The following is a 72,089-nucleotide window of genomic DNA, read 5'->3' on the forward strand; positions in this document are numbered from 1 at the left end:
TCATATCAAAACAGATAGAGATGAATGCTTTGAGTTGCTGTTTATCGTCATTGGTGCTGCGGTTAGTAAATAATTATAATATTGTTGACTCATTTTTGTTAGTTGCATACATTTCACATTTAAATAATTATATTTCTTGTGTATATGATTTTGTAGATTCGTTCGTTTATTACTTGCATGCGCCCAGTTATTATAGTTGATGGAGCACATTTGAAAGGTCGATACCTTGGAGTAAACTTATTAGCAGTAGCCATGGATGCTAACAATGAGATACTTCCAATAGCTTACGGGGTTGGTAAATATGAAACTTCTTATTCATGGACATGGTTTATGGGGCATCTTAGGGATTGCATAGGTCCTATTAGCAATCTGAAAATCATATCCGATAGGGCAAACTCAATTGAAAACGCTGTTAGAAGGTGTTTTCCAGATGCTTTTCATGGACTTTGTGGTGTTCATTTGTACAAAAATCTAAAATCAAGGTCTGCAGGTATAAAAAAATCATAAATGGACATACTGGAAGGCTGTAAAAGCTTATCGGGAAGTGGATTTTAATAAGCATATAAATTGTTTAAGATGTGTTTTGCCTCAATGTGCTCAAACACTAGAAGATGTCGGGTTTGAAAGATGGTCAAGAGTACATCAACTTGGAGCAAGATATGGTTTCATGACGTCTAATAGTGCAGAATCAATCAACTCTCTAAGTCGTCATTCCCGGAAATTACCCATTACTATGTTAATGGAGTTTTTTCGAGCCTCTATTCAACAGTGGTACTACAAGAAAAGAAACCATGCATGTATTATTTCTTTAAATTCGTAACTTATCATATATTTTACTAAGTATTATTTATTTAAATTTACAGGAACATTGGAACGTCGGGTTACACCATGGACTGAAAAAAGATAACGAAATGTGTTGTGAAGTTGACGTCCTGGAGAGTTGAACCATGTTCAAACACTTTGTTTGAAGTATTGGATAATAAATTAAATGGGCTTGTCGATCTAAATGCAAAGACGTGTAGTTGTAAGAAATAGCAAACATCTAGTTATCCACGTGGCCATGTTATAAAAGTTGCTCTTCATCTAAAACAAGATGATTCAAGCGCAGACGCTATGGATTGCTACACTACAGAAGTATATCGATAGACTTATGCCGAGATTGTCTACCCATGTCCACATCCTTCTGAGTGGGACATCCCAGATAACTTACAAACAGTTTTGCCACCAGTCATGGACAGCAGGCTACCTGGCCGACCAAAAAATCATGATCGTATACCGTCTAAGGGTGAAGAGAAGAGGATATCGACATGTAGTCGGTGCAAGGAGAGTGGTCATACAAGGTTGACCTGTGGATCACCAGTGCCATCACAATCATCTTTTCCTCTACCAAAAAATGGTTCCTCATCAAAATCCAAAGCTCATATGGTGTCAAGCAAAAGGAAATCAAAATCGCAATCAAAATCAAAATCCCAATCACAACCGGCTTCACCTTTTGGGACTTATTAACTTAGGTGATTTTTAAATGCAAACGTTGTATTATGTGTATTTTATGTGTGAAAGCATTCATTTTCAGTTAGACATTAATTAGTAACTTGAGTTTGAACATTGATATGATATGTTCAGTTGTTATCATGTTGGGATTTTCTCGTGTTTGATTGCTTGGATAGTTGTTCTCTTGCTTCTTCAAGTGTCCTTAGCTTGTATTTATAGCTTGGAATGTGTTTGTTGTTGTATATACCTTGATGTTGTATGTTGCGATCAACGCGAAAGTCAAATTCGCAAACCGAAAATCGCGTTGCAAATTTGACTTTCGTTTTGCGAATTTGTACCTTCAACAGGTCTTTTTTGCCTTCAAACATAATGCATATTGAATTTTTTAGAAACAATAAATCAACTTTTACAAATCAATTAAACAAGCAAAAAAATAATTCTTATTTACAAATCAAATTAAGCAAATCAACTTTTACAAATCAATTAATCAAAAAATAAATCTTTTTTCCTCATCAATTGTAACAAATCAACTTTCAATATAAAATTCAATTAAACAAAGAAAAAAAGTGTACCCCAAACTGTTGTTTATACACAAATACATTTCACGCAGCTCACTTCAGGATTAACCTGCAGAAACCAAACATTTGCTCAAACAACACTTTCTACACATCTAAAACTGACAAACAGTAAATTACTAAATTCTAGGTACTTAACCAAATATTTTCAAGCCAATTAAAGAGTATATATGTTAACAACACTTTCTCAAACTTACCAATTGTTTATGTACAACTTTCAGCACGCTGATGCAGGTAGGCAGCGTCTCAAATATATCGATCTGGCCATATAATGCCGAAACCACAAGCCTACTGCAGCTCTATCTCTATCTGTGGGAGGTAGATATTGTATACTTCCTGTCGTCAAACGTTCCAAGCACAAGCATACGAGAGGACCACAATCCCCTCTGGCTCCCTACGTTTGTTGTGGCGCAGTCTCGTCTCTGATCATTGTAATTTTGAACTTCTTTGGCTTCTTGTTTCCAGATTTTGTCCAATAATCAATCGCATTCAAGAATTTAGCCAAATGATCGCTCCATCTCTTTGTAATAATATCTCTCAAATCAGACAATAGTATGTAATTCAACATGATGTCATATACCACTGTCTTCAGGGATGGGAGCTGAAACTCGACGAGAAGCCAATGACGTTTTTCCAAAATAGGGATAAACATCTGCAATCATAAATAATTGCACACATCAAATAAAATTTATGTAAACCTTTAAAATATTCAAAAAAATAAATACTAACCTTATCGACCTCCCACCACAGAGGATAAAGTTTAGCTTTTCCATTAGCAAACTTATATGAAACATCTCTCTGATCCTTCAAGTGAGCTACGTGAAAAGACGTCGGCATAATAGTACATCGAATACCTCTTTTCTTCAATTTTCTTATTATTAGAAGATGTGACACCCATGCATCAATATGTTATTTTATAAAAAAAATAAATATATTAGTGAATTTATTAATAATTTAAAAAAATTAATCAAAATGCAATATAAGAAGAATATAATACTTACCCCCCCTTCGAGGTAGCCATTATCTTCAACCCCTAATAAAATATCCCACCAAGACCGATCAAGAAACAAATGAATAACATCGTCGATTTAGCATAGGTCAGAATAACACCCCTTGCTCCGCTCATGTAGATAAAAATCAACAGCGGTCTTAGCCCAAAAGGTATTATCCGTAATTATGTCCGGTAGTGTTTCCATCTCCTACTGAGGAATGGTACTAGCCGGTAACTCATACGAAAGCCAACACGCATCCATCATATCGGGCACGGGATGTGGTTTATCAATATGTCGACATATGACGCCAAATGAATCGGTCTCTAGAACGGTGGGCGGGACCACTTGAACGATGACAGTGGCCTCTTGAATGGTGGGAGGGGCTTCTTCGATGATGATAGGGGCCTCTTGAACGATAGGAGGCGCCTCTTGAATGATGATAGGTGCATCGGGCTTATTCTTACGGAGTCTTGGCACTAGTGGGGTGAACGGAGATGTAATGGTACGTGTACGACGTCTGATGTGTGAACCCCGTCGTGCAAGAAAAACCCGACGTAAAGCATCTACCTTAACGGGCCGCTGAAAATAAATTAATATATAAATCAGTTAATAAATAAATAAATAATGTCGAAAAAAGTTATTTGCATTTTTAGTATAGTATTAAACAAATTTACCTTATTGCGTAGAGTATTAACCTCATTCTGCAACAATGAAACAATCTCGCGTAGAGCGGCAACCTCATCACGTAAGGTAGATACCTCACCGCGTAGCGCACCATTGTCATCGCGTAAAAAATCCACCTCACCACGTAAAGATCAAACCTCATCACGCCATGCACCATTATCTTCACATAAAGTACCGACCTCATGACGCAAAACATCGACCTCATCACGTAATTTCCCTAACTCATCCCGTGGAGGTGGAGAACAGGGAGATGGAGATAGACGGAGCCTCTTTTCCTGTCGCCTATCATGAGGTGATGGTGGAGAAGAGGCTCGATGATGTGATAGAATAGGTGATGGTGGAGGTGGAGAAGAGGCTCGACCAGGTGATGGCTCCGGGTGTCGAGCTATAGAATCGGCCCGATGGGGTGATGGCTCTCGAAGTGGGGGGTGCTCATCATTTGTCCCATCAAAAAACCGCTTTCTAGCTTGCCACCAATCAGTGGCAAGCTCAACATATGAGGGTGTCAACCTCCTAACAATATAAAAGCTCAAACAAAGTTAAACGTGTACTAGTAATAACTTGTTTATATATGGTAGTATTTGTGTGTTAACTTACATCATTAATCGTCGTATATGGGAGTAAGTATTCCCAATCCAACATGCGCTTCCTCTTCCATGTAATAGCCCTAGGAATATCATTTGATCTTTTTATCGCATATGTCCGCATGCTGGGGAAAGCCTCAAATATCTAAATCTACAAACAATATAATACACAAACATTAGTAATTGTTAAATAATTAATTATAATTTTGGAAACATTATATAGAAATTCTTACCTTAAAAGCCCAAGTAAAGCCTGTCAAAGTATATTTAGAACCATCGCCCCGCAAACTTTTTCGGTCCTCGAAGGCAGACAACAACTTCTTCCAGGTAGCTTTCCATATATATGCACCCCACGGAAACAGTCCATGCATTTAGGTCATATACCAATAATATTAGGTCCTCGGAGTTTGGTTGTCTGCCCTCTTTGCCTAAAAATCCGGCATGAAAAGTAGTAAATGGCATACTCAGACAACATCAAGGTCATCCATCCGAGTAAAACCATCTTTATCAAATAATCTCTTCAAGTCGTCAACATGTATACTCAGCTTCGACTTTTCCAGCTCAGGAAAAACCTTATATAACCATGATGGACGGGCGATATGACTAGTGTACCGACCTACATCATCGTGTTTGAAGCGTAGACCGGTGATTAAGCAAAACTCCTCCCGCACAAAACAAGTATACGTCGATGCCTGAGGAAAATGAAACCATATCTCTTTATCACCACGTTGTACCCCCTCGGGTAGATCGTTAGTCATGGTATGATGAAACAAATGTGTCAACATAGTATCTCCACCCGGATGTTGTACTCTCAGCCATCGCCCGAAGCAAGTATCCTCAAACAATTTTCCTTGTAAAGGTGTAAGCGTCGACGCAATTTTAGTGGCTATGCTTAATTTATTCCTTAAGGTCAATTGAGCCGAAAAAAATTTCTACAAAAACAATAAACATACCAAGTTAGATATACAAAAAACTACAAATTATACACTACAAACAGACATGATATTAAACAGTGAAAACAAAGCCAAATATGTTTCAAACTAGCACGGTATTCACCCAAGTCATTATTCCATCATAGTTCACAAAATGCATCAGATAACATTCCAGAAGTAAGCACTTATATAAACATTTAAAAGGACAACATATAGGTTTAGTGCAGGTTCAAGGACAACATAAAGAGTAGTAGTTTATTATTGAAACTTAAATTAGCAACACTGTGAAGTAAGTATTTGTCTTTGTTTTTTGGTTGAAGTAATACAATTCATTCAAGTTTCAATTTGACGAATAAAAGAAGTTTCTGAAACTTAAATTCGCAACGCGATTTTAGTTTCGCGTTGTGAATTTGGTGTTGTGATTTAAGGTTTCTTCAACAAAAATACAAAACAAAAAGACAAAACAAAGATAAATTCTAACTTCACAGGGTTAAAGACTAAACAGTTTAGCAGTATTGGCAGTAACTGAATGAATTTAGCAATCTCAGTGAAATGGTTAATCTAATAATAATACAAAAATTTCAAAATAAAAATAAGAGATTAAAAAAACTAACATTCAGTGGTTGATTTTCCATTTCTGACCGTGAATGGTTATGAGGGTTGATATGAGAGATGGAGATAGACGGATTTCGTCGGAAATGAGGATGGATTTCGTCTGAGATGGGGACGGATGTCGTCGTAGAGAGTGAGAGATGGAGATGAGATTGAGTTGTGCTTTAGGGTTTTAGGTTAGAGATGATTTGCGATAATACTGTTTACATTTGTGTTGCGAAATTAATATTGTGTTTCGCGTAAAAACATTTGACTTTCGCGTTGCGAATTTGACTTTTGCGTTGAGAATTTGACTATCGCGTTGCGAATTTGGAAACTGAGTTGCGAATTTGGGATCGCGTTGCGAATTTATTGGTCATTTTGGCAAATCCAAAAAAAGTTGGTTAAATTCGTATATTATAAGGCATTTTTTGTCACTGAGGTTATTTTCTCAAAATCTATGTTAATTTTTAACTCAGATAGTCCTTGGTATATTTTATTATACTTTTTAATAGACGTGATTGTTTTATGTTTTGTTGCTTATGTAATTTGTAACGTTGCTGTCAGGTGAGTATAGGCGGGTATTGATGGGTACGAGATGGGTAGTGGGTATGCAGTTGGGTAATAAGTGTGGGAATGGATTTGATAATATACCCGCGTAGGCCGGTATGGATTTAAAATATTTACCCGTCTTAAGTGATAGGTAATTGGTGAGTACGAAATAAGTATGTATGAGAATAGAGAAGGGATATTCACACATGCCACACCTGATTGCGATCCCTACTTGATGATGATGGATAAGAGGAAGGAACAAATTACTTCGAACATCTCAATTCTATTTATATCAATTATCATATATCATTTATATCTATAAAATGAATTTTAAATTAATTATTCAAATTGCTATAAAATTGCATTTAAATCTTTAAAATTGACAAAGTCCTTTTTTATTAATAGAGTTCATGCGATATTATGTTATTTATAAACCCAACCTAATTAAACTTAAAATATAAACTCAATCTAGAATTAAAAATAACCGAATGAATTATCTGAATAATTAATTTAATCTAAATATAAAACAAAATCACTATAAGTATATTTTTTTTGAATGACACTATAAGTATATTAGGTGTAGGTGTGTGTGCCCCTCGTTATTAAATACACAATTGATAAGATTTGTCATTGTAGTAATAAATGTGAAACCTAATTCGATTTTATAAATAGATGAATATTTTTTAATATTTTGAGATAATTATAAGGTAATATTTGTTTATATTTTTTTAATTATTGACATTGTATAAATTTTATCAACGCATCTATTTAAACTCGAGACCTCTAGAGATAATAGCCTTCCTTTTAACCACTAAGATCGTTATTAAACGTTTGAAAGAGTTTTTTTTATATATAAAAATATAAATTATAAAATTTATAAATATCAATATAAAATTTATAAAATTAACCACTAAGACCTCTCTCATACGCCGGCCACCGATCAACGGTGGCCACACCACCTGTAACCTATGAACCCCCGAAACTCACAGAAGAACCAAGTGAGAAAGCAAAAAAGAAAGGAAAAGGAAAGCAAAAAATGGAGAGGAAAAAAATGTCAAAAAACTGTGTTTCATTACTGATTTTATAAGGGTGGTTGGGGTATTAATAACCCCAACTGCTACATAATTTAAATTTTTTAATAAAATAATGAGTCAATTCTTTTCCACCGCGTTATCTAATCAAATTTACCTATAATGAGAATATGTTAAAATAAAAACCAATTTTACAATTTTATTGTGTACCATCACCTAAAAAGTACTTTTCACATTAGTTGTGTTCTGTTTTCTTAGCTTAAAATTAGTCCAATCTTGACATCAGAGTTATGTTTTCCTGCTTCTGTCATTCTTACAGTGCTAGAGAAATATTGGTAAATTATCTCTCAAAATGCAATAATGTTATGAGTAAATCAGTAACACGATTGTAGTGTTCAACTAACTATAAAATTGTCTAATTCTACAATCCAAAACATTTGAAACTAAAAAAAATATTATTTTGGAGTGTTTGTCTAATCTTGTAGGTTTAAATATGAGATTTACATTAAAGAATCATCGGAAAGTTTTGAATAATGAAACCGTAAATGTCCTGCAACATGATATTCTCTTCCGTTAATACATAATATTCTTTTTTCTTGTAAATTAAGGTAATACTTACCTAAAATAATGTTTAAATTAAAGAGCAATTAAAATCAAAACGCAAAAAGGCCTAACTAACCTAAACATTACATGTCGCGCATATTGTGAGGGTGCACATTAACTATCTAAGGTTTGGGATTCACAGCACAATTTGCACCTCCCTACACCTATGTGCGAGGTAAAGTCTTGTCTTGCATAATCTATAATGTCTAAGTTGGTTCATGTATATAAACACCTCTCACCCTTGATATTCATCAATTTTTCGTTTTTCTAACCTAATTCACAAGTAATTTACGTTAATCGTCAATTTTTCATTTTTCTAACTATTATGATATGATCAAAAAATTGTAATAGTAACTCACGAATCATAAGAAATATTAAGGGTAAATTTATTTATGGTACTTTTAATCACTTACGTTTTCGGATTATGACATTTTGGTCACTCGAATGTTAACCTCCATTAAATTATTGACATGACACATAAAAAATTGCTAAATTCTATTTTTGATCCCTAAACTTTTAAAAGTTTATTTTTCACCATTCTATTTTAGCTTACAAGAAAGCAAATTTTGTATGGGGTCAAAATCAGAATTTGTAATTTTTTAACGTGCCACGTCAATAATCTAAGGGAGGTTAACATCTTAGCGATCAAAATGTTATAACCCAAAAACATAATTGACCAAAACCAAACTTTTTCAAAATTGGTGAATAAAATTGAATAGATAAAAAATTAGAGGGACCATCTATATAGTTTACCCTATATACTAATACCATTTTTTGGTAAACTACTTCGAATACCACTTACCTTTAAACTCGTGTTCATAAATTTAACTGACGTTTAAATTTTATCTATTTTATCACTGTCGTTTATTTACTTTATTCCGCGGTTAATTTATTAACGGAACACTGACTTGAAATCTCCTTAATGCGATAGTGATGACATATACGGATTTCATTAAAACTATGTAATTTTTTAATTGATTACTTTTATTTCTAATCAACTTAGTTTTACGAATGACTTTCAGGAAGAAGATGAAAAACCCCAGAAACATTGAAGAATCATCATTATATTATCACTAACTACAAGGATTAACCGTAAAAATGGAAGAAAATGACGTTCATAAATCATAGAGTCAAAGACCCATTTTCTTTATGGATTGAATTAGACAAATTATTTATACAGAAAGAAAGATCTGCAAACCAAAAAGAGTTTCAGATCGAAGGCATAAAGTGAGATCGTCGACTTCAACCAACGGCAGTTTTGGTCGTGGTTGTGCTGGTCTCGGCCCGCTAAACGATTCCACCGTGCTATTCCTCGCCAGTCTTTACGGGTTTTCTTTCGGAAAAAATCGGTGGTAGTCGATGAAGCCTTCGTCATTCTGGAGATAGGAGGGATTCAAAGGGAAAATTATCTTCGCTTTGTTTCCACGGAGGGAAATCGCTGCCACATCGTAGGCTCGAGCGGCTTCTTGGCTGAATTGCAGATCCCCAGCCAAATCCTGGGATGGGCAGGTCAGTCGGATTTCTAATCCACGTGACTCGAAAATTATAAATTTTTTACCCGACTCGAACTTGATCTGAAAAACATACATCTTCCACCTAACATAAATCTGACTTAGTTTTTTTTAGATAAAATCTGAATCTAACTCAAAATAATATATTTTTTAAAAATATTATTTTTATTTAATAAAAATTAGGATTTAATTGAAAGAAAATAATACATAGAGGGGTTTATTGTAATTATCCCTAAATATATAAGATAAAATTATAATTTTTTCAGGTTAGATCGGATATTTTTTACCATAAACTCAAAGCCGACTCGACTCGAACCTAATTTTTTTTTTTAAAATTTGACCCATCGAGTCAAGTTTGGAACCAGTGAGATTCAGATTTAATGTCCATCTCTAGGAAAAAAATAGGTTAGATTAGATGACACAATCTTTTCTTCTGCAAGGAGAGTCATTCATAAAACTATGTCATTTAGGAATAAAAATAATCATTTAAAAAACTAACTCATTTTAATAGAACTATCTATATCATCACCATTACGATAAAAAGATGTCATATCATCATTTTGTTAACATATTAAAGGTAGGGTAATATAATAACAGTGAAATATAAACGTCAATAATAAAATTGATAAAATTAAAAAATCAATGATATTTTTGAATTCGAGTATAAAGGTGTGTGATATTTGAAAGTAATTTATTTTTATATATCTCTTTTAACTTAAATGTGTACACACATCATGAATTATGAATACCTACCTCCTCCGGTATCAATATTCAGTACTCTTTATGTAAGTGGGTTCAAACCCTAACTACTCCAAGTCCATAAATGTTTTTTTCTTTTGAATTTTTTAATGCATTTTCTTTATTCTAAAAAATTCTTAAATTATACTCCTTTCTTAGTCAGGTGTTTTAATTTTTTGGGTCAGCTATAAATGTTACTATTTTAAGTGTCTCGATCGTAGCAAACGTTAAAAAAATCTGTTAAGTAATATGTGTTGCAATTATTATTTTTTTGAAAATTTTATGTTTTATATAAAACTTAAAATTATTATTACATTTTAAAAAATCACGATTTCTCTAAAATTACAAAAAAAATCCATAAAATCTTTCTTAAAATTCTTAATCCAAACCTTACCATCTCCCTTGCTGGTCAATACCGTTGTTGTTGCCCTTGCCATCTCCCTTATTAGTCATCGTCTCCCTTGTCGTTTTACTTATCATTACTCATTAGGGTCATCGGGTCGTGTGGGTGTTGCGATTTTTCCCTTTGTTGTTTGTCGGGTTTAGAATTTTCGAGTATAGTTCGTTCATGATCGTTCGTCTGGGTAAGATTTAATTAAGTGGAGGTTCTATCGACGACAACTGAAACAAAGGGAGACAATCGATGTGAGTATAGAGATTGAAATTAGGCTTTTCAAAGTTTTAGGTTTTTTTAGATTTGAGATTTTTTTTGAATTATAGTTTTAAATTTTTTATTTTAGATAAAATTTTCTAAACACGATAACCGTCACTTAACAAACTTTTTTTAACAAATGCTATGGTCGAAACACTTAAAATGATAACATTCATAATGTTAAGTGTTTATATTGATCGAATAAAATTAGGAACCGAAGTGAAAAACGATATATAATTTAGGTTTTTCTTGCATTAAACCCTTTTTATTTCATAAACAAATTAATATTTTTTTTATAAATTTGAAGTTACAAGGTAGTATATGTTCAAAGACTCTCAATCATTTGATATTGAATACTCATATCTCTAACATACGCGGTTCTCGTACCCAAGATCTCAAAATATAACAATAAGTCTTTTAACCACTTTGATTGCTTGATTCGTGCGAAAATTAATGATTTTTTAAAAGAGAATTACATATGTTCATTTTACGAAGATTTTTAAGTGATTGGTATTAGTTTATTGAGAGTATTGTTGTTATGTATTATTTTTATGACTTCTTAAATTGATTAATTTTTTAAAATTTGGTTTAATAATCAAACTTTTATGAGTACGCCTCTCATCAAATGGGTTAAATAAATATATATAAAAAAGGTTTGGATAATGATTCAAAACCTTATTCTCGAATTAAAGGTGACAAATAGGAGGGTCCGAGACCGAGTAGACTTGGATTGAATAATATTTATATTCAGATTATTTTAGCTTAAGATTATCAAGGGTATGGATTTTTTTCATGCTCAGACTTTTTCTAGCTTAAAATTTTATCAGGATTGAACTTTTCAGACTCTTTTGATTCAATTCTTTAGTTCCAATTTTATTAGATTTAGATCGATTCAAGCAAATAAACTTTGATAAATTCAAATATATTTTTATACTTTTTATATTTAATAAATAATATAAATAACTGATTTTATTTTTACATAATGATAATACAATCCAAACTGACCTCTTAAGAAACAAAAATTTATAAACCACACCATAAAATATAATATAAAATAAATAACAATAACTTAAAGCAGGAAGCCAAGTACCGAAGTTCTATTATGGCGTAATTCTTCAAACATAATTTCCTTATTCAATAAGACAAGATTCAAATCTCTAATCTTATTTAAGGGATCTAATATCATTTTTTAATAGTCTAGGACAGTTACAATGTATTATTCGTTTCGGATTTTTCTTAGCCGTTGACAACATATACATACCTTGCAAACATAGTTGTTCGAAATCATAACTTTAAAGAAGACCAACACTCCCTTTAACCATTGAGATCACACAATAAGTTCAAAGATCTAATATCTTGTTATCTCCTTCCATAGCATTTGCTTGATGAAATATCGGCGGTCATGCAACGATATTGGTGGACAGGGAAGATCACTGAGCGGGGTTGGTCGATGGTGGCTTGGTCTACAATCTGTAAATTGAAATGCCAAGGTGGTCTAGGTTTATGGGACTTACACTCGTTCAACATTGCTATGCTTGGCAAACAAGTATGACAACTGATTAAGCATCCTAATTGTTTACTTTCCAGAGTGCTTAAGACAAAATACTTTCCTAATGGTGATCTGCCACATGTGTCTATTTGCGACAGAAGCTCATAAGCGTGGAAAGGTATACAGAAGGCAATGACCACTTTTTATGGGGCGCTATATTGGAGGATAGGTCGGGGTAGCAAGCTTAACATGGTGTGTGATAAATGGGGAGGGACTCAGTTAGTCACGCTTACAAGAGATTATTCTAATTCACCCATACACCGCTTCAGTGCGGCAAATTTCATGCAACGGCGCAATACTAGTTGAGAGGAGGCTAGAATTCAAGATGTGTTCACCTTGGAAGACTCAGATCGCATTCTTTATACTTCCATTGCTCCAATTGAGTAGGATACTGATATGGGGCTATCAAGATTCGAGTATTTATTCAGTTTGATCCGGATATTGGTGGCTACAAAAGCCCTCTCATTCATCTAAAAGTGCATCTAATATGTGCAAATTATCGCGAAACTCTAGGTTCTCCCTAGGGTCAGGATCTTAACTTGGAGAATGGCACATGGAGGGTTGCCTGTTGGTCATCATCTTCGCGCGGCTGGTATAGGGGATGATCTATTCCTTATGTGTTCCACTGATGGGGAGACAGTTGTGCGTGCTTTACGGGACTACGACTATGCACAGGTAACGTTTGGCTATGCTAGCCTGACCGGCGCATTTCTTTCTAGTCAATTAGCTTCTCCTTTGAACTGGCTAGAATCTGTGATTTCAACACTTGGTCTGGATGGTCTTGGAGGCTTTCTTGTACTTTTATGGAATATCTGGAATGGACGTAATGCTAAGGTTCATAATATTAGTTATCAGCTGCCTTGATTTTTAGTTGCTAATGCCAAGATGATACATCAAGAGTACCTTATGGACAGGAACCATTCAGTCAACAGACGACATCGTTTTCGGAGCTCAGGTCCGTAGCTTCCTAGCAATGCTTCGGATCGTTGGTCGTTGCCCAGCCCTGAAGAAGTCAAAATCAATGTCGATGGTGCTTTTGACCCTCATCGACGTTTGGATGCTATAAGCGTAATTGCTCGTGATGTGTTTGGAGCTGTTTTAGGGCTTCATCCTAGCCTGGTTGTGGAAGCGGGCCTGGCTGAGATGCATGCACTGACAACAGAGTTGTGATTAGCTAGGGATAATCTTTGACATAAAGTGACATTTAAGTCAGATTCTATGATGCTTGTCAACAAACTCCAGCGATCAGAGGTGGATATTTCCACTTTTGGGTTTCATTTACAGGAAGCTCATGAGATTTTATAGAGTAATAGGAACTTCGATGTTAAGTTTGTTTCCTGAACTTATAATACAGTTGCTTATAATTTAGCAGCTTGGGCGCTCCACTATAGGCATTCTATGTTTTTTTACTCGGTTTGTCCCAGCATATTATTGATGATGTATCAAACGATCTCGCTCTTGATTAATGAATTCTCGTTCTCTCTTTTCCCCTTACAGAATTTAGAAGGGGTTTTTAATGAGGCTCAATTTAAAAAAAAATGCTTACATAATAATTTTTTTTAATTTTTTCCATGATAACATGTATCTTATGATGATACATCTGTATCACCGTTATTTTTTTAACTACGGATGACTAAAATGAAACCAAAACTAAATATTAAATATGATTTTGAGAAAAAAATAGCTAAATGACCTAAACGAAACAAAAAGTAATAGTTGAATACTAAACATGTAGTTTACCCTAATTTGAATATCAAAATTAATAAACTACATGAATAAAAAAACAAATTGAATATAAGTTAATATGTTCACAATCTAAATTAGCAACCCTATATGAGTTGACATGAAATCAAAAGACAATGGAATTGCATTGAGTTGTTTATAGAAACTTTGACTATGTCACCTACTTTTCTATTTTAATGATGTTAGTAAATATAAGGACAACCATGAGTTGTGATGTAAATAAGACGAGATAGATCGTGAGTTACTCGAGATCGACTCGGTCAAGGTTCGATAAATACTAGGATCGAATGGACTCGACTCGAGTTCTTAACGAGCCGAAACGAACTACTTGATACTCAACTCGAAAAACTCGTGAGCAGCTCGAAAATATAATATATTAAGATTTTATTTTATTTTTAAAAATTATTAATAATATTAACATTTATATGTTGATTTATTTATAAAAAATACAGCAAGATTTTCATGTATTTAAGGTTCAAGTTTGAATTTGAAACTTCAATTGAGTTAAGTTGAAGATTTTTTTTATTTCGAGCTGCTCACGAGCTTCAATTCAAGATTTCGAATTCGAGTCAAACTTAAAATTTTAAGCTCATGAGTTTTCAAATCAAACTTTATTTCAGAGTTTTTGAGCCGAATCGAACTCAGTAATACTCGAACTCGACTCGACTCGTTTAAAACCCTAACCATGAGATTGTTTTTAGAAGTCCTAAACGGTTAAAAAAGTCCGCCGCTCCATTTTATATCATAGGAGAATAAAAAAGAACTTAAATTTATATTGATTTATTTTTTGTAGTAATTGTATTTGAAACGATGTAAACCTGAATTTAAACGATTTTTTGTCAGTACAAAATTGGTTTTTTAATAGTTTAGGATAATTACAAGATAATATATGTTTATAATCGTAATTATTGACAATGCACACATTATGCAGACGTAGTTGTTCGATCCTAAAAAGAGAACGACACTCCCTTTAACCAGCAAAACCTACGATTTCTTGTCAATACAAGACTGATTACTAAATGTGATATATTAAACATAAATAATATAAAAGAAAATTTGATTGGTCTGGTTTGTTCACTCTTACCGATACTCAAAGATAGCAGCCTAGAAAATAACCAAGATTCCATTCAAGGCCAAAATCTAAAACTATTTCTATACCAGACTCGAAAAAAGTTCAAACATTACATTCCATGAACCAAACCAGCATAAATTTTTAGGCTAAATATCAGACCCCAGCCCAACCCGGAACATAAAACACAGGCCTACACCAACCTTGACCTGAACCTGAACTCAGGCCCGAACCCTTTTCTCGTAATCCTTGCAGAGAATAGAATTCGAGTGACAACATTTCAGAGTTATGTTATAGTGAACTTACTCTGCTTCAAGGGCAGCAATTTCATATCTCACTTCTTCTAAATGTTCATTAATGGTGGTCACAGCATCTTGCACTCCTCTGATGGCTTCCTTGAGAGCATTATCATACTCGGCATTTGCTTCAGCATCTTCGGTTCCTGCTGCTTCTGTTATCTCGTGGACGTGCACACATTCATGCTCCATTGGCTTCTTAAATATGCAATTCTCGTGGTTCACTATACGCTCCGATGGATGACCTGCCTTCTTCAGGACCTGAATCGTAGCAGTCTTCGGATAGAATAAAATAGTCAGTGGAAACGGCAGGATTTTACAGTAAGGCAAGAATTAGATATAGGTACGAAAGTCGATAATATCATGTTTATTTAATATAATACAAAAACTAACTTTTACACACTGATAACTGACACTCGTCTCCGAATCCGAGTAACATAAAATGGCAACATAAAATTCTAATTCCGATGTTCAATATAATCATCTCAGGAGCAATGGTACAATAACGACTAGAGACATACCAGATGCAGTTTCTGCTTTTCCTGTGTTTGAACGGCTCTTAGCAGCTCAGCTAGATCAGCTCGGCAGTAATTGGGATTTAGAAAAAGAGATTCCATCTCGAGGACCTGCAAAAAAGAAAATGTTATAGCAAGAACATACAATCTTGAAAAAGGAATTCAAAGTTTATGACATGATCAAGTGTCGAACTAAGAACTTGTTTTGAGCAATCATTGAACTCGACTGTGATCTCACTGCAAAGCTGCTGGTAGGCCAATTCCCCTCCCGATTTCATGTACTCCGAGAACCCCCTGATCAGTTTAATGCCAAAAATAACAATCAAAACTCTCTCTGAAAAAGAAAACAGTACATATAACAAAAAGGCAAAACTTATAATACATTCAGTCAAACTGCTTTGAAGCATTATATTTAGTTATTTACACATGCAAAGAACACAAGAAAAATAACTGAAACACAATACAGCGTAAACACAACAAAACTACGTGGAAGTATCAAAAGCAACATAACACGAACTATTGACATGTAGAAAGTTTTGCAAGTAATTAATACCTTAAACATGGTTACGACACAAGAAAAAAAGTGAATTTGAAATAGAACAAACAAATTATCAGGTCTAAGGAATACAAAGCACATTCTTATCACCCAAGGACACAATTTCCTCTATAAAAGTGACTTCTTTAAGCATCAAAGAGACCTTTTACAAACAATTTCTTATTATTACTTCTTCTACATAAAAAAAAGATACTTATAATAATAGTTTAAACATGAAAAAGACAAATGCATGAATTGCCAAATGTAAAGAATTCGATATCGAACTTATTCAAAGTACATTCTTATAACCTGAATAAGCAATCTGTATACCACAAAATTCTCCTTTAAGCAACAAAGAAACCTTTTACAAACAATTTCACATGCTTACTCCTTTTCCATAGAAAAATATAGAAGTATATGAGACATTAAACACAAGAACGACACAAATGTATCAAATTGCCGAATGTAAGGAGTTAGATATCATACTTATTCAAAGCATATTCTTATCGCCCAAAGAAGAAATCTTTATACCACAAAATGCTCCTTTAACCAACAAAGAAACCTTTTACAAACAATTTCACATTCTTACTCCTTTTCCCTAGAAATATACAGAAGTACATTATATACTTATTCAAAGCACATTCTTATCACCCAAAGACACAATTCTTATTACACAAACGTAAAAACAACACGATTATTTGAATTGTCAGCTGCAAGAAACATTTTAAAAACAAATTCCAATTCTCACTCTTTTCATGCCATGTTAAAGCCTGGGTAAACACACGAGCATTTGTATAACCACATATATCTCATACTGAAAAAAACTGGGTTTTAAGTAGCGCATCGATCAACTTGTTCATTGGTATTTTTCTCCTGATTTTGAACAATTTTAGACTTGTATTGATTGGCTAAACCAAGAAAGAGTAATAAATACGATAAAAATTTAACCCCCAGGGAACGGATTACAAGAACTAATCCAAACAAACCATCCAGCCTAAATCAAATTTAGGGTTTTCTATTTGGGAATAAGAGGAAAAAAGAAGGCTTACGTTTTGAGCTTAGCGTAAGCTTGAGCCCTACGCTGTTGAACCTCTAGGAATTTGCGAAGTAATTGGAGAATTTCATTGCTTTTAGTACTGCCATTGCTGTTTGCTTCTTCAATGTCTATTGTGTCTTTTAGTGAAACCTTCTTCTCAAAATCTTCCATTTTCTTTACCCTTTTCGATTTTCTTCTCAAAGATATCTGCAAATTTTTTACGTCTGATCTTTTGCAGTCACGTCTTCCTCTGGAAACTGAAAAATAAAATGGAGAGTAGACCAATAAAAAAGATCAAACTGCTTTTTCGGTCCTTATACTATACTCGAATTATAAATTTAGGTCATATACTTTAATTTAACCTAATTTTATCTAATTAAAAATTTGGCCTTACCGAGCTTCGAAAGTTTTTTTTAATAGTTTAGGTAATTATAAAGTTACATATATTCAAAATTTTCTTAATCAATTGACAATACACACATCATGTATACACAATTTCTTGAACTTATATTTCTAGAGATAACAATATTCTCTTTCACCACTTAAATCAATTGATGGATTCAACTCTAAAAATACTTTTAATTCCCTAACCAATGGAATAAAATATTGATTATTTTAGAAAAAAAAATGCACGAACCTTAAAATATTTATAAAAAAATCATTTATTTCTCTCTTAAATTTTATATTGAATTAAACTTGTCAATTAATAAAAAATTCCAAATAAAGTCTTATTCATTAGAGCTAACTTTTAATTCAATCGTTATGGGGTTTTTTTTTTTTTGAAATATTCAATCGTTATGTTATATATTGTTTAAAGCGGATAATTCTTTATTTAAAATTATTGGAATGATATTCATGATTTTTATTTTAAATTATTAATACAAATTCAATTTTATTATTTTAAAATTTATTATCGTTCCGATACAATTTTTGAGTATTCTAATTCAATTATATATGATATTTATATTTGATTTTAAATTTAAATATTGTTTTATTAATATCTATCTATTATTTTTTATAATAAGATATATTTTAAATTTATATAATTTTATAATAAATCAAACACATTTTACCGATAGATCAAACTGTTCGACTTTGTTATCTCACATTTTCTTATGTCATTTATTCTAAACTTATTATGAACACTTCTCTTTCTTCTTTTTAAAGTCCCCTATTTCCCTTCCTCACATTCATGATATTTAAATTCAAAACATCAAAGAATAACAATAATATTTTAATATCAATTCCTATTGATTTAATATAGATTTGTACATATTATATTCAGACAAACTTTATTTTTTTTAATAAAGAAAAAAGAAATGAAGGAGGTTAGTTGACTTTGCCTTTGTCACTTCTTCCTCGGCCATTTTCTCATATAATATATTCCTTTGTTTGCATTTGAATTTTGTTAATAATTTATACCATAAACAAATGAAGAAACTGTTACCTGTTGCTGAATGATGATGTCAATCCGCGTTCCCCCTTATCATTTCTTAATGATTTTGACTATTTTAACACCCAGTTTCTCTACTTTCATCTTCAATCCGCCATTGTTGCAGCTTGCCCTCCGAAGCTCAGAAAACTCTTCACAAAATCATTCCATTTTCATTGAATTCCCATAGGACAAGAGAAAGGGAGATTGGTTGAAGAATATGAAATTTTAGATATTTTAGGACGAGGTGGATTCTCGGTTGTGAGAAAAGGTATAAAAAAAAGTAACGAAAATCGTCAAGAATTTGCTATTAAGACATTAAAAAGATTCACTACACCGCAGCTGCCGCCACCTCGAGCCGAGAAAATCGGAGCTTCTTCAGTGGCGGCGATATTATAGGCACAAAATCAGGTTTCCATCTCCGACACGTTGTTGACGAATGAGATTCTCGTGATGTGAAAGCTTGTCGAGAACGTTTCGCCTCATCCGAACGTGGTCGACCTCCATGACGTTTTCGAAGATCAATCTGGCGTCCACTTGGTGCTGGAGCTTTGCTCCGGCGATGAGTTATTCAATCGGATCGTCGCATAAACAAGGCACTCTGAAGCCGGTGCGGCGGTGGTAGTACAACAGATCGCGCAAGGGCTGGCAGCTATTCATAAGGCAAACATTGTCCATAGGGATCTAAAACCCGAGAATTGCTTGTTCTTGAACAAAAATAAAGATTCAACGTTGAAGATCGTGGATTTTGGATTGAGTTCAGTGGATGAGTTTACCGACCCAATAATCTGTTGCGGAAGACGGCTATCGGATAGAGCAAAAACACAACTGATAATTTGAGAAAATAAAAATGAAGATAAAAGAGAAAAAATTTACGTGGAAAACCCCTAAATAATATAGGATAAAAACTACGAGCAACGGTAGAAGAATTTCACTATGAGAAAATAAGAATTACAACATCTCTCAATATACCAAGGAGAAAACAATGATAATTCTCTCTTGATAAAAATGGGAAAATAACTCTCAAGAAACTCTCTAAATTCTCTAATATTGGGAGAAAGCTAGAATGATTTGGGATGGTTTTGAAGCTAAATGAGCTAGGGTATTTATAGTTGAAGCTTAAGGGCTAATCTTATAAATACCCTAAATTACAATGACTAAATTTTTCATTTACCCATTACATAAATTCAACAATTTTGTGGCCAAATTTGACAAAATTTGTCGTCCAATAATGCTTCCAAATTGCTGCCCTATTATTTCAGTCGCCCCATGCTTTATTTTTCAACAATCTCCCACTTGAAGATGTGATTGGAACAATCATATCTTCATCATTCTTTCTACCTCATACCATCATGTTGCTGACATCTCTGACAGGCCACAAGAGGATCGACACCAAGTAAATTTATCAACATTGATCGCATTCGTCATGAAATCTACTATGTTGTCTTTGGTATGGATCTTCTGCATATCTATCGTCCATTCTTCCACCTTTTCACGAATGAAATGATATTGAACTCGTATGTGCTTTGTCCTTGTATGAAATGTGATTCATTGCTAAATGCAAGGCGCTTTGACTGTCACAAAATAGAGAGACATACTCTTGATTGTGCCCAAGCTCCTCCAATAGCATCTTCAACCAAATTTCTTCTTTACTGGCTTGTGTAGCTGCTATATATTCTGCCTTTGTTGTGGATGTAGCCACAACTGACTGCAATTTTGAAACCCAACTTACAGCTCCACCAACAATTTTGAACACATATCCTGTAGTAGATTTGCTTTTATCCAAATCCCCTGCATAGTCAGAATCTACATACCCATTGATTAATAAGTTTGATCCTCCGTAACATAATGCAACATTTGAGGTCCCTTTGATGTATCTCAGGATCCTCTTTACTGTATTCCAATGCTCTTTGCATGGATTCACCATGTACCGACTAATCACTCCCACTACTTGTGCAATGTCTGGTCTTGTGCATATCATAGCGAACATTAAACTTCCCACTGCATGCATTCGGTACTCGAGACATCTTCATCCTCTCTTCTTTACTGCTAGGACTCATACTGGAGGATAATTTGAAGTTAATAAGAAGATGGGTAGAAATTGGCTTACAATCTTGCATGTTGAATCGTGACAAGATCTTCTTCAAGTAATTCTTTTGTGAAAGCCAATTCTTCCTATTACTTCTGTCTCGGTGAATTTGCATCCCCAAAATCTTGTTTACTGACCCCAAGTCCTTCATTTCAAATTCCCTAGCCAGTTGTGCCTTCAATTCTTCAATATGATCTTTGTTGGGTCCTGCAACCAACATGTCATCCACATACAACAACAATATAACACAATCGTTATCACCAGACCTCTTGAAATAAGCACAAGGGTCTGCATTAAGTCTGTTGTATCCAAGACACATAATGAAGGAATCAAATCTCTTATACCAACACCTCGGCGCCTGCTTTAGACCGTACAGAGATTTGTTCAACCTGCAAACCAAGTTCTTCGTTTCTTTTTCTTCAAAACCTTCAGGCTGGAGCATATAAATTTATTCTTCAAGATTTCCATGACGAAAAGCTGTTTTAACATCTAGCTGCTCTAGATGTAAGTCCAATGTAGCACACATTGATTAATAAGTTTGATCATCCGTAACATAATGCAATATTTGAGGTCCCTTTGATGTATCTCAGAATCCTCTTTACTGTATTCCAATGCTCTTTGCCTGGATTCACCATGTACCGACTAACCACTCCCACTGCTTGTGCAATGTATGGTCTTGTGCATATCATAGCGAACATTAAACTTCCCACTGCTGATGCATTCGATACTCGAGACATCTCCATCCTCTCTTCTTTACTGCTAGGACTCATACTGGAGGATAATTTGAAATTAATAAGAAGAGGGGTATAAATTGGCTTACAATCTTGCATGTTGAATCGTGACAAGATCTTCTTCAAGTAATTCTTTTGTGAAAGCCAAATCTTCCTATTACTTCTGTCTCGGTGAATTTGCATCCCCAAAATATTGTTTGTTGATCCCAAGTCCTTCATTTCAAATTCCCTAGCCAGTTGTGCCTTCAATTCTTCAATATGATCTTTGTTGGGTCATGCAACCAACATGTCATCCACATACAACAACAATATAACAAAATCGTTATCACCAGACCTCTTGAAATAAGCACAAGGGTCTGCATTAAGTCTATTGTATCCAAGACACATAATGAAGGAATCAAATCTCTTATACCAACACCTCGGCGCCTGCTTTAGATCGTACAGAGATTTGTTCAACCTGCAAACCAAGTTCTTCTTTTCTTTTTCTTCAAAACCTTCAGGCTGGAGCATATAAATTTATTCTTCAAGATTTCCATGAAGAAAAGCTGTTTTAACATCTAGTTGCTCTAGATGTAAGTCCAATGTAGCACACATTGCCAAAACTACTCGAACTGTTGTTAGTCGAACCACAGGAGAAAATATTTCATTGAAATCAATACCTTCTTTTTGACCATATCCTTTGACCACCAGTCTTGCACGATACCTCTCAACTTGATCGTCAACATTTTCGCTTGATTTTGAAGACCTATTTGTTATCAATTGGCTTCCTTCCTTGTGGTAGTGGCACAAGGTCCCATGTATTATTTTTATGAAGGGCTTCGATTTCTTCTTGCATCGCCATCATCCACAGTGAAGCATCTGAGCTGTTTATTACCTCCTGGTATGTTGATGGTTCACCGTCCTCTGTTAAAAGGCAGTATGCAATATTTTCTTCTATAACATAATCTGAGTGCCAATTGGGACGTCTTCTCACACGATCTGATTGATAAGTTGTTGGAGCTTCAGAACTCTCTGGTTCTTGTTCATTATGTGCTGATTATACTTTAGAAGAATCTCTTTGTTCAAGCTCATTTTCCACATGTATCTATGTAGTCTCTGACTTTTCAGCGCTATCATCGTCTTCTTTTCTTTGTAGTTTATCTTTTACAAAGATAACATCCCTACTAATGATCACTTTGTGGGGAGTGGGATTCCACAAGCGATACCCCTTTACACCATCAGCATACCCCAAGAATTTACATTTCCTGGATTTTGGATTTAGCTTTGAAATTTCTTGGGAGTTGTACATCACATACACAATACTTCCAAATACATGGAGGTTTGAATAATTAGCTGGTTTTCCAGTCCACATCTCTATTGGTGTCTTCAGCTCTATTGCAGTTGATGGAGCTCGATTCACCAAATAACATGCGGTATTGACTGCTTCTGCTCAGAATGATTTTTCTAGGCCTACATCCCTCAACGTTGCTCTTGTTCTTTCTAACAAGGTTCTGTTCATCCGCTCTGCCACTCCATTTTGTTGAGGAGTGTTCGCCACTGTGAACTGTCTTTTGATGTCTTCTTTCCTGCAAAAGTCATCAAATTCTTCGCTTGTGTATTCTCCTCCATTATCTGTTCTGAAACACTTGATCTTATTTTCAGAATTAAGTTCTACCCGCGCTTTGAAGTTTTTAAAGTTGAAAACACATCTGACTTCTTCTTAATAGGGTACACCCAACATCTCCTGGAGTTGTCATCAATAAATGAGACAAAGTATTTTGCTTCGCCTAGGGATGTAACTGGTGCTTGCCATACGTAAGAAAGAACCAATTCTAGAATACTTTTGCCTCTAAAATTTGATGTGTTAAATTTCAACCGGTGTTGCTTACTTGTTATGCAATGCTCACACAAAGTAAGTGATACCTTTGTTAAGCCTGGAAGTAGCTTTTGCTCCACAAGGACTTTCATTCCTTGTTCTGACATGTGTCAAAGTTTCTGATGTCATAGCATTGCAGAATCTGAACTACATGAGGCAACAGATGCTTCTGCTTCTAATAAAGTCTCTCCCTTCAGCACGTACAAGTTTACTGCTATCTTTTCCCCTTTCAGCACCACAAGCGCTCCACGGAACACCTTAATGATTCCTTTCCGTATTTCAATCATGCTTGCATTATTATCCAATAATCCGAAGGATAATAAATTTTTCTTCAAGCCTTTCACGTGCCGCACATCTCGAACAACTTTAATTGTTCCATCATACATCTTCAATTTGATGGTTCCCACGCCAACGATCTCTAAGGCATGATCATTGCAACTATACACATATCCTCATGATACAGGTTCATAATGATGGAATCATTCTCTTCTTGAGGTCATGTGATATGTTGCTCCCGAATCAATGAGCAAAATATCTGCAAATCTTTTTCTACCTTCCACGGTGGTTGACGCTTCACATCATAGAGAATCTTCATCATCTGAAGTGTTTGCGGTATTGCCTTGTGGATTGGAGTTTTTATTTAGACTCCAACAATCATTCTTCAAGTGACCCTTCTTTCCACAGTTGTAGCATTTTAAATTCTTTTTGCTCATAGACTTCGATCTACCATGTTTGTGACTGCTGCTTTGGCCACGTTTTGTTGATCTCCCTCTCATCGTTGTCAACGCTTCTGCTTGTTGTAGATTTACTTGCCTGTATTACTTGTTCTTACGCCGATTTTCTTCTTGTAGAACAGCAGCTGCAACGTCATCGAAGACTAGACTGGTGACATTACTGTTTGTTAAGTTGGCGATGAGTTTATCATACGAATTAGGTAGACTTTGAAGTAGAAGTTCAGCACGTTATTGTTCTCTTATTGTACATCTTAATGATGTAAGCTGAGAAAATAACGTGCTCAGTGTGTTTAAGTGCTCTGTCACTGAATTAGATTCTGGCATACGAAGAGTGTACAATTTTCTCTTAAGGAAATTTTTATTGTGCAACGATATGACCTCGAACAGTTTGGTGAGATGATCCCATATCTCCTTAGTTGTATTCTTCTCCTCGATGCTTGACAATACTTCATCTGCTAATGCTAGATGAAAGTTTGTCATAACATTTCCGTCCATTTCGATCCATTTGTTGTCATCTGTGAAATCTACCGACCTTTCACTGATAGCTGTTAGACAACCGTCTTTCCTCAGGATGACCTGCATTTTCAATTTTCACAATGAGAAATTTCTCCCATTGAACTTTTCAATATCAAATTTCGTTGTCATAGCTTCTATTATGGATAGCTCCCACTATTTCACTATCGTGAATAATTCTCTAGAACCTTCAAAGAATTGATAATATCTTCTTACTTTCTTATGTTGGAGGATCCACCTTTTGGTGGCAACCACAAAGACAATAAGCAGATATTACACACTCAAATCTGGCTCTGATACCAATTGTTGCGGAAGACGGCTATCGGATAAAGCAAAATCACAACTGATAATTTGATAAAATAAAAATAAAGATAAAAGATACAAAATTTACGTAAAAACCCCTAAATAATATAGGGTAAAAACCACAGGCAACGGTAGAATAATTTCACTATAAGAAAATAGGAACTACAATCTCTCTCAATCTACCAAGGAGAAAACAATAATAATTCTCTCTTGATAAAAAGGAGAAAACAACTCTCAAGAAACTCTCTAAATTCTCTAGTATTGGGAGAAAGCTATAATGATTTGGGATGGTTTTGAAGCTAAATGAGCTAGGGTATTTATAGTTGAAGCTTAAGGACTAATCTTATAAATATCCTAAATTACAATGACTAAATTTGCCATTTACCCATTACATAAATTCAACAATTTGCTGGCCAAATTTGACAAAATTTGTCGTCCAATAATGCTTCCAAATTGCCGCCCCATTATTTCAGCTTCCCCATGCTTTATTTTTCATTATAATCGGGTTGTTCGGATCTATATATTATGTTTCACCGGAAGCACTTTCTCAAGGAAAAATTACAACCAAGTGCGATATGTGGTCTTTGAGAGTCATCTTATATATCTTACTTTCCGGGTATACTCCCAAAATTTTCTCATATTCTCTTTTTAAATTTTATTTTTATAACATTGTTTCTTTACTTGAGTTTAATTTTTACTCGATTTAACTCAATAATTTGATTCATACAAAAGAAAATACATTAGGCTACATTTTAATGTGTCTACACACGAGTGAATCTAAGAATCAAGTTGTATAAAATCATATTATAAGAGACTACCTCTTTGATTCAATTTTTTCCATCTATAAAATTATAATTAAAAATCTTTGTCTTTGTTTAAAAGGTTTAGAATTTCATATTGATAAATTAACCGATAATTGAAACAAATAATCTAATCTCAGTTCTATAAAATACATTTTTGTCCCATATCCATGTCTTTGCCCTTGCTAAGGTAACCTATATTAGTTACATTTTTCCAGGTACGTGTTTGTATATAAATACAATTCTTTGCGTTAATTGTATCCCACATTTCTAAATTAATCTTTAAATTTTTTAAATATTTTAATTTCATCTTCAAACTATAACTCTCGTTTTAAATTGATATTTAAATTTTTTAATATTTTAAATTTATCCTTAAACTTTACCCTCGTTCTATATTGATCCCAAACTTTTGAATGTTTCGATTTCATCCTCAAATTTTTGAATGATTTTGGAGATGTTATCGGAACATTAAAAAAAATTAGAATATTAAAAAATTTATAGATCAATTTAAAATAAAAGTCATAATTTAAATATGTGTGGTACAATTAATTATAATTATTTAAACATATAATCTTTTAAAAAAGAATATAATTATACAAAATGTAACACTTTGACCCGAACAAAATGAAAGATATATTCACATAGAAATTGTAACGCGAGTTCCTTGTTTCATATTGTAGGCATCCACCTTTTATTGCTCAATCTAATCGTCAAAAACGACAGATGATAATGGCGGTATGTTAATCGTGTTCATTCATTCTCACCACTACCTTGGATCGGTTCATTGGTTTTCAGAAATATTCGTATTAGATACATAACAATTGAATTTATTTAAATCGGATATATACTCGTATCTTATATTCACATTCGAATTTAAATAACATATATTATGCACGAATCGAGCGACCTCAGTAGTAAAAAGAATTTTTGTTATTCCTTAAGGTCTCAGATTCGAGTACTAAGAATGTTAGGAATGTGAGCATTTAATGTCAAATGATTGATGTTATATTTGAACAGATATTACCGTGCACTTCCCCGATTAATTCGGATGGTTCGGTTTTCGACAGGGTGAGTATAATTTCGATGAGAGGACATGGAAAAACATATCTTCATCAGCAAAGCATTTGATTTCTAATCTGTTGCAAATTCATCCTGATAGAAGACCGAGTGCTGAACAAGTATCAACTCCTTCCTCTTAACCTCCCTTTTTTTAGATAAACTACATATTTAATCACTCAATTATTTCTGTAATTTTATTTTGGTCACTCAATTATTTTTTTAAAAAAACACATCTAATGTTATTTTTTCGTTCAATTTTGGTTAGCCACCGTTCAAAAATTAATGGTGATGCTGACGTGTCACCATAAGCTAATGATACATCAACAATGAAAAAAATAAAAAAAATTGTCACATTAGTAGTTTTGTTAGTATTTTAATGACAGATGACCAAAACGAAACTAAAATATAATTTTAGGTATGATTTTTAAAAAAATAATCGGAGAACCAAAATGGAACCTTGAGAGTAATTGGGTGACTAAACATGTAGTTTACCCTTTCTTTTAACATTTGAAAGCAATAACTCCTAGGATTATTCGATTTTGAAAGAATTAATGTCTGAACCTTAAAAACGACATTAATGAAATGGGACTAAAAAACTTAGCTAAAATCAAATAGAACCTTATTCTTTGAATTAATTTTCGATTTTCTCAATTTTTTACTATTAACTCCAACCAAACAAAGCCTTAGTTTGTAACTAATTAAATTATTTCTTTGAATATCAATCTAACAATACATTCAAACATCTTCTAGCTCATCCATGGGTCACTGGGGATTCAGCCAAGCAAGAACAAATGGATGCGGAGGTTGTTTCGAGATTGCAGAGCTTCAACGCGCGTCGTAAGCTACGTGCCGCCGCCATCGCCAGCGTGTTAAGCAGTAAGGTTTTACTGAGGACGAAGAGGTTAAGAACTTTGCTAGGCTCCCATGACCTTTCGAAGGAGGAAATTGATAACCTCAAGGAAAATTTCAAGAAAATGTAAGCCTTCAAACCCTAACTTTTCATCTCTCTTTTTCTTTGTTAAATACGATTATTAGTCAAGCTCACTTGTAAAAGCAATTCTCAATATTTCTCTTATTTAATCAAAATATAGAAACATGAATCTTACACTAATCCCTTTATGCAACCATATTTAATAAGTTTCGAGTTCGAATTTAAGCATCTATAAAACCTTTTTCGATCCTCACATTGTTGCCTAAGAAATTGTATTCAATAGGTTTATAAACTCGAATCTTATCTTAACTAATCCATGTTATTTGAATCCGTCAAACGATCTCAAAAGTAAGATATTGTTGTTTTTTCTAGAGGTCTCGAGTTTAAGTATCTACATCTACAGAGTGTGATTTTTTTAAGAGAAAGTGTTTAATAAGTTTGAGAATTTTAATCTTATATCAACTCTAAAGAGATAGCATTCAACATGATTTTACGGAAAAGAAGGGATGAATATATTTGATCACATTCTAATGGAAAATGCATATGTGCTGATGGTGAAAATGCTACTTTACCTGAATTTGAAGAAGTTCTGAAGGCAATGAACATGTCTTCATTGCTTCCATTAGATACTCGAATCTTCGACCTATTCAATAGTAATCGAGATAGAACTATTGATATGAGAGAAATAATATGTGGATTTTCCAGCCTTAGAAATTCTAAAGGAGATGATGCTCTTCGTTTGTGTTTCGAGATACATATTTTAGGTACATCACTAATGCTAACACTTTTTTTTAATTATGTTCTTCACTAAATTTCAATTTAATTGATAAATAGATGTACGATACAAATCAATCCGGATGCATTACTAAGGAAGAACCAACATCAATGTTAAGGGTAAACTCACTCCCCTATGTCTAAGTTTTAGATGTTGAGATTAGAATTTTAAATTTACCTAATGTCGTATTTTAACGGTAATTACATGTTACAGGCTTTGCCCGACGATTGTCTTCCGACGGACGTTACAGAACCTGGAAAGTTGGATGAAATGATTGATGTAATGGATGCAAACAGTGATGGGAAGGTTACATTTGAAGAATTCAAAGCTGCCATGCAAAGAGACAGTTCACTCCAAGATGTTGTCCTCTCTTCTCTTCGCCAACAATAGCTATTCCCCAACTTTAATTACTAGTTTAATTTTAAACCGTCGTCGGGATTTTATTATCGAACAGTTTAATCTACAAATATACGTGAATTTATTCAGATCTAAAATATGATATAGTCAATATTTCGAAAGAAAAAAATGTTATGTTGCACATCGATGACATGTTAGAACTTGAAGACACTTCTTTTATTATAAATAATTGCTCAACAACAGTTCAAGAATTTACAGTAGGGTAGTGCATCTAATTTTTGACGGAGTATGTGACGTGATTGTTAAAAAAATAATATAATTATATATACTGGAGATTAAGTTTATCTAATTGAATTAAAATTAAGATTAAATTGATATAATATATAAATATTAAAGACTAAATGTGCAATTATACTAAATTCTTTAACAGTCGCGCCACCTCCTTGTTAAATGTTAATGGCAAGTGACTTAATTGACACACATAAATAATAAAATAATATGATTAACAAAATTTCAAAATCAATTATTAAAATGAATAAGAACAATAATTATATGTTCATACGACTTACCCTTATAGAAACATGTAAAAAAATAAATTAAATATCATAATGAAGTTCAGCAGGTAAGCCATGCAGGATGACTTCTCCATCAACTCCACGAGTTGCAAGCCATTTATAATGAACAAAACGTCTGACACGATGTTTTAATTTTTCGAATAGTTGATAATTACTCATCTACTCTTTAGTGTCATTCTGTTTAAGTCTTTACTTTGATCTTACTATGGAGAATTGTAGCTCTTCAAATCATGTCTTTTTTTTTTTTTAAATTGATGTTTATAAAATAAAAATTTCTTTAAAATTGGTTTTTTTTAGTCAAATGATCGGTCAATCTTGGTTTGACATGATATAATGATACTAGGTAAGTTAATTCAACATCTCGCATTAGTCTTCTGTAACTGGTATAACAATGATTAACGGTCGAGTGATCGGTTTGTTATAAAACGATTATATTAATGATTATTTTGTAACTTTTTAAATTTAGTACCAAAAAAAAATTATTTAAACATTAATTACCATATTTGTAGTTCACCCTAAATAAACTTATAAAATCCCTAATCCCCAATTTTTTCTATTGTTTGTTTCCCGCCATTCCATCCTCAGATTTCACCGAACTTCGCCGCCGCTTGCACCGGCTATATCGCCATCGACCATCGTCCATCGTCTTTTAAGCTTTTTTTATTTCACACTTTCTTCTCTCGATGTGTTCTTTATTCTTACTGGTTTAGTTGTTTATTTTTTCACATATTTCCCCATTTATTTTAATTGTTTGAAAACCTAGATCTTGCTGTGGGAAATCACTTCTAAAAGCCCCGATTCCAGCTTTTTGGGGGTTTCTGATTTTTTGAAATTGGGTGGATTTTAATAGCGATTTTCTGCTTAAATTTTGGTATGGTTTTAACTTCTTTTTGTCAATCTTGGTTATCCTTGTTCCTCAGTTAGTTCTGAGTAAAATAATTCAATCCGTTAAGTTCAAAGGAAGTAGAAGTTTTTATAATTGATTACTTATATTTTCTAGCTCAAAAATAAATAAACAGAAAAATTGAAACCCAAGCTTCCGATCACAATCCCACTTCCATGTCTGCCGTTGATAAATATAACGTCGAGTCTGCTGAAATTCTCGCCAAGAGTGCCTTGGTTCGCCGTTTTTTTTCATTTAATTTCCATCTCTCATCTCCCACTGTCCTTCTAAATCTTCTTATTGCTTATTGCTTTTGTTTTTCTTTGGATTAGCATTTGCCAATTACACAGGCGGCACCGATTTATGAACAACTCTTATCGATCTTTCCTACTGCTGTAAGTTTCTTCTTCTTCTTTTGTTTGTTTAATATGAATTTCAGTTTGATCAAGTTTCTATATATTTGTGAACGTGAAAATTTTTAGGCAAAATATTGGAGGCAATATGTGGAAGCACAGATGGTAGTAAATAATGACGATGCTACAAGACAGATCTTTAGTCGCTGTTTGTTGAATTGTCTTCATGTTCCTCTGTGGTAAATGTCTTATCACTCAGTTCCTTTCATTACATCGTAAAAAAAGACCCAACCTTTTATCCTCTTTGGTAAATGTCTTCTCACTCAGTTTCTTTTATAGCTTATTTCTATGTGTTTCTATTGGTTTTACAGGCGCTGTTATATTCGGTTCATCAGGAAGGTTAATGACAAGAAAGGTGCAGAGGGTCAAGAAGAGACTCGAAAGGCTTTTGATTTTATGCTTAGCTATGTTGGTTTGTTTTCTCTTGAACCTTCAAACCTTTTTATCTTTCCTCTTTTGCAGTACATATTGCTTTTCTTGTTAGTTCAGGAATTTTACAAGTAAAAATGGAACGTATGTGTGTGGCTGCGCTCACATGTGTATATGCATGCGTGCATAAACTACATATCACAACATTTTACTAGGTGAACTTGTGGTTTATGAGATTGCCTTTCAATATATCTCTAGATAATTTTGATGAGAGAATTAGAATGCGTGGTAGGTTCTGTATTGTTGTGTGGCTAGGTAAGGCGCCTTAGTTCCAAACTACAAAGGATCTAAAACAACCCTCTAAGTCGGTAAATATTTTCTTATATGATTTACATTGGGTTTAGGGTTTCCATCATGCTTGAATGTTCTATGTAGTATACTTTATATCATATTCAGAAAACTAATTCTCCATGTTTATGATGTGTATGCTTTTAGGAGCTGACATAGCATCCGGACCCGTATTGATGGAGTACATTGCTTTTTTAAAATCACTGCCGGTTGGTGAAGTTGTTTCCCTGGATTTTGCATTACCCTAAAGTTCCATTTACCATGTATATGTGTGTGTTATTTCCCCCCTAAGAAAGATGGTTTGCAGGCTTCCAACCTTCAGGAAGAGTCACAACGAATGACTGCAGTGCGAAAAGCTTACCAGAGAGTTATTGTCACTCCGACACAGCACATTGAACAACTATGGAAGGATTATGAGAATTTTGAAAATTCTGTTAGCCGTCAACTGGTAAGTTTTTGCATCATGGTGAATATTGTAGAAAATAAAAAATATAGTTTGGAACAGAGATTGGATTGTATTCTCTATTATTTTTCTCATTGAAAATGACTACATAGGTTAGGTCTTATATAAACAGATTTACAATAGGGTATACAACTCTAACTTAGAGTCCTATTAGAAGTGAAGTTAATCTAATTAATATTCTATTTAATCTTATCTAATCTCTTAATTAGATTAGTTGTAAAGTAAATGAAAATAAAACTCTAATAATTAAACTACAACAGAACTCTAGTTTATGGGTCTATGATCTACACTCTCACTTAAGCTGGTGAGTATATGTTTTAGAGTCCCAATTTAGACATGATCTCATCAAAGTTTGCTCTTGAGAGGGCCTTGGTGATGATATCTGTAAGTTATTTTTGTGTAGGAACGTAGTTTAATTTAATTGAACCATCATTAGCCCTCTATGAAATGGAGTGTGCTGATTTCCATATGTATGGTTTTGTCATGGTGGACTAGATTCTAGGCAATGCTGGTGGCAGATTTGCTGCCGCTTTGTACCTTAAACTGTCCATTGAAGTCTAATTCCAATTCTTTAACTATCTTTGTATTCACATTCTTTCAAAAATTTCAAGTGCTAGTGCTCGAAATTCTGCTCCAGTATTGGTTCTTGACAACACAATTTGTTTCTTGCTTCTCTATGTAACCAAATTTTCCCAGTAGCTACTTGTGGATTTTTGTCGTTAACTCTCCAGCCCAGTTAGCATCAGAAAAAAATTCTACCTTGCGGTTCTCATTCTTCCTGAAAATCAATGTGTTCAGGTCTCATCTTGAGATACCTTAAAATCCTGTTGATGCTTATTGAAAAAGCAATGTCTGGTCTAGTTGGGGATAGATAAATTAACTTACCGACAAGCTTCTGGTATTGATCTTTGTTTACTGAAATTCTCATGTAATCCTTAATTTTAAGTTTGGATCCATAGGTGTCTTGGTTGGCTTGCATCTCAACATGGTACGGTTGGCTTGCATCCCAAAATAGTAAAACTTAACGAGTAAATGCATTATGTACTTTCTTTAAGAGAGAACAATTTCGATTTTTGATTTAGCTATCTACATTCCCAAAAATATTTGAGTGAACTAAGGTCTTTAACTTCAAATTCAGTAGCTAAAAGACCCTTTAATTTACTGATTTCTTTAGTGGCATCAACAGTTATGATGATATCATCTACGTACACTATGAGAATAGTCTTCTTTTCTAGTGACATCTTTAAGAAAAGTGTGTGATCAAACTGACACTGCTTTTATCTTTGACCAAAGTTTTGGTAAATCTGTCAAACCAAGTTTTTGGTGATTGCTTCAAGCCATACAATGATTTTTTTTTTCAATCTGCAAACTTGGTGGTGGTTAGAGTATTTTTTTTCAAGCCTGTGTTTATTTTCATGTAGACATCTTCTTCAAGGTTTCCATTTAGGAAAACGTTTTTAATCTCCAACTGAAAGTGGGGTCAATCTTCATTTACAGTATTCAATTTTGCTACTGGTGTAAAGGCCTCTTGTTAGTTAATTCCATAGGATTGTGTGAATCCTTTTGCCACCGGTCTTGCCTTGAATCTTTCAACACTTCCATTCGAAATATATTTGATTGTAAATATCCATTGACACCCTACCACGCCTTCTTTTCTGGAGGTAGATCAGTTAGGACTCATGTATTATTATTTTCTAAGGCCTTGATTTCTTCTTCTATTGCTTTCTTCCACTTTGAAATTTTCATTACTTGTACGGTTTTTCGGATCTGAATTCTGTCTAGTGACATAGTAAACGCTTTGAATGATGGCATTAGTTTCCCATAAGCAATGTTCCTCTGAATAGGATGACTTGTGCATTTTCTACTCCCCTCTATATAAGAAATAGGAAGATTAGAATCATCAATAAATGGAACATAAGTCACTAGATGAAGACTCCAAACCTGTGTCAATGTCTGAGACAGTAGGATTCATTTCCAGTTCTTGGCATGTTCTGAGTTTGTATAGTATTCTCTAGATTCCCGTTAGCTCCTTCCCTCCTTGTATAAACACGAAGCTCTTGTGTTTCAAGCTGAGTTTAGGGTGGTGGTTGAGGAGTTTTGGAAGGTGTTGCTATTTTTTGGAAAGGTTGTTTGTTGTGGAGAGGGTGGATTTGTTTTGGTGGTTTCAAGTTCTTTTGGATGGTAAGGTGTTTGTGTGGGTTGAAAGGTTTTAAGGTTGTCCCAAAAATGAAATTCATTTGAATTCTCCCTTTGAATTTCAGACTTGGGGAAATAAGAGTTGACTTCAAGGAAGGTAACTGCTATGAAAGTATATATTTTTTGAGTGATTGGAGAGTAACATTTGTAGCTCTTCTTAGTAGAGTAACCTAGAAAGATACATTTTATCAGTTTTAAGGGCTTGAACATGGATTTTAAATTGATTTTCTACCATAGTGTAAACGTTTTGGAATATTTCATCAGTTTTAGATTTGTCTTTCATTTAGAATATTTCATAAATTTCAGATTTAAAGTTCCACGTAAACGTTTTGGAATATTTCATATGAGGCCTAGTTTCTTATCGAAAAAAAAATTACATCAGATGTAGAGTACAAAGTAAATCAAATAAATCTCTAATAATTAATACAATAAAACTCTAATTTATGCGGCTACAATCTATATATATATATATATTTGGCTGGATAGTTTCTGGTTTGATGCTGGTGCTTGCGTTCTATGTAAATTTGTGGAGATTACTGTCCTCGTTATCTTATTGGGCAGGCCAAAGGACTTCTCTCCGAGTATCAACCAAAATATACCATTGCAAGGGCTGTATATAAGGAACTAAAGAAATATGCCGATGAAATTGATTGGAATATGCTTGCCGTACCACCTACCAACTCCTGCAAGGTAATTTCCTGTGAATTTTTGCCTTTTTGTTTTGGCTTGCATTTTTTTCTATTGGCTCTTTGAAATTCAATGTTTTGTACGTACTCTTATAATTGGATTAGAAATATAAGGGTAGCTTATTGTATTATAGAACTGCTGTGAAACAAGAGTCTCTGATGCAACTCAAGAATTGTGAAATGTAAAGAAAGATAAAAGAATTATGACCATAACAAGGCATTGTGTTAGGTTACTGTTAATAAAACCAGGATTTCTGGAAATTTGTTGTTTAAGTGGAACTTTGGCTGTTGTTTGTGATTTTGGTTAGAGTTTGCTACAACTCTGGTTTAGTATCACGTAGAAATATTAATCCAACATTCTCATATGAAACTTTAAAGGTGAGAAATGAAAAAAAAATCTTACTTATTTCTATTGTTCGCGAGGTAGCAACTAAATTTGGTTGCCGATCTGAATTTATGTTTCTGAACTACTGAGATTGATGAAGAAACAGAAGATAAAAAAAAATTCTAGGTTTAAGGGCTAAACTCCTTGAGAAAAAAAACCTGGAGTTGATTGCTTCACATGATCTATATCTTAACTTGCTATGTTGTTTCTAAATTTGTGAACTCTTAGTATGATGATGGATTCTGTTTAAATAATAAAGTGATTTCTGTCTCTCTTGGAACAAATTAAGACTAGCCAGCAGATTAACATCAAAACTTGCATAAAAGAAAGAAGGCCTTGAGCCTTTGCATTTGTGTCGGCTAATATTCAACAAAACTTTTCAAAATTTAACTGAAGTCTGAAAAAAATGAGATTTACCTTCTACCAACAAACATAAAATTAGTTCTTTATGATCAATTAATATAACGTATGCAAGTTTTGAAAAATTTCTTATCCCTGGAAATGTGCTAAATCAAGGCTTCAGCATTTGATCTGCCTTTTCCTCTTTGTTTTAAAATTTTTTATTTTAGTTAGTGGCATGGCTTGCATGTTGTAGCTGGGTTAGATAAAACAACCACTAAATTAGGCTTGGAAAGTTCTAAATTATGATGCAAATATGATTAGGTTTATGTGCATACAAATAGCAATATCATGCAAAAAGCTTCAAAAGAACAAATAGTTTGGGAGAGCTGCATATATTTAATATCGGAATACTCCTTTTTCATTGAAGTATTACTTGGCTTTTTCCCTCCTAATATTTCATCGTTACCTACAGGACCAGATGCAATGGGTTGCATGGAAGAAGCTTTTAGCTTTTGAGAAGTAAGACATAAAGCATTCCTTCTACATCTTTTGCCCTTTTTTGTGATTTAATTTCAACCTTGTAAAAGATTAGTTGACTTGCGCATTACCTCTCTAGAAATTTACTGTTTTTTATTAAGAAAATAATGATTTTTATGATTTATGATATGAGCCATGATTTCTTACCTTTTATTTCATTGTTTTTGGCTGTTGAATTTTTTGGTTCTAGTGACCATAATCATATGAATTGGAACAAGTTGAGCAGTTATGTGGACTGCCATCAATTTCTGTTGTTAAGTGGAAAATGTACTAGAATAAAGAAAATATTCACTGATTGCTTTTATGTGTATCATTTTTGTTTTACAAATCATTATATTCTAGTGGTTTGCAACATCAGTTTCCCTTATGCATGTGCCTGTAATAAGATAATTTTAGAGTTAGACTGCAATTTTTTGTATATATTTTAAACATTAATAGCTGAAGGCTTATACTATGGTGGGATGACATTGCATCTGTCCCTACACTCTTGAATATTATACTATGTACATCCTTAATCTCAACTTTAACCGTGTTTTTCAGAGGAAATCCACAAAGGATAGACAGCGCCTCCAATAAGCGAATTATATTCTCATATGAACAGGTAGTTGAATGCTCAATATTTCATTTAATGATTGATATATCTACTTTCAGCTACTACATATATGATATTCATTTTCTCCCACTTATGTCTAAACTTGATATATTTTTCTATATAGCATCGTCTTCATTAGTGCACTTAAGCTTATTTTTGGGAAATCTATGGAGTTGAACTAACAGTTATCTTCTAGCTTCTGTCTGCAGTTAGTTATTGTACAATTTTTCCAATAGCATTTTGCATTCAAGAAAGCTTTATACAACGCAAAAGCTGAAGCTATTAAGATTATGTTTGATCAAGGAACAAAAAGAAGGAAAAATGAAAATGGGTTCAAATATCATATTCATTTAAGGGAGTAACTGGTTCTAGTAGATTAAAAATCTACTTCACCTCAACAGGTGCGAAGTGCTTTTCTTAAGCTTGTTGTGCCTTAGTGTAGCCACATGCATTGACCATATTAGATGCTATGTTAGGAGTGGGCCATCAACTAACATGCAAGTGATATATTTGTGTGTATATGTGTAATGTTCGTAGAACATACAATTCTGTCTAGAAACTTTAAAGAGAGATCCACGTTGACCCTATTAAACATGCAGAATTTCTTTTCTCTTCATTTTTTTTGTCTATATGCCAGCATTTCCTTGTGAGAAGTAGAGAGTTTGTTACTATTCTTTTTACTCTTAGTAAGTAAAGTGAATTTCATTCAAGTGAGCTTTTTTTCTATCTTGCCAAAAGTTCATATTGGTGGTCAGGTGTGTGGCTGATCAAATGTGCCTCAGGCCCTCACCGAGAAAGGTCTAATACGCTTTCATGTGTGAATAGATAAAAGGATTGAAATATTCTCAAATGATACTAACCTTTAATCTATTTAGTGAAAAAAAAAGTTCTATAAGTTCTTCTCACCTGATTTTGATATTAATTTCTTTCAAAGAAAAATTGTTGGCACTTATATAACCTAGGGACCATTGGTCATTGTTTATTTGTTAGCGCTTTCATCCATATATGCAAAGATTTATTATTATTTCCTTGTCTTTATTATTTTCTTGCTGTATGTTTTTCTTTTTCTCATCCTTTGTCTTTACCAATGACGATTGCTGTATTCTCACATATGCAGTGTCTGATGTATTTATACCACTATCCTGATATATGGTATGACTATGCCACATGGCATGCTAAAAGTGGCTCCATGGATGATGCAGTCAAGGTATTTCAGCGAGCCTTGAAGGTTCTTCCTGGTAATTGGTTCTTTTCTCTTTAGGTAGAAAGTTGTTCAGAATATTTCTGATGACTTGTGTATCTAGCCTTTTATTGGAGTAGCCCTGTTGCTCCTTGCTTCCATTACCTTTTATAACTTCCATCTGTTTTCTGGTTTATCAGACTCAGAAGTGCTTAAGTATGCATATGCAGAACTAGAGGAATCACGTGGAGCAATCCCAGTATGAAAATTATTCAATATTTCTACTTAACGTTGCTGAACTATTGGTTCTTTGCTTTTGATTTGCTTCCCCATTGGTGCAGTCTGCAAAGAAGTTATATGAAAGCATTTTGGGGAATGCTGCTCAGACTACAGCACTAGCGCATATACAAGTAAGGAAGTTGTAGGTTGTTAAATATAATTGTGATTTCAATATAGTAATGGTAATGCTAAGAATATTATTTTGGTACAGTGCAAGAACTAGGACTCTGCTAAAATTGCATCCTTGTTATTAAGCAAGCTTATTGTTTTATTAAATGATTAAAACTAAGGTTCTTTCTAATCGGAGCTTAAACCTCTCCAAATTTTATATTTGCACTTAAGAGACTAGAAGTTGAAAACATTTTACTCATAACTTCAGATTTATTTTAGTTTAATGACTGATTTCATATGTTTTCTCTTCTGCAGTTCATTCGGTTTCTAAGAAGGAATGAAGGTGTTGAAGCAGCTCGCAAGTATTTCTTAGATGCTCGCAAGTCACCTGGTTGCACATACCATGTTTATGTTGCTTATGCATTGATGGCATTTTGTCTTGACAAGGACCCAAAGGTGCTATTTGTTCATTTCCTTTAAAAGGGGAAAAAAAACTTGACTTTACCTGTAATATGACATTGCTTATGGGTGGGAAGTGGGTGGAACAAAGGAACATAGATGACTGTGAGAACCATTTATTTCCTTTAGTGTATGTTTCTTCTCCCACCACAACCATAGTTTCTGGAGGTTTATTGTCAGTTACATTGGTTCAAACAATTGACTATTGGCTGCCAAAAAACTGCCACATGTATAATTTATTTACAAAAATAAATACTATTAACATTTCTTTTTATTACTATTCCTTATGCAGGTTGCTCACAATGTTTTTGAAGCAGGAATGAAACATTTTATGCATGAGCCTCTATACATCCTAGAGTATGTTTATTGTTCCATTGTTTTTATTTGTGTACTATAATTCATTGCCTCGTGGAATACTTTTTAGGACTTTGCTTCTCTTTGATATTTTCTTGTAAATGCTCACGGTTAGTCATTGAAGCAGCAAGGGCAAATATTTTTTTTTTCCTATCAAAAAAAAATATTTGCCCTTGTTGCTTCAATGACTAACCGGACTAGAGTTTTACCTTCAAACTGCATCATTTAAATTCGGTTTTGTTTAATTACCTCTTAGTTCCTTTTCATTGGGGTTGATTAGAGAGAACTCGATATGTTCAATTTTATATTTTATTTCTGAAAAACTTGGACCATTATTTTTGTAGTTGGTGGTTTACTCTTATTAAGTTTTAATGCCATGCAAATCATCCAAGTCAGAGAGTAATTGGGTGAACCTGTCTTTTAGTTTTAGAGCTCTCAATTTAAGTTTCTAATCCTACAGAGTTAGTGAAATTGAGTTTTTTGTTGTCGAGAGGAACAAGAGATAGGAATCGCACTTGTGATTTCTCTTGCATTGCATGTGGCTCTAGTGGTGAAGGCCCATTTGAAATATAAATTCTGTTATGCAGTTTGTAGTTATTTTTTTAAAATATTAAATATATTGTTGTGCATAAAAGACTGTTATTTGCTGCATCACCAATTTTTCTGCTTTCCACTTTACATTAGTGCATTTGCAGGTGCTGCCTATTAGTGTGCCTTAGGTGGTTTGAGGTTGTGAAGTTGTAATATTTTTGTGTAATGAATTACTATACTATATGATTCTATGTTCTCATTGCAATAAATTTCAGGCAATATGAATAAAGACACCTCTAAATACTATGTGCAGATATGCGGATTTTTTGTCCTGTTTGAATGATGACAGAAACATCCGGGCATTATTTGAGCGAGCATTAAACTCACTACCACAAGAAGAATCTATTGAGGTACTATATTGAATTTAATAATAAATAAAATTTAGTTGTAACCATACTGGATGATCATATTAAAATTTGTCGCCCCCCCCCCCACACCAAAACACACACACACACACGAGTTCGTTGTATATAGTACGGAAAGAATTAGAGAAGCATCAAGTTTTCTGAACAGTTTAGTTTAAGTTGAATTAAGTTAGTATAAAACTAAACAGTTATCAATATCTACAACTAGATGAATGCAAGAACAGATCCCTGTTCTGGTTTATTCTAAATTTACTGGAAATCATTGCTAGTAACCCTCGTTCAAGTATTATCAAATTTAAATTCCAACATGAAAATGGAAAAAATGATATTAGCTATCCCAGCTGTGGGAAAATTGGCCACATAATTTATTTTACTGTTTTGCACTTTCAAGAGAAATTTACGGACTTTATGTGCGGTTAGAACCTATGTTTCTCGGAGTCAGGTGCGAGTGTCGGTTCAAAATATACCTATTTTCTTAAAAGACTAATTTGTACTTCGTTTATAAAATTATGAGTTTTGCAACTTCTGCTTACAATTTGTTAGCATTATAGTAACTAGTAGTTGACACTGCCATTCTTTGCAGGTCTGGAAACGATTCACCCAGTTTGAGAGAACTTATGGTGATCTAGCTAGCATGTTGAAGGTAGCTTTTTTCTGTTGGATCATACTTAAATCCTTTTTATAGCTGTTAAAAATTTCTTATATCCTTGTTCCTGATGCATAGAGGAGCTATAGATTTTATTTTTGAAGCTGGTCTGGGTCATCTTTGTTGGACAATATCTTCAATTGTATTTTAAATACCAACCCTCAATCATCACCTCAGGGAAAGGTGTTTTTATTCCCACTAAAAAGAGCCAGAACTATTGTTTTCTCCATGTAGGTTGAGCAAAGGCGGAAAGAAGCTCTTTCTGGAACAAGGGAAGAGGGTGATTCTGCATTGGAGACTTCTCTACAAGATCTTATATCACGCTACAGTTTCAAGGACCTCTGGCCTTGTTCCTCCAAGGAACTTTACCACTTGTCCCAACCAGAGGTTACTCCTATCTGAATTTACCACCTCTATTCTAGATGGATTGCACTCTATATTGCTTGCTTCATTCATTGTTTGATCTATGTGCAAATAATAACATGTAGTTGTGGTGAGTTCATTATTGAAGTCCTCAGTGATGCCTTTACTTCATTCCCTTTTTGCATTTTGATTGTTTAATTTCTTTTTTTCTTACTTTTTATTGTTGGGCAGAAAATGCTTCTCATAGATGAAACATTCCATAAGGTGCAATAAATCAGTTGCGGGAGTAAGAAAATTATTAAGGATGTTGATTTGTATACTTAGCTGGGGTTAATCTTTAGAAATCTTGACAGAATAACTGTTGATTTGTTAGAACATGAACTATAATCTTTTGATTGACATTGACGGTAATGATTTCTGGTAATAGAGAGTATGGTTAAGCATTACAAGTTATGATGATCTTTATGTTTGAATTATTAAAATTGTATTTGCTAATTTAAGAAGCCCTTTGATATTCTCTTTAGTGGCTCGCTAAAATCAATGGTAAGAAAGGGGAGAAGTCGGCTCTTTCTAATGGATCTGCAGCTAATGGTAAATCATTTGCTCTTGTTCTTGTTCCAGCTTGATATCTTAGCTACTATTAATATTCATTGGGCTAATTCTTGTTTTCATTTATGCAGATAAGAGTTCGTCAGCAACAATAGGCATTTCACCTGCTTCTCTGAAAGTCCTGCATCCGGATACGTCTCAGATGGTGATTTATGATCCAAAGCAACATCATGGTATTAATTCGGGAATCATTATTTCAGTAACCAGATTTTACTTCAGTAAAAATATATGCCTCAGTGGTTGTGTGTTTGTTTTCAATGGTATTCTATTTCCCATAGCAACTTAGATGAACCATGAAGGATGGAGTACCTCATGTTGTCATCTTGTTCAATCATGGTTTTTACTTGCTCATATACATTTATGCATGAAACAGGCCTATGTTTCGGTAAAAAAAAATTAGACCTCATTAGCCTCAATAATCATGTGATTATTTCCAATGCTTTTCTAGTTTCCTTTGCAACTTAAGGTTTTTGTGCTTTTTTAATTACAGTCTTGACTAATCTACATGCAATAGTTTTGGTTCCTTTCTAGAGAATGATGTAATGGTGTTTCCTTTTCCATTCCCTTTGTGTCATTTCCCCATTTCAAGTGATAGAACAGGGAAAATTTTGAGAAAATTGGGGGTCAGATGTTGAAAATGTATGCCTGATACGAATAACTAATTATACTACTTTACTATTCTTTTGGGCTTGAAAAGTTCAATGGCTTTTAAGATTTTAAGATGGTCAGCTTTTAGCAGTTCCACTCTTTTAGCTTCTGGCGATTGACATGATCCGACTGTCATATATCATGTTTTTACCTTCTAAAACGTTGAAATGTGAGCATGTGGAATCATATTAAAATCGTAGATACCTAATTGACTGAACTTGTTCGAATGTAGGAACCACAGTTCCTTCAAACGCTACTGCTTCCAATTTGTTGAATCCCGTGGCTAGTGTTGTAGGGGCAGCTTCAAATCCTTTAATAAATCCCTCAGTTTCCATGTTAGACAGTGGATCAGCCAATGCATTTGATGAAGTACTGAAAGCAACACCACCTGCTTTGATAGCATTTATGTCAAGCTTGCCTGCTGTTGAGGGTAATCTCTCAAACTCCAACTGCAGTTGCTCATCCTGTAATATCTAATGTCGATCGTTATAAACTTATAATCTGTATTTGAATTAATGATCTAATGCAACATCTCAATGATGAAATTCAACAGTGCATCTGCTTGAATTTTCCTTGTGTGACCTTTAAGTCCCTGCTGATCTGGTACCCTAGGAAAATCATTTGTTTTGCACTCTTTTTCCATTTTAAATATCCTCTTTTTCCCAAACTATGTTATTGGGGTTTGGGTATGAGTGTTCGTCACCTGGGTATACCTTTTTAATGTTTTTCATTTCTTTTGGTATTGGTTTCAGGTCCGTCGCCAAATGTAGACGTTGTATTGTCGATTTGTTTGCAGAATGACTTCCCAACTGGCCAGACAAAAAAATCGATGAACCTTCCATCTCAAAGGACAGCTGGTCCTGCACCTAGCACAAGTGATCTTTCTGGTTCAAGCAAGTCCCATCCGATTCCCAGAAGACAGCTTGGTAAAAGAAAGGATCTACACAGTAAGTTTCGTGCCATATTTCCTGTTATGAATTTCCTTAATAGAGTATCGTATGCGTCGAGGATCACCTGCAGATTTTCTTATTTCTTTTGAAATGAATTTAATCCCGATTTGTTCTCCTGTGTTACTCCGACTCTTTATTTTTCCTGAAGTATCCACAACATATGTGGACATGGGAATGGGGATAAATTCTTTATACGAAAATTTTAGAAATAAACTGAATGCACCTGTGAAGGACCATTCCGTTTCCCTACACGGGTGCTAGTTACAGTCTAATTTGTTGAAAATTAACTATATTCGAGTCGGACACATCCTTATGTAAGGCAAGAGGATGAAACTGTGTCGGATGCGTCTATAGTTAAACCGAGTCCGGATAACATAGGGCGCGTGAGGCATGACTTGTTATCGTTTTTCTTGCTTTTTGAAGGGCAAGAGGAGGATGAAAGCACGACAGTTCAAAGCCAACCATTGCCAAGAGATGCATTCAGGATAAGACAAATGCAGAAAGCAAGAGGGGGTTCTGCTTCTCAAACTGGATCAGTTTCTTATGGAAGTGCCATCTCTGGGGATCTCTCTGGCAGTACCTGTTAACCCTTTATTTCTGTAAAATTGTACGTGTATCTGTATTTGTCAAATGAAAATAAAATTACCAGATTTTCGGATGATATCTTAATATTTTATCTATTTAAAAGATTTTGAACAGATATCATCATTTAGATTATTCAGAAAAGGTTGACTGAAACCAAATTTTTAGAACTAAGCAATGAGGATCAATTATGTTATTAAACAAATTTGCTTAATTGGATGTCTTCGATTTTGTTAATAGATAATTTCCGGTGACTTGATTGAAACCAAATTGAAAGTTTAGTAGCTTAGTTGATAAACATTTAAGTGGTTAAAATAATCACCTTGCCTATATAAAGAGTATTGGGTGACAACACGGATCCATCCATACTCTATACTAAAAGAACTAATTGCTAGAAGAAACGGAATGCAAGAAGTTTGCTTTACTTTCGGTTGCAATGGCCGTGGTGCTTCTACCAATGATATCTCCGACCATTACGGCTGCTAGGAACAAAGTTATACCTTTCTCTATTTTCGCCGACGCCAATATTCGGGACCTGTCCGCCAGTATTTGTTCGGTCGATAAATCAGCTGAAAACTGTAATCCTTGAGGCATTTTGTGCTCTTTCGCTAGTGAATGTTGCTTTGTCTTGGATTTCCTGAAAGGGATTTTTGCTACTAAAAGACTATTACTAGAGGAGTCAGCTAAATAGAAGCTTTGGTTGCCATTTGTTTATCTGCTGTTTTATAATGTGGTTTGTATGTTCGCAGACGAGTGAAAAGGACTATGTATCTCGAAATATCTCCTTATATCGAATAAAATATCAATTTAACTACGAACAGAGTCGGCTCAGTAGGGGAAATACCGTCAACATCCGCTCAAGATCCTATCTTTCATCTACATAAAATTATGGGTAAATTATATCATTATCACCAAATTATTTAGACATTTTACTTTTTTTCAATTGTCAATTATATTATTTAATTATTTACTTGTATTCAATCAAGCCACTTACGGTTACGGATATGCTGACGTGGCAGTTAATAAAATCGGTATAATTATACATTTAATCCTCAATACTTATATATTTTATCACTTGGTCCTAAAATAAATTTAATTCACCAATTAGATGGTAACTCATGTCACCATTATATTAAATATATTTTTATAATTTAAATTTATTTAATTTATAAGCAAATAGGAAGTAAAAAAAGAAGAATAAAGGGGGTGTAAGGAATCGAAACTGGGGAACTAAGGGAAGATGTGCACGAGCCTTACCACTGAGCCAAGCTACATACTTGTGCCTTTACACAATACTATATATATTGAGTGAGGTGAGAAGAACTACGAAGAAGAAGATAGCAGAAAGTATAAACTTGCCGTTATTGTAAACTTGTAATTGTTTGTTTATAACATATGTTATATATATCTCGCAGTTCAGTACTGTGAAATTCAAAATTGTTATTATATATATTATTAAAAAATTAAAATCAATACCAACATGGTTGGTTTAAGTGTTAATGTAACACCCCAATTTAGGGGCTAAATTTAAAAAATTAAAAAGTGGTGAATTTAATTGGTATTTTTGGATGAAATCGGGGATTAAATTGTAAAATTTCAAAATTGGAATACTGTTTTACGAAGTACAGGAAGTTCAGTGACTAAAATCTTGGTTTACCCATTTTTTATATAAGATGAATTATAAATTTCTTCTTCCCGTGCGCAGGTTCTCATTTTTTTCCAGTTTTGTCTTCTCCAACTAACTTCCTTTCAACTCCGATCTACTCGCCGTCCGACCTCCAAACAACGAGCCGAAATCACCATCGTGTTCGTTGTCAATCGAGGAACAAAACCCCTCAAACCTTTCGTCGTGAATCGTCGCCGTTCGTCGTTAATTTCAGTCGGAAGTATCATCGGTAATAACTCAGTTTTAGTTGGTTTTTCATCGATTCACGACGATCGGGTCATCCGTTTACGACACCTCCTGCACCATCGTGTTCGTTGCATCGTTCCGAGTTCGCCGGTGTCATCTTTGGTCTCCGTCGACGGCGGCGCGTGAGGAGGTGAAGCGGTCAAAGTTTTCGATTTGTTGAAATCGAGCTCTCCGCCGTTCAAAATTGTGAACCGAGCTTTGTAACTATCTCGAAATCGCTCAAAATAATTTTTAGAAATTTTTCCGGGATTTTAGCACTGTTCACGCACCCCACGCGCCGCCACTGCGCGTGGGAAAGGAAAAAGTGACCGGTTTTGGAACTGTTTTGACCGGTCACAACCCGACCCGACTCGTTCACCCGACCCGACCCGTTGACTCGACTCGTTGACCCGTTGACCGTTGACTGGCGTTGACCATTGTTGACCAAAACTTTGACTGGCTTTGACCGGGCATTAAACAACCTTTGACTTCGACTGAGTATACCTATCCTGACATTTTTCGACGTTCCAAATCCGATTCCGCTGTCCGTTTTTCGAAATTCGAACCCGAAGGCCTCAAAATTACCGGTCAAACCCGTTGACTTTGATTTTGACCGAATATTCCAAATTTCTGAAAAGTCATATTTTATGCTTTCGACATTCTGAATCCGAATCCGAAGTCCGTTTTGCCAAATTCGAACCCGGTAAGCCATCTTTCACTGATTTATCACCCGATTCGATCCGTTTATCGTAATTAAGCTCCGTTTCTGATATAATTTATGTTGATATGTATATGAGGAATTATTGGAAGTTGAATTGAAGATCAAAGGCATTTGAATGGAATTTTTATGGTCGATCAGTATTGCACGGAAATCGAGGTAATACTTTACTACATCTTTATGTTTTATAGAACATGTTGGTATTGGTAAATGCATGAATGGAAATGTTTGGTCTCATATGTGTAATTAATGAAGTTCTACACTCGATCTGAATACGGTAAAAAGGTTCAGTAATTGATTATGGTTCAGATGACTTTTATAAGAAATTAAGGGATTGTTAGAATTAAATTACAAGTTATGTGCTTAGTGATAAAGAAATCAGCCTGGATCTGTAACTTATAATTTATTTCATCAAAGGTTAAATGTTAAAGCTATTTGGATGTGAAATTATGAGAATACTCCGGTAGGGTAAAATTACGAAAATACCCTTGTGTTATAAAAAGACAAGATTGGAATATGGAAGTTGGATAAGAGGTTTTTACAGACATATTGATCTGATAAAAAAATATTGAGGTGCATAAGAAATGTTAGTTTTACTTGGATATTTTGGATAACCGGTTTTTAACCCAAGAGGAGTTGAGCAAGATGCTAGAAGTCTGTTAAGGAATCTTTTCAAGATTAGAGAATGTTGGAGAAAGCAATTAACCATAGGATCTTTAAATTATATTATTTTCGTTAAGAGCTAATATCGAAATTATCTGGTTAAGAAATTACGAAAATGCCCTTGAGAGATAAAATAGTCTGAATTGACCCTGAATGAGAAAGTACTTTGAGGATTTATACTTAACTCGATTAAGTACGAATTTAATTGTTAAGATCCTGTCTTTGTATAGAAAAATTCATGATATTTCGTTTGTAAAATCTGAGAAGGCACTTGACCCGAAAATATCCGAGTAAATAGTAAATACCTGAAGAATAATTTGTCGGGGTGTTCTGTTGTCATAATTGTTCGAAAAGACTGAAGTAAATGATAAGATTGAATTAAATAATAAGACCGGATGGAAGGAAAAGATTGAAATACCGTAGATCTATAAAATGACCAAAATACCCCTGTAATGTAAATGAATCAAGAATATCACCAAGCTCATGAATGATTGAATATCCTCGAGCTCTGAAATGAATGGAATAAAATTGAACATCAAAATTACCAAAATACCCTTATGGCCTAAATTAAGTAAATGTCTTGGATTAATTAAGGAATCCAAGTAAGCATTAGTATTGGACTACCTTTAAAGGTAATGGAAAACAATTTAAGTGAATAGATCAACCCTAAAGCTATATCAATACCTGAATGGCATAGATATTACTGGAACATGTGTTCATCTTCTCAAGTTTGGCTCGATGATAAATTTTGGAAGTATTCAGCTCACCTCTAGATCGTATTCAGTACTAAGAATTGAACGTTTATTCGACAAATCAACCACGAAGACCAAATTGAATGGAATGAAAGTACAACATGTATATGAAATTCAGGAACGTTTGAATTACTCTGAAAAATCCTGAAGTAGCTGGAATAGACATGACTGCTAAATGAACTAGGTAATCTCAATGACTGAGGATTTAATAAGTGATTTGGATAAGTCTGGAAACTCTGATGAGTTTACGTATTGTACAATTACAATGGGTTATGAACAAATTAATCAAGTACGTCAGTATTTCATGATATTGTGGAAGCGTGGAAATGAAATAAAGACATTGGAAGATTTATTCAGCGATGGTTCCGAAAATGGTCTACGGACAAGAATTTATGGTATTAAAGAGTAAATACCCTGGAAGAACAATGAATTGACCAATCGACAAGCATTAGTTATGGGAACTATTCATCTAAGAGTTGTCCGATAATCCAATTAATCGACATATAATATAAATGTCCTGAACCTTCATTTCTTCCTTATCAGCTCAAGTCACATTCTGAATAACTGATGATTCTGTCAGTTATTGAACTCTTTCAATAGTGATTCTGAATTCCGATATTCTATTGGTATACTAAAGATCTGTGTTCCCCTACTTGTTAAGATTATCCAATATCTTTGAATACTATCTGTAAATTATAGTGTGTTCCCTACTCACATGAATATTTTATCTGATACTTGACATGGATTCTGATCTGATACTTGACATGGATTCTGATCTGATATCTGACATAGATTCTGATCTGATACTTGACTTGGATTCTGATCTGATACTTGACCTGGATTTTGATATGATACTTGACCTGATTTATGTTTTGATTTTTGATATATCCGTTTACGGACGGACATATTTTACTTGGGGGGTAATGTTGGAGGAAGTATACCTGGAGGCTCCTCGGCTGTGTGCTCATGGCCTTATTTACTGGTTCCTCGGCTGTGTGCTCAGGGCCTACTGGACTTGATGGTGGGTGTATGGTTCTGGGGAACCTACACGATTTGGACTTGTTGGATGAGGGTATATATATATATATATATATATATATATATATATATATATATATATATATATGTTTTAAAAAGATCTGAAAAGTTACATGGTTTTTGGGAACACACTAGAAAACTTATTCTAATCTCCTAAACTCAGTCATCCGAAATATTTATCTGAACTGAAAGATCATTGTCCGTTAGTACCCAAAATATCAGTAGGATCTCTACTCAGCATAAAAATATGTAAATGTTCGGAAACAATAAGGAAATAAATATTTATATGTATCTGCTCGTTCATCAGCATCATCTGGTAGATCTGTATTGCTGAGCTTTCCAAAGCTCACTCTATTACTCACCTTTTCAGGTTAAAAGAATTGTACCAGTGCATCTATATACTTCAGTAAGGGAGTTCGTCCGGAGTTGTTACAGAGTATGGTACATGTGATTAGGGGGCATGTAATTGTATTTTGATTTATATACGAGTCTGGAAATCTGTTTTATTTTTAAATAGTGAAAACTGATTTTATAAGTTACACGTTTCAATAAAAGTTTTAAATTTTCCGCTATTTATACAGTGGATCGCTCCGGTGGCCCAAATGTGACACCCCGGATCGGATCTGGTTACCCTTATCGGTATGTGGGGGTTACAGTTAAGCAGTTTGATTCCGCTTAAGCAGGTTCAAGTCCTTGTGTATGCAAAAAATCCCTGCTCGGAGACTCACCCATCAAAGCTAGGTGTGCGACTTGGGTCGGTCCGGATTAGTTAGGGCAAAGCCTTGGAACCGGAAGGGCAACCAAAAAAAATTAAAATCAATACTCAAGTTAAACCAATTTAATTTAATGATTATATATAAAAAAAATAGTTGTTAATTTTATCAAATAATTTCATATAATTTTTTATAAAAATAAATTGAGTTAAAAATATATACGAGATTATTATAAAATATTAAAATTATTACTTCTTTTTGGACTTTATTTTTTTCTATCATTTTGTTACAATATGTAAATTAAATTTAAAAATATCCTCCATTCATGTTGTGACACTTGTCATAATTTGATTGGTGGATTAAATTTATTATATTAAATTAAAAGTAGGATCAAATTAATAGAATGTATAAGTATTGAGGACTAAATGTAGAATTATGTTAATTTCATTAACTGTCATGTCAACATTTTCATCTACCGTTAACGACAAGGGGCTTGCTTGACAACAATTAAACATTTAGGTGGTTTGATTGACAAAATTAAAATATCGGTGGTAAAAATAAAAGGACTAAATAATTGAGTAGTCAATGGCATATTTTACCCTAAAATAATATATATTTAACAATATTAATACAAGTCGGTAACCGTTCTTTACTGTTTTAGATATATTTAAAGTGTTTTTTAATAAAACAATAAAAATAATGTGTTTAATAAAATTTAATTATATTTTTATAATTTATTAATAAAATATGAAATTAAATTTTAAAAGCAATGAAATATACTTTTATTTTATAGATGTCTACCTTTTAATTTTTACTTGAGGTCTCAAAATGTTCGAGTAAACTCTGCATTCAAAACAACCTTTATTTTGATGAAGGGTAGTTATATGGGTTCAACTATTTGAACACATGTATGTGTCTGATAATTTTTAAATTAGTTTTCTCATGACATTTGGTTCTGATTTGAAATTATGGATAATCTTTTAATAGTTTGATCCCTATTCATATCTATTTTTTTGTCTAATTTTTAAATGTATTTTTTTATATGGTCTTTATATGATTTCAAATGTCTAATTCCTTGTATTTATGGTTATAAAGATATGTCTTAATTATATGTTCATTATAACATTGGATTTTTTAAAAATAAAATTAGTGATTTCTATTTACATAAAAAAGATAAGCGTAAATTGATTTTTTTTTTATTTTTAACTGAATTTTTATGAAATTAGCTAATGATAATAACTTAATTAAAATCTTTACTAATAATATAAATATAGATTCGGGCTTTTCGACCATACTTAATAGAAAACGATGAAAAACGTTGCTATTAAACTTTGATTGATGAAAGTTTCTATATTTACAATCTATCTCTTCCCCACGGAAAACAATAGTATAGAATAAAATTTTGTTGTTTTCTATATTTACATTAATCATTTTGTAATATCCTAACGATTTCCCACAAGTACCCCATAAATTGAAATATATTGTTAGGAAGTGAAATCCAAATTAATATATGACTGGGTGGTTAAATAATGAATAGAATATACGATAAAACAAGATTGACGGTTCTAAATAATTATATTTTTAAGACAATAGACATAAACTATGATGTAATATAGATAGGGGTAATCATCATCTTGTCAAATGGAGTAGAACTAACAAAGAAAAAAATCTAATACCTTTGGGTTTAATTATATTAGAAGGACTCTATTTTTTATTTCTTTTCATCAGAGCTCTAATACATTTTGAAATATTCAATTTAGTCCTTATTGAAGATTTAGGGGATGACGATTCCTCCCTTTAGGAAGAAACTATCCTCGAATTTCTACCATAATCGAACAAGTGTGAATGCTAATTTCTTATGATTCCCAAGTGGCTTCTTTCAGTCTTGTGATTTTTCCATAAAACTTTTAGCAAAGGAATAGTCTTCTTCCTTAATTCTTTTACTTCACGAGCCGATATTTTCATTGCCTCGTAAATTAGATCAGGTTGAAGTTCAATATTCTAAAAAATGATTACATGATATGGGTCTGATTGATATCTTCGTAGCATAGATACATGAAAAACATTATTAATTTTACTAACTCGGGAGCAATGCTAAATACCTGATCCAATATTTTTTTCAGAATTTCATACCGGCTGATAAAGGAAGGAGTTAAATTGTCTTTCTTCCCGAAACACTATACTTTATTCCATGGTGAAACCTTTCTTCGCCTCCTACTAAATATTCAACTTCTTTTCTTTTCAGGTTATAATAAGGATTTTATATATCTAATGCAGCTTTGAGTCTTTCCTGAATCACTTGAACTTTTCTCCTACATGTCGAATGAAGTCAGGTCTAATGACTTTACAATCACTCAATTCAAACTAATTGAGCGGAGTAAGAAATTTACTTCCATACAATGCCTCGTAAGAAGGCATTCGAAACTAGCTTGAAAATTATTGTTGTAGCAAAATTCACCCAAGGGTAAATATTTCTCTCATGACCGTTCAAACTCAATCACGCAAGCTTATAATATCTCCTTTAGTATTTGAATTTCCTTCTCAGATTGATCATCGGTTTGCAAATGGAAGATTACAATAAAAATCAATTGAGTTTTGAGTGCGTTATGTAAGGACTCTCAGAATTTCAATGTAAATTTTAGGTCACGGTCAAAGGTAACTGACTTTGGCACTCCATGCAAATATACAATCTCCTTAGGGTATAACTCAACGTACTTTTCCATCATGTAATCAACTCTCATCAAAATGAAATGAGCTGATTTAGTTATACGATTCACTATCACCATAAAAGAATCCTTTTTTATTGGTGTTAAAAGGCAATTCTAATATAAAATCTATAGTAATTCTTTCCCTCTTCCGTATAAAAATGACAATCGGTTGTAAAAATTTCGAGAACAGTTGATGTTCAACTGTCACTTGTTGACAAGGCAGTCATTTAGAAATAAGCTAAGTTATCTCCTTTTTCATACGTGTCCACCAATAAACTTTTTAAGTCATCAATAACAAGTGGACAATAATATGCCTTCTAAAGTATGTCTCTTTTTAACTCATCATTAACATACGCACAATTTTTCTCTGTAATACGAACATTCATTTACATATTTCAAAGGAAGATTCTATAATAAGAAATCGACTCAAATTAGATTTCATACTTTTAAAGAAAACTATGTGCACAATTCAACTTGATTTCTAACTTTAAAAAAAATTGTATAATATCTCAAATTAGATTTTCTAATTTTAATAAATGTCTAATATTAAAAGTATAGTCCCACATGGATTGAAAAAAAACTCGGACAACCAAACTGCTAACAATACAAGCGCACAAGTTGACAATAACACACATGTAACAATCTCCTAAAATAATAAAATATTTAAATGATCCAAATAAATAATAAATAGGCCTATATATATCACTTTGAATACATTCATCATACAAAAAAATGTTTGTTAATGGGAAAATTTAAGTTGTGGTGGTCGTAGGCGGTTCCCTCCTTCTGATTTAAGTGGAGAGACAAAATTAATGAATTCACGATTGGTTATTAGCTTAGACGATAAATCGTATCTTTCATCCTCAAAGAAGAGAAGAGGAAGAAGTGGTGGATTCAAAAGAAGTTTACTCTCTCAATCTTCCCTGAGGATTTTAGAATTGCCGTGATGCACAAGGATATGATAGATACTCTTAGGTTGAAAGGTTAATGGATATAGTTACTTAATAGTAGATTTGACTCTTATAAATCGCATGAGACTATCGGAGGTTATGTAAGATTGTTATGGTTGACCGAAAGGCATGGGGCTCTAAAGATTATGATTAGCGGCAGAGTTCCTCTAAAGACTCTAACATGCAGAGAATCAACTTGCAAAGGAGATTCATAGAAGGTATAACATTTGCCCTCCTAATTAAAGAAATGCCATAAAGTGACTTCATCTAAGACTTACATGTAGCAACGTTAATTATATTTAAAAATTGACAATGATTTTCCTTGAACGGCTAGAGATTTGTACATACGTCGCTCTATGATTTGAGCAATCAAAAGCATAATATTTCTACGGTTGGAAGATATTATATTCTCCAACTACTTTTAATCAACGTCTAACATTAAATATATATTCACATACAAATTGAACAAAATTCGAACCCTCAAAACTCTAATAATACACACGAACCAACTTATCTCAGTGACTAAAGAAATGGTTGAGAGTATATAGAATAGATTATAATTTGTAATCACTTTAGTTTAATAAAAAAAACTCTAACAATACACATTATCTCGCAAACGCTGATATGTGAATTGACAATAATGCACATATAACAATATTGCAAAATAATTAAATAATTAAATAATCTAAATAATAAATAAATAGGCTTACATATATCATGTTGAATACATTTGTCATACAAACAAAAAATAATAATAAGGGTTGATTGTTATTTTCTTATCAATTTTCAACTAAATTTTTATTTAATTAACCAGTGGCAATAATTTAATAAAAATATTTATTAATAATATATAGATGCTACTAACTTTGATTGATGAAAGTTTCTATGTTTACTAGCTATAGCTTCCCTACAAAAAAATTAAAATTTTGTTGTTTTCTATATGTACATTAATCATTTTGTAATATACTCAATTGATTCAAGTACCCCTTAAATTAAAATGTCGTTAGAAAGTGAAATTCAAATTAATTACTGTATGATTGAGAGGTTAAATAATAAATCAAATAAAAGTTAAAAAAAAGTTAAAGTGATTGTAAATAACGATATTTTTAAGATAATAGACATAAAACATGATGTAATATGTACAGTGATAGGTAACTTTTCTAAACTATAAGTTTGAATTATGCAAAGTTAATTAGACATCTCAATTTTCTTTTAACAATGACAGCTGTATTTTATTAATAAAAGAATAACATAAATCAGAATTACAATACACTTAAAGTATAGAGAGACAAATAAGGATAATAGTCACCAAAAAAAACAAAAACAAACATATTAAAACCAAAAGTACAAAGAAAAATGAAGTGTAACACCCTCGGACCGATGCAGGTGACCCGATCCGAGGTGTTACATTAGGGCCGCCAGAGCGACCCACAGTAAAAATTCAAGAAAAATTAAAAATTCTATTAAAACGCGTAAAATCATAAAACATTTATAATTAAAATAGTAGTTTAGAAAATCATTCATATATATGTATATATATACACACACACACACACACACACACACACACACACACACATATATATATATATATATATCAAAGTAGAATTCAACAGTATCCAATAATAAAACATGTTTTAGACTCGGATATAAAAACATAATACAACCTATATGCCCCCTAATCACATGCACCGTACTCTGCAAGAAACTCAAGTGGAACTCCTTTACTGATGTCAATAGATGCACTGATTCGATTCTTTTAACCTGAAATGGTGAATAAAAAAAGTGAGCTTTGGGAAGCTCAGTAATACAAAACTACCAAGTAATGCTGAAGGACATGCAGATAATAGGCAGGCATAAAAATTTCCTTATCGATTCAGACATCTACAGGTTTTCGGGATGAGCTGTGGTTTCACTGATATTTCTTTGAGTAAAAGACATGAAGATTTCAGTTTAGAGGAAGCATTCAGAGGACTACGTTCAAAAGATCGGAATAGGATGTCTAGTGTGTTCCAACAAAACAGAGTAATGTATATAGATCTTTTAAAAACGTTAGTAGTTTAAAACATATTTTAAAACCACAGTAATACCCTCCAACCGAACACCTTTATGCAGTTTCCCCATAACTGCATCCATAAGGACTTACCCTAAGCACACATCAAAGGAGTCATCCTAAGGAGTACCTTGGGGCCCATGGGCCTACCCAAGGGTCTCCGTAGATTCGCAAGGAATTACCAGCTTGATCAGAACCTATATAAGGAATTACCAGTTTGACTGAGCTGAACCTACATACTCCAATTTACCTATATAGTCCCCAGTAGAAATAAGATTTAGCAGTACCTTATAATATCAAAATCATGATCAGTAGTATAATGTAAAAATGATCATGTAGTTATTTAAATCACATGAATACCATCTACCCATACACCATATGTAGTCACATGATTTACCCAATGGAGTGTCTTGGGGCCTGAGATCATACCCAAGAAAGTTTATCGGTGCCTCGGAGCCTACCTAAGGGTCACCTTAGGTCCGTAAGGAATTACCAGTTCGTTCAATTTGAACCTATATAAGGAATTACCAATTTGACATAGTTGAACCTCCATACTCCAGCCTACCCAGATAATGTCCCAATAAAACAGTTCAAGTAGTAACCAGTAAATCCCATGATCCATAAATCAGGAACGATTATATTTTCCAGTGAAAACAGGTAATCAAAGAACACATATTAGTAAATTAAAACATCAGTAAATCTGTAATTTCAAAAAATCACGCTTTAAAACATATAAACATTTACATGTCACATAAGGAACACACTAGAGAATTCAATTATTTTTCGGAGGTACTTGGTAATCAGGAAGGTATTCAAAATCTTTTTCATCAGAGTTACTTAAGATTTCAAGTATAACAGGAGTGATTCCATTATTCAAACAAACATGGGTATTTCAGACATTTTGTTTCTTAGAGAATTCTCAGTAATTTAACTCAATAACGATAGAGCGATGATTTGTGGTATTCAATATTATATATTGACTTATCAGGATTTCGAGTCCCATTGAACTACAGATCCCAACACTGCGATACTTGTAATCATTCGGACCGTGATACTTCACTATTATTCACTTCTTAATACTGACTGCACTAGCTGAACTGATCAATATCAGAATCATCATTGATCACTTCTTGAGGAGACGAATAGGTATTTCGTTGGTATTTATTTCATTTCTATATTGTAATAGTATCCAAAATGTCTGACGACTTGGGTCGTGCTCCATAATCTTTAGGGGCAGTACATCATTTAAGTTCATTGATGTTTCTATAGTCTATCCAAAGACATTCACTTAATCCAAGTCATAAAGGTATTTAGGTCATCTGATATTCGAGGTTATTTTAGTCATTTTAGGGTCTAGGCACATTAGTTATTTCAAAACTTGAGGATAATTCATCATTTCAATACTTCATTGACATGTCGCACTACCATTAATCTAGTCTTCAAATAATCATTCAAGAACAAGGAGATCTCCATATTAAGATTTCAAAATGTAGAAGTTTATTTTTGGGGTTTTTCAAATAGATCGAGAATTTAATCGGTGATTCCAAGGTTCAAGTGGATCAAAATATGAGTTCTCAGGTCATATCTATTATCACAACCATCCATATTCATTTTTACACTTTAAGGGTAATATCGTCATTCCATTCAATTCTGTCAGTGGCAATACTTTCGATAAATTAGGCTTCAAGTGTTTATTCAAGAATCAGAATTTATAGGTATTGTGTTTTTTAGGTTAAAAACTTATTATAAGATATTTTCCAAATAAATTAAGAATTAACATGTGCACCATAATTTTACCGGGTCAAAATACAGATTCTCGGGATAATTCCACTATCAGTGTCAATACATACCATTTTTACAACTTAAGGTATTTTCGTAATTTCTTATGCATATATATCGACATTTAACCTTTAAAGAAAATAATCAATGTTTAAGGATCTTGAATTTAGTTAATTTAATCATTAATCATTGAACTTTATTTTATTTATTATCTATCTTCTAATTCCTTACCTGAGTCATTCGAGTCTTATATGATTTACTACTTTCTTATCGTAATTATATCGGGTTTACCTCAATCAACAGTATCCTTAAGATCAACTGAACTCGTTCATTCATTTACCAACTATCAATGCATACCATACATTATACGAAAGGTAGTAGAGTATTACCTTGATTTTCCTGCTCCATCGATCAAACATTTAAACTCCATTCGATCACTCTCGATCTTGAATCCAATGTCCAATAATATATTGGATACATAAAAACAAAAATTACATCAGAAAAGGGGCTTAATAGTAGAAAATGAATCGAATCGGAAGGTAAAATTATGAAAAACAACTTATCATGTTAGAATTTGGCAAAACATACCTCATATTCGGACTCAAGATGTTGAAAAACATAAAATATTACTTTTCAAGATAATTTAAATTTTCATGTCAAAGTCAACGGTCATACCGGTTAACGATTAGATCAGTCAACGGTTAACGGCCAGACCACTCAACGACCAGACCGATTCATGTCGAGCAGACCTGATTCAGACCGATCATGCCGGTTTAGTCCACCCGAATTGGTTCCAGAATGTTTCCTTGGCTGGGGAAGAGCCCCACGCGCAAAGCGGTGCGTAGCGACGCGTGACGACGGTGACGGTCGGGGGATGGTAGCCGACTACTTCACGATCAACCAAACATCATTTGCAACAGTAACAACACAAAAATTAGCCAAAAATCGCAACCAATAACTGAAACAAAATGTTTGAGAACCTACTAACGACGGACGACGAGAACGTCGACGATGGACGACAAACCCGATCGAGTTTTGCTCGAAATCACGCGAGGATGATGATGGCGAGGGCGGTGTGGTGAGTCGATAAGCAAGGTGGCCTGAATCGATGAAAAACCAAGCGACGAGGGTTGAAAATAACGAAGCTTCAAGCGCCGATTGACGTTGATTCGCTGTGCAACGGGGCTTGGGTCTTCGTCGTCGGTTGACGACGAGTCGAACGAGGGTAGTAGAGGGTCGAACGGTGGTCGAAAGATGAGGATTGTAAGGGCCAACGGTGGTGTGCAATTAGGGTTAGGGATTTAAGGTTTAAATTTGGGAATTTTGGGGTAATACCAAAACTTAAAATAAATAAAATAATATTTTATTAAATTACCAACAAAAGTACCCTAACCTAAATAGCTAGGTCATGGGCTGGCTACATAAGAAACAAGGGTTCAAAACCCCTCAGCCTTACTACTCAAATTTTATTTTCCACATACCAGATTAATGGGAAAATTCAGGACTAAATCCCTGAACTTCCCAAAATTTGAAATCAACTTAAATACTTTTAAAATTCTTCTTTTTGGTCCCTAAATTTAGTTAAATAAATTATATTTTATTTTTATTCTAAAATGGGGATGTGACATGAAACATTCCTTTAAGAAGAATAATGACTAACATTAACATAAATTCAATAACCTTCATAAAACTTTTTGTCTATGTCTAACAAGACACTTTACGAAGTAATAAAGGAGGGATGAGCGAACAAACTATCTAATAGGCTATTTCGCTACACAATTCTTATTATATCAGCAAACAATATTTTATTAAAGAAGATATCTAATTATATGTGATCACCGAAAAATAATTAGAAAACAAATATCATGAAGTTCTCTGTACAAGCTCCAAAACGACAACAATGTATACAAAATGTACCAAAAGCCATAAACAACGTGTCATAAGAGCAAAGAAAACAAGTGCCACAAGAGCATGGAAAAAGCGTATCATAAGGACAAAGATTTTTATTCTAAATTGAAAAAAAAAAAAAACAAAGAACATAATATGAAAAAAGAATTAATAATTACCGACTGAAAGGAAATCAACATTAATATTGGTATCGCCATCGGATAAATAAAAATAAAGAAAAATAGTAAAAAACCACAAAAATATTAAAAGAAAACCTAAGTTTAAAAAAAGGCTTAGGAAAAAAATTAATCAAGTTATATATTATTACATTTAAAAGTAAGCCAAGTATAAAAATTATCTAAACCAAAAAGGAAAAAAAACGTAGTTTTCTCTCGTTGGTGTGCCTCTCATTTCTTTTCTTTTTCATCTATGTTGATCGGCGACGGCACCAACTTTAATGTTGGTTGTCAACCGTCGGTATTATTTATTGTCTTTTTCTTATTTATATCATATCTTTATTTTCTTTTGTTTTTTTATTTTAATAAATCTTCTTGTGTTGTACGTTTTCATATGCCTTTATAGTACGTTTTCATATGCTTTTTGGTCGTTTTTCATTTATCTTTTTTCTAATGGTTGGTTTGACATTGTCACGACTGATCAAGATTGTGCTTATCTGATATCTTATCGATCTCCCTACTTTGGACCCTCTGATTGGATTTAGAAAATCGATTTGCGTTTGTGGATAGCTTTTCACGTCGCTTAAGTATAACTTGCGGTTTTTCAGTGGTCTTTCAATAGCTTGATCTTTTTTGTGGTTCGTTTGCTGATGCGATCAGATCTATTTGTATCTATCTTTGTTCGAGTTTCTTGGTTAGATTTAATCTTTCCTTGTATGGTCCTTGTGTGATCTTAAGTTACTAGTTTTGTTTCAATGATTATAGGAAATTTTATAATTATGTGCTTAATTTACTATTATGATTGTAAATTTTTATTGTAAATTGAGATATTTCTTATTTTGAATAAAATTAGTTACTTATGTAAAAAATAAATCTTATATAAGAGAAAATTTTACGTGATTTGGTTTAGTATATTTTTATAAATGAGAATAAAAAATAATTGCTATAAAGTTAGAGATCACAAAATATATATATATATCAAAACTTCTTAAATCATCGATCTGAAAATCGATCTATACTATTATCAGTGTTTTGAGAATTTTAGTGTATATATGTTTTTATAACGAATTAATTGGTTTTTCGAAAGTGGAATTGTGCAAATAAATTTTGGGATTGAAATTTGATTTCTAAATAAAAGTGAACAATCAAAATTTTGATTTATATCGAATAAATATTTTTGTGTTTCTTTTTAAATTCGTGAATTAAAACAAATAGTTTATATGATTAAATATTTCATGTTTTACATATGCTATAGTTTAAATATATTTTTATGTATTTTTTACTTTTTTTAAGTAATCAGGACATACTCATTTATCTAAAGTCGCAACAACAAACGTCTTGTCAATTACAAATTGAAACAATACAATCATACTATCATAAATAAAATATAACAATAATCACCTAGTGATAGCTTGATAAATAAAAACATGAACAAGTGAAGCAACGATATACATAAACTGATCACACCAACGGCTCCGAGCATTAAACATGGAGGAGAGAAACTTGAAGAAGAACTAAAAAGGCCAACGGAAAAAGTGATATCTCCTTAACGGTAATCCTAACAAGCACATATATGCGATAAACAACGAATTGTCTTGTACAAATGTACAGAGGAACCAGTCATCGTGAAAACAACCAACCATGGATTCATAACAAAACACAGACCGAGAAGAAAAACTAATAAAAAACATGAACCGGAAGTCCATAAACATTGATAGCTATAATACAGTTTATCAGAAAGGGCCAAGAGAAACATTATTACTAAACTAAGTTAAACCAACTGTGAAAACTAGTAAAAGTAAAAAAAACGAAAGGAAAAGGAGGCAAAAAGACAGAAAAGGCAAAGAGAAACATTATTATTATTATTAAACTAAGTATTTTATATTTATTTATACAATGCAAATGTTGATTGATTTAGAAATGTTATTATATTAATATTTATTTAAAATGCACATGATTCATGGTGACTCACATACTATATGTTTTAAACAATTTATGTCTATCACCTTCCCTATATAAAGTAGTATCAAGTGGTAGCATAGATTCATCCATACTCTATAGTATAAGAATTAATTAGTTAATTGGTAGAAGAAATGGAATGCAAGAAGTTTGCTTACTTTTGGTTGTAATGGTTGTGCTGCTTTTGCCGATGTTGTCTCCGACCGTTATGGCTACTCGTAATGGAGTTATGCCCTTCTCTATCATCGCCGATGCAAACATTATTGACTAAAGCACCGAAAGGTGCATACAATTAATGCACCGAAAGGTGATTTATTTTTTTGTTGAAAAATGGATGGTATATTTACACACTTTAGTCACTAAATTTTAGGGTATTTATAAATTAGTCCTTAAGCTTCAAATATAAATACCCTAGCTCATTTAGCTTCAAAACCATCCCAAATCATTCTAGCTTTCTCCCACTACTAGAAAATTTATAGAGTTTTCTTGAGAGTTGTTTTCTCCTTTTTTTATCAAGAGAGAATTATCATTGTTTTCTCCTTGGTAGATCGAGAGAAGTTGTAATTCCTATTTTCTCATAATGAAATTCTTCTACCTTTACACGTGGTTTTTACCCTATATTATTTAGGGGTTTTCACGTAAATTTTGTGTCTTATTTATCTTTATTTTTATTTTCTTAAATTATCAGTTGCGATTTTTCTCTATCCGATAGCCGTCTTCCGCAACAATTGGTATCATAGCCAAATTTGAGTGTGTAATATATGATTATTATCTTTGTGGTTGCCACCAAAAGGTGTATCCTCTAACATAAGAAAATAAGAATGTATTACCCATTCTTTGAAGGTTCTAGAGAACTATTCACGATAGTAAAATAGTGAGAGCTATCCGTAATAGAAGCTATGACAACGAAATTTGATATTGAAAAATTCAATGGGAGAAATTTCTCATTGTGAAAATTGAAGATGAAGGCCATCCTGAGGAAAGACGGATGTTTAGCAGCTATCAGTGAAAGGCCGGTAGATTTCTCAGATGACAACAAATTGATCGAAATGGACGGGAATGCTATGAAAACTTTCATCTAGCATTAGCAGATGAAGTATTGTCAATCATCGAGGAGAAGAAGACAAATAAGGAGATATGAGATCATCTCACCAAATTGTACGAGGCCACATCGTTGCACAATAAAATTTTCCTTAAGAGGAAATTGTACACTCTTCGTATGTCAGAATCTACTTCAGTGACGAAGCACTTAAACACAATGAACAAACAATAATGTCAGCTTACATCCTTAAGATGTAAAATAGGAGAACAATAACCTGCTGAACTTCTACTTCAAAGTCTACCTGATTCGTATGATCAACTCATCATCAACTTGACAAACAATAATGTCACCAGTTTAGTCTTTGATGACGTTGCAGCTGCTGTTCTCCAAGAAGAAAATCAGTGCAAGAACAAGGAAGACAGACAAGTAAATCTGCAACAAGTAGAAGCGTTGACAACGATGAGAGAGAGATCAACGGAACGTGGCCAAAGCAGCAATCACAAACATGGTAGATCAAAGTCAAGAAGCAAGAAGAATTTAAAGTACTACAACTGTGGAAAGAATGGTCACTTGAAGAAGGATTGTTGGAGTCTAAATAAAAACTCCAATCCACAAGGCAATACTGCAAACACTTCAGATGATGGAGATGCTCTATGTTGTGAAGCATCAACCACCGTGGAAGGTAGAAAGAGATATGCAGATATATGGCTCATTGATTCGGGAGCAACATATCATATGACCTCAAGAAGAGAATGGTTCCATCATTATGAACCTGTCTCAGGAGGATCTGTGTATAGTTGCAATGATCATGCCTTAGAGATCATTAGAGTGGGAACCATCAAATTGAAAAAGTATGATGGAACAATTAAAGTTGTTCGAGATGTGCGACACGTGAAAGGCCTGAAGAAAAATTTATTATCCTACGGATTGTTGGATAATAATGCAAGCAAGATTGAAACACGGAAAGGAATCATGAAGGTGTTCCGTGGAGCGCTTATGGTGCTGAAAGACGAAAAGATAGCAGCAAACTTGTACATGCTTAAGGGAGAGACTTTGTTAGAAGCAGAAGCCTTTGTTGCCTCATGTAGTTCAGATTCTACAATGCTATGGCATCAGAAACTTGGATACATGTCAGAACAAGGAATGAAAGTCCTTGTGGAGCAAAAGTTACTTCCAGGCTTAACAAATGTATCACTTACTTTGTGTGAGCATTGCATAACAAGTAAGCAGCACCAGTTGAAATTCAATACGTCAAATTCTAGAGGCAAAAGTGTTTTAAAATTGGTTCATTCTGACGTATGTCAAGCACCAGTTACATCCCTAGGCGAAGTAAAATACTTTGTCTCATTTATTGATGACTACTACAGGAGATGTTGGGTGTACCCTATTAAGAAGAAGTCAGATATGTTTTCAACTTTCAAAAAATTCAAGGCGCGGGTGGAACTTGATTCTGGAAATAATATCAAGTGTTTCAGAACAGATAATGGAGAAGAATACACAAGCGAAGAATTTGATGACTTTTGTAGGAAAGAAGGCATCAAAAGACAGTTCACAGTGGCGAACACTCCTCAACAAAATAAAGTGACAGAGCGGATGAATAGATCCTTGTTAGAAAGAACAAGAGCAATGTTGAGGGATGCAGGCCTAGAAAAATCATTCTGGGCAGAAGCAGTCAATACCGCCTGTTATTTGGTAAATTGAGCTCCATCAACTGCAATAGAGCTAAAGACACCAATGGAGATGTAGACTGGTAAACCACCTGATTATTCAAACCTCCTTGTATTTGGAAGTATTGTGTACGTGATGTACAACTCCCAAGAAATTTCAAAGTTAGATCCAAAATCCAAGAAATGCAAATTCTTGGGGTATGCAGATGGTGTAAAGGGGTATCACTTGTGGGATCCTACTGCCCTCAAAGTGATCATTAGTTGGGATGTCATCTTTGTAGAAGATAAGCTACAAAGAAAATAAGAATATGGTAATACTGAAAAGTCAGATACTACACAGATACATGTGGAAAAGGAGTTTGAACAAGGAGATTCTTCTGAAGTATAACCAACACATGATAAACAAGAACCATAGAGTTCCGAAGCTCCAACAACTCGTCAATCAGATCGTGTGAGAAGACATCCCAATTGGAACTCATATTATGTTATAGAAGGTAATATTGCATATTGCCTTTTAACAGAGGACGGTAAGCCATCGACATACCAGGAGGCAATAAACAACTCAGATGCTTCACTATGGATGATGGCGATGTAAGAGGAAATTGAAGCCCTTCATAAAAATAATACATGGGACCTTGTGCCACTACCACAAGGAATGAAGCCAATTGGTAACAAATGGGTCTTCAAAATCAAGCGAAATGGTGACGATCAAGTTGAGAGGTATCGTGCAAGACTGGTGGTCAAGGGATGTGCTCAAAAAGAAGGTATTGATTTCAATGAAATCTTTTCTCCTGTGGTTCGACTAACAACAGTTCGAGTAGTTTTGGCAATGTGTGCTACATTGAACTTACATCTAGAGTAGCTAGATGTTAAAATAGATTTTCTTCATGGAAATCTTGAAGAAGGGATTTATATGCTCCAGCCTGAAGGTTTTGAAGAACAAGAAAAGAAGAACTTGGTTTACAGGTTGAACAAATCTTGTACGGTCTAAAGCAGGCGTCGAGGTGTTGGTATAAGAGATTTGATTCCTTCATTATGTGCCTTGGATACAACAGACTTAATGTAGGCCCTTGTGCTTATTTCAAGAGGTCTGGTGATAACGATTTTGTTATATTGCTGTTGTATGTGGATGACATGTTGGTTGCAGGACCCAACAAAGATCATATTGAATAATTGAAGGCACAACTGGCTAGGGAATTTGAAATAAAGGACTTGGTATCAGCAAACAAGATTCTAGGGATGCAAATTCACCGAGACAGAAGTAATAGGAAGATTTGGCTTTCACAAAAGAATTACTTGAAGAAGATCTTGTCAAGATTCAACATGCAAGATTGTAATCCAATTTCTACCCCTCTTCCTATTAACTTCAAATTATCCTCAAGTATGAGTTCTAGCAGTGAAGAAGAGAGGATGGAGATGTCTCGAGTACCATATACATCAGCAGTGGGAAGTTTAATGTTCGCTATGATATGCACAATACCAGACATTCCACAAGAAGTGGGAGTGGTTAGTTGGTACATGGTGAATCCAGGCAAAGAGCATTGGAATACAGTAAAGAGGGTTTTGAGATATATAAAAGGGACCTCAAATGATGCATTATATTACGGAGGATCAAACTTACTAATCAATGGGTATGTAGATTCTGACTATGCAGGGGATTTGGATAAAAGAAAATCTACTACAGAATATGTGTTCAAAATTGCTGGTGGAGCTATAAGCTGGGTTTCAAAATTGCAGTCAGTTGTGGCTACGTCAGCAATAGAAGTAGAATATGTAGTAGCTACACAAGCCAGTAAAGAAGCAATTTGGTTGAAGATGCTATTGGAGGAGCTTGGGCACAATCAAGAGTATGTCTCTTGTTTTGTGACAGTCAAAGCGCCTTGCATCTAGCAAGGAATCCAACATTTCATTCAAGTTCAAAGCACATACGAGTTCAGTATCATTTTATTCGTGAAAAGGTGGAAGAAGAGACGATAGATATGCAGAATATCCCTACAAAAAATAACATAGCAGATTTCATGACGAATACGATCAATACCGATAAATTTACTTGGTGTCGATCCTCCTGTGGCCTGTCAGAGATGTAAGCAACATGAAGGTACAAGGTAGAAAGAATGGTGTGAAGATATGATTGTTCCAATCAAATCTTCAAGTGGGAGATTGTTGACTAAAGCACCGAAAGGTGCATACAATTAATGCACCGAAAGGTAATTTGTTTTTTTGTTGAAAAATAGATGGTATATTTACACACTTTAGTCACTAAACTTTAGGGCATTTACAAATTAGTCCTTAAGCTTCAACTATAAATACCCTAGCTCATTTAGCTTCAAAACCATCCCAAATCATTCTAGCTTTCTCCCAATACTAGAGAATTTAGAGAGTTTTCTTGAGAGTTATTTTCTCCTTTTTTATCAAGAGAAAATTATCATTTTTTCTCCTTGGTAGATCGAGAGAAGTTGTAATTCATATTTTCTCATAGTGAAATTCTTCTACCGTTGCCCGTGGTTTTTACCCTATATTATTTAGGGGGTTTCCACGTAAATTTTGTGTCTTCTTTATCTTTATTTTTATTTTCTCAAATTATCAATTACGATTTTGCTCTATCCGATAGTCGTCTTCCGCAACAAACATTAGGAATCCTTTCGCCAGTATTTTCTCTATCGATAAACCCGCTGAAAATTGTGTTGATTCAGGCGGTTACTGCTCCGAGCATCTTGAATGCTGCAGTGGCAGTTGTATTTTTACTTTTACAGGGGGATTTTACCTCTAAAAGATTATGGGTTATTGATTCAGGCGGTTACTGCTCCAAGCATCTTGAATGCTGCAGTGGCAGTTGTATTTTTACTTTTACAATCAAGAGTATGTCTCTCTGTTTTGTGACAGTCAAAGCGCCTTGCATCTAGCAAGGAATCCAACATTTCATTCAAGTACAAAGCACATACGAGTTCAGTATCATTTTATTCGTGAAAAGGTGGAAGAAGAGACGATAGATATGCAGAAGATCCCTACAAAAAATAACATAGCAGATTTCATGACGAAGGCGATCAATACCGATAAATTTACTTGGTGTCGATCCTCCTGTGGCCTGTCAGAGATGTAAGCAACATGAAGGTACAAGGTAGAAAGAATGGTGTGAAGATATGATTGTTCCAATCAAATCTTCAAGTGGGAGATTGTTGACTAAAGCACCGAAAGGTGCATACAATTAATGCACCGAAAGGTAATTTGTTTTTTTGTTGAAAAATAGATGGTATATTTACACACTTTAGTCACTAAACTTTAGGGTATTTACAAATTAGTCCTTAAGCTTCAACTATAAATACCCTAGCTCATTTAGCTTCAAAACCATCCCAAATCATTCTAGCTTTCTCCCAATACTAGAGAATTTAGAGAGTTTTCTTGAGAGTTATTTTCTCCTTTTTTATCAAGAGAAAATTATCATTTTTTCTCCTTGGTAGATCGAGAGAAGTTGTAATTCATATTTTCTCATAGTGAAATTCTTCTACCGTTGCCCGTGGTTTTTACCCTATATTATTTAGGGGGTTTCCACGTAAATTTTGTGTCTTCTTTATCTTTATTTTTATTTTCTCAAATTATCAATTACGATTTTGCTCTATCCGATAGTCGTCTTCCGCAACAAACATTAGGAATCCTTTCGCCAGTATTTTCTCTATCGATAAACCCGCTGAAAATTGTGTTGATTCAGGCGGTTACTGCTCCGAGCATCTTGAATGCTGCAGTGGCAGTTGTATTTTTACTTTTACAGGGGGATTTTACCTCTAAAAGATTATGGGTTATTGATGAATAAACGAAATGAGTCAGCTAAATAAATGATTTTCTTATATGCTTCTTGGTGACGTTTTATGTTTATTATTTTGTGTTGTGGTTTGTATGTTCTCGGACGAGTAGAATGGACTATGCATCTCTATAATATCTTATCCTTATAATATTTTATATTAATTGTGTTCAATAATTAAATTATGAATCGATTTTATTTTGAAAATAGGGTTCTCTCAACTCTGATGAGACGTATTTTTGATGTTTTTTAACCTAAGATTCGACCTAGAAGTTATGAAGAATCTAAGCGGTCATATATTATTTTCAGAAATCATTTTGTATTTAAAACGAAATCAAAAGTCCATTTCAGATGATCAAATACATGTATCAGTAAAATTACGAAAATTCAAAGTATGGTTCATACGGTAAACATATATAAATACCATCATCAGAACATTGTGTAAAACATGCTCAAAACCAAAATACTGATAATACAGATATATAAGATAATAGTAAAAACATGTGTCACCTAAATATAACAAAAAGTGACATATAGAAATATACAGTGGGTATAAAAAGGAGAACGGTCAATGCTCCTGATGTCAAAACTGCTAGTCTATTGTCCGGTAATATCTTTATTGTATTTTGGGACATTTCCTATTTTTGAATAAATTAGTTATTTCTATAAAAAAGACTAAATAATAACTCTTTTAAAATGTTATCAATATCTTATTAGGCTTTAAAAAACATAGTTTTCTCTTATTAGTGTGTTGTTCATCTCTTTTCTTTTTCGTCTTTGTTGATCGATGACGACACCAACTTTAATGTTGGTTATCGACCGTCGGTATTTTTTATTGTATTTTTTATTCTCTATATCATTCTTTATTTTTTTTATTTTTTTCAATAAATTTGCATGTGTTACACGCTTTTATCTACTTTTATGGCACATTTTCTTTTTTGTAGCATGTTTTTAGTTCTTTTCATTTATATTTTTTCTAAGGGTTGATTTGACATCGCCATGACTGATAAAGATGGCGCTTATCTGATATCTTGTTGATATTCCCTGCTTTGGACCCTCGGATCGGATTTAAATACTCTATTTGCATTCGTGGATAGCTTTTTATGTCGGTCGAGTGTCTTTTCTGTTTGTCGGTGGTCTTTCAAGTCCCCTTTTGTGGTTCGTTTACCGATGCGATCAAATTTGTTTGTATCTATCCTTATTCAAGTTTCTTGGTTCTTATGTGATCTTAAGTTGCTAGTTTTTTTCAATGATTATCGAAAATTTTCTAATTATGTGCCTAATTTACGATTGTGATTGTAAATTGTTATTGTAATTTGGGATATTTCCTATTTTAAATAAATTAGTTATTTCTATAAAAAATAACTCTTTTGTAATGTTATCAATATGTTATTAGGAGACATATAAATGCTAACTTGATAATCGTCGTTATAGACGAATTCAACAACAACAAAAATAACAAAACCCTATTCCCATATGCAATGGGATAAGGGGAGGTAGGGTAGTAGGTTGCCCCCAACTCCAGGTTGAGAGCAGCTTCCATGGAAGACCTCCGGAAGTCAGAAAATTTAAAATAAAGATACAATACAATGCAAGTATAAAAAATATATAAATACATAGTTGAACAGTCTTCTTATGAAGTATTCATATGCGCGTCTGTAGTGGGAAGTAATCCCTGCAAATAAATCCCTGTATAAAAATCTCTACATATAGACAGAAACGTAAGACCTGGCTAAATTTAAAAAGAGGAAACATGAAGAGAAAGATACACAGAAGTCAGCGATAGCAAGCTACGATAAGGAATAAAGTGAAATGGGTTAAAACCTAAACTAAGGCAACACTACTCTTCTACCCTAGTTCTAAGCCTTCATAAATTCCAATGATAGAAACGTATAAAAAGTAGAAGTCATGAAAATTACTACAAAGGCATTACAAAGAAGACAGAGATGTTACACCCTATGGTTGTGACCCACACTACTCGGCTACCCTGGTCTTAAGTCTTCATACTTTTCTATCAGAGGTCATGTCCTCGGTAAGGGCCAAATCCTTCAAATCAGCTCTCAAGAAGTCTACCAACTTCCTCCTTGGTCGTCCTCTCCTTCTGGCACCGTCGACTGTAATCGACTCTACCCTCATGACCGCATCCGACGGTTGTCGCCTAAGGACATGCCCAAACCACCGTAGTCTTCCCTTCCTCAATTTTTCGGATACATACACCACCCCCAAGGACATCCTAATTGCAGAGTTTGGTGTCATGCCCCACAAAGTCCTACCACATGCCCATTGAAACATTCTCATTTCTGCGGACTCCATCCTCCTTGCGTGATCCTTCTTGATTGCCCAACATTCTGATCCATACAGCAGCGCTGGTCTTATTGTCATTCTATAAAATTTTCCCTTTAGTTTTAGAGGCACTTTCTTGTCACACAAAACTCCAGTAGCAGCCCTCCACTTTAGCCATCCCGCCTTTATACGGTGTGTAACGTCATCATCTACACCCTCATCTTTATGTACCATAGACCCTAGGTACTTGAAACAATCATTTGAGGGAGGAACATGTCCTTCTATGAATACTTCTACATCTTCATCATTTTGGTTCCCACTGAAGTTTAAACATAAATACTCTGTCTTTTCAATATTGATCCTTAGACCTTTTTCTTCCAAAGCAGTTTTCCAGGTAGCCAGCCTACTATTCAGCACAGTTTTTATTTCAGCAACTAGGACAATGTCGTCAGCGAAAAGCATACACCATGGGACACCGTCTGGTGTCCCACAATAGATGTCATCCATAATCAAGGCGAAGATGTAAGGGTTAAGAGATGACCCTTGGTGGAGTCCGATTTCCACCGGGAATACCTCGGTGTCACCAACTGTAGTCCTGACGTATGTAGATCTACAATACATATCATGAATCGCCCGGATATAAGCAGGTGGGATCCGTCTCGTTTCCAAGGTCTTTCAGTTCGTATCGCGGGGAATGTTATCATACGCCTTCTCAAGGTCAATGAACGCCATGTGAAGATCTCTATTTTTTCCCTATATTTCTCCATAAGCCGTCAAAGTAGATGAATCGCTTCCGTAGTAGACCTTCTGGCATAAAGCCAAATTGGCTTTCAGAAACCCTAATAACCTGTCTCAACCTAGCCTCTATGACCATTTCCCATAGCTTCATGGTATGATTGAGTAGTTTAATACCTCTGTAGTTACCACAACGTTGGGGATCTCTTTTGTTCTTATAGATTGGTATCACCGAAGACTCTCTCCACTCCTCTGCATCTTGGCAGTCTCTAAAATAATATTAAAGATATTGGTCAACCACTTAACTCCCTCTTCTCCTAGGGCCAACCACACAGTGATAGGAATTTGATCTGGACCGACAGCTTTGTCTCTCCCCATCTTTCTAAGAGCCATTTTCACTTCCTCAATCCCAATCCTACTTGTAGGGCAGTCATTGGTCGTAGTATGAAGGTCAACTGACCCATCAACAATACTATATGTACAGGGAGAGGCACCGTCATTAAATAAGTCAAAGAAGTAACTACCCCAAACCCTCTTAATATCACGATCTTTCACTAAAAGAACACCATTGTTGTCCTTAATATACCTAATACTACCAAAATCCTTTTTCTTATTATCCCCGGATTTTGCAAGCTTGAAGATGTCGTTTTGTCATTCCTTGGTGTCTAATCTCTTGTACATTTCCTCGTATGCCTTATCCTTTGCTTTAGCCACTGTTTTCTTGGCTTCCCGCTTTGCCTCCTAGTATATTTGTTTAGCTCTCGATCTTTCTTCGTCATCATTGCATTGTATAAACTCCTTGAAGCAAGTTTGTTTTGTCTTCACCTTAGTTTGAACTTCGTCGTTCCACCACCACGATTCTTTATGTTCCTTGATCTTCCCTGTCGACAACCCAAGGGTGTTTTTGCCCACCTCTCTGATTGAATTTGCCATATTTTTCCATAACATATATGCACTATTTGAGTTTGTAGTTCCAAAACTCGTATGAGACAAAATCTTACTCCTAAAGTCATCAGCTAAAAGTAAACATTTCTCTCATGACCCTTCAGACTCAATTACACAAGTCAACAACACGTCATTTAGTATTTGAATCAC

The 72,089-nt window shown here is 33.9% G+C and overlaps 2 protein-coding genes and 1 pseudogene across 5 annotated transcripts; 2 read left to right on the top strand and 1 right to left on the bottom strand.

Moving 5' to 3' along the window:
* Positions 1-15,470: 15,470 nt before the first annotated feature.
* On the bottom strand, positions 15,471-17,890 carry LOC120196111. The gene is made up of 4 exons (XM_039197991.1): positions 17,693-17,890; positions 16,309-16,402; positions 16,115-16,219; positions 15,471-15,869 (listed from the first exon to the last, which is right to left on the bottom strand). Exons 1-4 carry the CDS (start codon positions 17,848-17,850, stop codon positions 15,600-15,602), a joined length of 627 nt encoding a protein of 208 aa, XP_039053922.1. The 5' UTR covers positions 17,851-17,890; the 3' UTR covers positions 15,471-15,599.
* A 58-nt stretch (positions 17,891-17,948) lies between these two features.
* Positions 17,949-29,293, top strand: LOC120196047 (annotated as a pseudogene).
* Positions 29,294-30,407: 1,114 nt separating this feature from the next.
* LOC120196109 (cleavage stimulation factor subunit 77-like) lies at positions 30,408-44,263 on the top strand. 4 transcript variants are annotated; one of them, XM_039197988.1, is made up of 22 exons: positions 30,408-30,952; positions 31,049-31,111; positions 31,199-31,308; positions 31,441-31,541; positions 31,994-32,055; positions 32,154-32,294; positions 35,067-35,195; positions 36,391-36,437; positions 36,996-37,056; positions 38,165-38,285; positions 38,428-38,486; positions 38,569-38,637; positions 38,933-39,073; positions 39,369-39,433; positions 40,275-40,371; positions 40,970-41,029; positions 41,267-41,419; positions 41,920-41,986; positions 42,076-42,177; positions 42,885-43,082; positions 43,405-43,599; positions 44,026-44,263. In XM_039197988.1, exons 1-22 carry the CDS (start codon positions 30,893-30,895, stop codon positions 44,187-44,189), a joined length of 2,265 nt encoding a protein of 754 aa, XP_039053919.1. In that variant the 5' UTR covers positions 30,408-30,892; the 3' UTR covers positions 44,190-44,263. The 4 variants fall into 4 exon arrangements, with proteins under 4 accessions (XP_039053919.1, XP_039053918.1, XP_039053920.1 ...); XM_039197987.1 differs by having other exon boundaries at positions 41,920-41,983; positions 42,073-42,177; XM_039197989.1 differs by having other exon boundaries at positions 41,920-41,983; positions 42,073-42,177; positions 42,894-43,082.
* Positions 44,264-72,089: the final 27,826 nt, after the last annotated feature.

Source organism: Hibiscus syriacus, unplaced genomic scaffold (assembly GCF_006381635.1).
Source record: "Hibiscus syriacus cultivar Baekdansim isolate YM2019G1 unplaced genomic scaffold, ASM638163v2 tig00117026_pilon, whole genome shotgun sequence".
NCBI classification, from domain to species: Eukaryota; Viridiplantae; Streptophyta; class Magnoliopsida; order Malvales; family Malvaceae; genus Hibiscus; species Hibiscus syriacus.

Coding starts and splice junctions, on each gene's coding strand:
- LOC120196109 (XM_039197988.1), top strand. CDS start 30,893: ATGTCTGCCGTTGATAAATATAACGTCGAGTCTGCTGAAATTCTCGCC. Junction 32,295..35,066: donor ATTCTGTTAGCCGTCAACTG/GTAAGTTTTTGC, acceptor CTTATTGGGCAG/GCCAAAGGACTTCTCTCCGA. Junction 41,030..41,266: donor ATCTAGCTAGCATGTTGAAG/GTAGCTTTTTTC, acceptor TTCTCCATGTAG/GTTGAGCAAAGGCGGAAAGA.
- LOC120196111 (XM_039197991.1), bottom strand. CDS start 17,850: ATGGAAGATTTTGAGAAGAAGGTTTCACTAAAAGACACAATAGACATT. Junction 16,220..16,308: donor TCAATGATTGCTCAAAACAA/GTTCTTAGTTCG, acceptor TCTTTTTTGCAG/GTCCTCGAGATGGAATCTCT. Junction 15,870..16,114: donor AAAAGCAGAAACTGCATCTG/GTATGTCTCTAG, acceptor TTCTATCCGAAG/ACTGCTACGATTCAGGTCCT.